Source organism: Lygodium microphyllum, chromosome 3, assembly GCF_053477565.2.
Source record: "Lygodium microphyllum isolate KBCC chromosome 3, Lygodium_microphyllum_v1.1.10, whole genome shotgun sequence".
In the NCBI taxonomy this organism is placed as follows: Eukaryota; Viridiplantae; Streptophyta; class Polypodiopsida; order Schizaeales; family Lygodiaceae; genus Lygodium; species Lygodium microphyllum.
In genome coordinates, this window is record NC_141137.1 from 112539176 (window position 1) to 112611264 (window position 72089).

General features: G+C 40.2%; 1 protein-coding gene across 3 annotated transcripts; it reads right to left on the minus strand.

Annotated features, from left to right (window-relative positions):
* Positions 1 to 26838: 26838 nt before the first annotated feature.
* LOC148038769 (uncharacterized) lies at positions 26839 to 31620 on the minus strand. Of its 3 annotated transcripts, XM_087674614.1 has the most exons (3): positions 31484 to 31553; positions 31094 to 31177; positions 26839 to 30968 (listed from the first exon to the last, which is right to left on the minus strand). In XM_087674614.1, the coding sequence occupies exon 3, from the start codon at positions 30890 to 30892 to the stop codon at positions 28532 to 28534; it is 2361 nt and encodes a 786-aa protein (XP_087530740.1). In that variant the 5' UTR covers positions 30893 to 30968; positions 31094 to 31177; positions 31484 to 31553; the 3' UTR covers positions 26839 to 28531. The 3 variants fall into 3 exon arrangements, with proteins under 3 accessions (XP_087530740.1, XP_087530739.1, XP_087530737.1); XM_087674613.1 differs by lacking the exon at positions 31094 to 31177 and having other exon boundaries at positions 26839 to 30970; positions 31484 to 31620; XM_087674611.1 differs by lacking the exons at positions 31094 to 31177; positions 31484 to 31553 and adding an exon at positions 31332 to 31477 and having other exon boundaries at positions 26839 to 30970.
* Positions 31621 to 72089: the final 40469 nt, after the last annotated feature.

The window sequence follows — 72089 nt, forward strand, 5'->3', positions numbered from 1 at the left end:
CTCGGCCCACGTGACTCGACCCTCGGCCCACTCGGCCCTTGGCCCACTCGACTCGGCCTCGGCCACTCGGCCCTCGGACAACCAGACTCGGACTGGCCGAATTTGACATTCGGACTAGTCACATTTGACCCTTCCTACTCGGCCCTCGGACGGGCCGAATCGGGCACTCGGCCCTTGCAATTCGGACCTGTTAGGCCGAATTTAGATTTTTCACATTTTAACCTGTAGACCTTGAAACTAACCGAGAGACCATATAGAGCCGAAACCACCTCATAGATCGATCACTAGGCTGAAATCTAGAAGCAAGTAGTTCAAAATTGTCTGTAGACGGTCCTTCAAATCACATATGGTATTTACCGTAATGGCCCTGCGGGCCGGGGGGGATTGCCCCCCCCCCCCCCCCCCCCCCCCCGACCCCCGCAGAGGGGGCTCTGCCCCCTCTGCACCTCCCCTGAGTAGGTTGGGAAGAAAACGTGCATCATGACAAGTCCTCCAAAACAGACCCTAGTGTAGCAATGGCTCTACACAAGCATGGATTCTCACTTGCAAAAGAGCAACCAAAAGCCTGTACCCGAATAGAGACAAACAGAGACCCTAGAACCTCAATGGGCCCATCTAGCCAACAAGGGCAAAAAGGCCACGCTGCAAAAATACATACGTGTTGCATGCGGACTGCATCTAGTCAAAGCGGGAAGCAACAACATCAAGCTACAATAGCGAGAATGACTAGATATGACAGTCGTGACGATAGATGCTCCTTGAATAGCACTACACTAACGATTCAAGAAACCAATGGAGAATCCACATCTGGTCGTGCAGTTGGGGACTCAAGGGCATTTGTCAAAAGGCTTAAATTTACAAGCCAAGACCTAGAAGATGAAGACATAGTGCCACCTGCTTATCTTAGGGTCAAACTCATTGCGAAAAGAGAGCATACTATTGATGCTCTAATTGATGAAGGAGCAGATTTTAATATCTTGACCTATGAATCATAGACCCTACTAGGCCAACCAGAGCTCACACTAACTAATGCAACTCTTAGCCCTTACGGGCGACACCCACAAGCACTCATAGGGAAGGGCAAAATCCTTGCGAAAATTGAAATTGAAAGCTTACCTATCATATTTCATGTTCCTCCAAATAGTGCTAATTGTGAGGAGGGAACCCTCCTTGGAAGACCCTTCAAAAGGGCGACTAAGTGTAAGGCCGACTATGTAGCATAGAGGAGACACCTGACACTACCGGGTGTAAGGATAGTCACGACCTTTAGCAAGGGTGACCTCATCGAACCTCGAGGGAAAGGCAAGGAAGGTGCTGACATAACAATCAAGCCTGCTGACGAGAGCAAGGAATTGTTGGAAGAGTTAATACAAGCACAAGTCGAACGACGAGAACCAGTGAGTGAGGCCATGCCTAAAACAAGAAGGTTAGGAGACAAGGCCAAGGATAGAGTTTGGACTTACAAATATCGTAGAAGACCACGAAAGAAGCCCAAGACTTATAGACGAAGGCATCGATGGAGAGCTAGCACAACGCCGCGATGGATATCCAAGGCATTGCTTCATGCTCAAGGGTATTATGCAAGCAACCGATGGATTTGGGTATCAAAACCCCCTGCTAAACCACGTCTGTCAAAAGCCCAAATTATGTCAAAAGCAAAGAGGCGTAGGAGGAAACCTAAACGAAAATCCAAGTCTTGAACAAAAAATATTGGAGTGATTGAGCCCCTCACGATTGAAATCAAGAAACCAAACATGACCTATCAAAAAGTAGATCCTCGGTCTAGCGTTCTTAGCAAGCAGATATCAGAGGTAACTGTCGAGCGTGCACAAGGTCCACTAGTGCCCAAGGAGCCTGTGACTTCCCAAGAGGATAATGAGCACAACATTGCTCATGATAAGGCTCATTGCTCAACAAAGCTAATGACAGAATCGTCTAACAATCATGAGAAAATTCTCCAGTCAGTGCCAAGCCCACGTAGGAGTCCCAAATCTCCTACATCCTCTTCACCTAAATGGACACAAGAAGCACGGCAACAGCAGCCTTGTGCCAATGCTCAATCTACACAAGTGAATGCGCAAAGGGCAAAAAAAGACACGACCACTTCTGATCTGCCTAAGGACTTGACACCGCAGTCTACCAATGGTAACCAGTCCACTGAACTAGCCACCACTACTTCCAATCAGGGACCACAGCAGTCACAACCTTTGGCCGTGACAACACCCATTGCGGAACATGTCCTTAGCAATTCACCTTTAGAAGAGATGTCACAACAAACATCCTTTACACCTCCAATCCTTCCAAAGCACCTAAAGCCTAGGCTTGAGGATAAATCTCTTGAAGACTTGGCCAGAGAAATGGCACATCTGTCCAATGAACCAGAGATGAAGTGCATGGTGAAGCTTGATCACAAGTTGACAGCCATCACACGTGCATACGTCCATGTGGACATCGGAAGGCCAACATCAGAGCATACAAAGCTCATAGCTGAACCATTGAATTGGTATGAGCAGCAACATGTTTGTTTCTGCTATGCAGCTATTGTTGAAGAAGTCATGAAGGACATCCCAAAAGCCACAGCTAGAGTTTTGCGCTTGATACCCTCATTTTATACAGCTCTATGTGAGACAAACAAGGAAAATCTTGAAGCAATCAAACAAAAAGGGAAAGGACAAGGTACCTTTGCACAAAAATGGTACTCCAACCAAAGTTTGGCAGCCAAAATTGGCCACTGACTAATGACACTTGCTAAGCAAAAGAAAGCCCTTTGGACATCAATACATGATTCCACGTGCGTTGTCCCGACCTCATTGAGGGTGTTGGCAACTACCCATGATGTCCAGCTTTCTACCACTGTCCAAAAACATCCCTTGTATGATAAAGTGCTCCTAGAAGAATATCGACACAGGCTAGGAGTAGGGAGCATGGTACTTGATGTTAGCGCATATGTCTTCTGCCTCACTCAAGACCCTGCAATCCTAGATCTCTATGCTTCCCATCAATACAACCTTGACTTCTTCAATTGGTTTCTTCCAAGCCTACATGACAAAAACCCGAAACCGTCTCATGGTTCTACACACTAGTCACCCAAACCTCCAAAGCAAGAGAGCAACAGCTCTAAACACAACACTCACCTTGACAAGGAGCAATGGACATAGGTTCTAATAGATAAGGACAAAAATCTAGAGCAAATACCTAACCAAGAGCAACTGTCAATGCAATAGAATGCGGGGCTGAACAGAGGAGAATTAGCTGGACATCTAGACTCTCCAAAAAGAGAGGTAGTTGAACCCTCGCAACCTAGCAAGGTTGTTCGACCTAGTAAGGTCGTAGCAAAATCCCATGACGACAGGCCACAGAAAGAGAATGCTAAGGCCCAACCAAGCACATCAACTACTGACCTAGTTTAGGATCCTGAGTCCTTAAAGGATACACCTCTAGTGCCCAAGAGAAAGAGGAGAAAACAACAAAAACAACGATAGTTGCAAGCTACTACAGATGACAAGAAGATTGGGACCACGAGTACTGAAGAGAAAATGAGCAAAGCATATGGTTAAACCCATTGCCATCTCTCCTAACAGCGGTGAAATCTCAGACACATCCATGTGTTCTGATAAAACAAAGCAACAATTACCGTCAACTGTTGCTTGCGACTCTCAATCCACAGATAGAGAAACTCGCATTGATCAATCAAGAGTGGATACAACATTGTGACAACATGATGCTAAGACCACGCCGATCACATCCGAGGAGAACCATGACACGACTACCATAAAGCCTCAAGAGAAACATGAAAACCTCGAAGGCATAAGCAATCCTAGCATTGATCAATCTTGCTCATCTAGGCCTGAGCCCCCAACTATGCTAAAGCATAAGGAAACCCTTAGAACTTTGCATGAGATAGCAACCGAGCAAGCCCTCATAGAACATAGAGATGTCGTAGAGTGCTTGACCGAGTGAGACACTAAACTGAAATTATTCGCACATGTCTATGTTCATGCAGACATGGGCACATTCCCTAGGGAGCAGCTTGAGGAATATTTGCCTTATCCGCTATTGTGGGAAGAGCAAGAATATATTGACGGACATTATGACAAGCTCTTACATGAACTCATGCGACTCATCTCTGACGAGGAGGCTGACAAACTATGCTTAACCGTGACATTTAATGAAATGCTCTGCCAGCCAAATCTCTTAGAGATAGAGAAACTAAAGCGACAATCAAAGGGTAGAAGCCAATTCGAAAAATGTTGGTTTGAAAACCGTGCTACAATGGCCGAACTTGGAGCCCAAATCATGACAGTCTCAGAGGAGCGACTGGCCAAATGGCGGTCCCAAAGAGACCCGACCTATGTGGCACCAACTTCATTTTGAGTTCTAGCTACAGTTCGAGGTATGGACCTAGCTGGAACTAGCCTAGAGAGCTCTTTGATTGATAAAGTTCTCACTGAGGAGGAGCTACATGTTTCCAGTAGACTTGGACAAGGCACCATGCTACTCCATGTTGCCAAATACTTATTATTGCTAAGTAGGCTACCATAGAAATTAGATATGTGTGCCACACTCGAGTACAATCCTGAGTTCTACAATTGGTTTTTATCCTCATGGAGTGACATGGTTTCATGAACATGTACATAGATAAACAACGTGTTTTGTGACTGTGTAAATAATACCAAAAGAAGCAAAGGCCGACACACCCCATGAGCAATGATGACCAAGTGCATGTGATACAAAACTAAGGGATTCAGGTTGGCAATGTCTTGTTTAGCTGGACATTTTCATTATGGTTGAAGCATGTGACTTGCATGTACTCTCACGCCTTTCCAAGTGAATGCAGAATGACATAGGTCAATGTCTAGAAGTGTTTAATATCCAAGTCACCACAAGACCACCAACCCCACAAAGAACCATTATGGAGGAAGTGACAGGAATACCAAGAAACAAAAGCCATGACAGAAGCGCCATTGGATAAGAACCCAAGGACACCTCTACAGAAAGCACATATTGCAACTAAGCATGGCCAAAGCATAATCATCAATTACCCCCTCCTTCTTGGCCAAACTCTATGTTCGGGCAGGAGCCACGCTCTCAACAAGGGCAAACATCTCTTCATCATCCAGGATTCAATTCGCAAGATGCTTTGCCCTTGTCCATGCACAGCTCACTCCAAGTGCTATCTCAATTGTTCGATGTCTCACATGTAACAAAGAGGTTTGCAAAATCTCAAGTGTATCTCTTCATCTCAACAATAGTTCCTCTAGCATCAAGGCTGGTGACACAATCATCTCTGTAATATCCATTCTTCATAGCCTTTGGATCCCAACATTTCTCAATCCAAATGAAAGGCTAACAGCCTCAATGTATGGCATTGATTGTATTCATTTTTTCCACTTTTAAAAAAAGGGAGAAAGAAAGAAAAGAAAAGAAAAGAAAAAAAAAGCACACACGATCACAGCACCGCTCAAATTAGGTACGTCCTTGGTCGGTTGGCTCCGTCCCTAATCCCCTAGCCCTTTGTACATCCCCCACAATTGTTCAGGGCACATCAAGGGCAGGACATACCTAGGGAGATCGCCTCGCCCATGGTTAGACCTGTCACCCTGAACCACTTGCACAATTCTTTTGCACTCCATCTCAATGCCATTACAATCAACAGTGGTAAGAAAGGCATGAAAGACAATGGAAAAGTACACCATACTTTTCAAGCACTACAAGTAGCCACTAGCTACCAGAGGCTAAGACATTAAGGAGCTCAATTATGCTACATTGTCATGACAAGACCATAATGATGTCTCAAGCAATCTTCAAGTGTACTCCCCGTCTTTATCAACAAATTTTTCCATCAACTTAGCCCCTTGCTTCACTGCCCATTGCTATACAAGGAACCAGGCCGAGAGTATTCTAACTAAGTAATATCTAAATACGCACGTGTACTCACTTAATATTCACACTATAACCTATACACGGTTTGGGTCCTCAAGTGCAGGACAATACTCCAGGCTTGCTTAGAGTTTGACATGTCTCCCAAACTAATCAAAATATGTCTTGTGCACGATAAGAAGACTTGCACTACCCCTTAGGGAGAGACCACCTGAGAGGTTTTCCAATTGCAGGTATTAAAGAATCCAACGAAAGCGCCGTGAGCTCTACATCAACACTCAACTCTAAACTCTTGTCCTTTACTTCATCATGCAAACCACCAGAGAATCCTCACAAGCAAAATCCACCATGAGCATCCCACGAGCACCAACCCCCATGCCAGCTATGAGTGGCCCTTCCCAACAACGCGTAGCTCTATCGCCACCTATAACAATCATATCACCCGCCAATTGAAACATCACAGTGCCACCAACGACCTTCATCCGCACTAGCATCAGAACTCCCCCAAGGCAAGCCACCACTGTCCCTTCCACCCACGTCTCCGCATGCTACCTTCGACGAAGAGTTCCATGGGACTGGCACTCGTGTAGGAGGGGGGTAATGTTAACCCCAACACGAAGAAAGCAAAAGGAAATAAAAAAGACACAGGGCAAAGGTGGAAAAAAGGTGGCCCGACAGAAGAAAGAAGAAAAGAAAATGCCAAAAGCGCAGGGGCAACCTTAAAAAGCCCAAGGCAAATGAAAAAGGGAAAATGTGCATTTTAAAGTACAAAGGCGCACAAGGAAAAGCACAAATCAAAACTTTTGTAAAAGAGCGTAAGTGCATCATGGTTTAATTCAAGGGGCGACGGACTCTCACCCACGGACTCTCACCCATGCAAATTGCAAATGTAGATGGGCGGTGGAAAGAAAGCTAGGTAGATAGAAGGACAATGGGAAAAAGGGCCTAGGCTATGGCCGGCCATGTAAAAAAGGGGAAAAGGGGACGACCGCCCAAAAGGGATTTAGGGTTTTGTATATAAAGTTGAAAAGTGAATGAGAAGCTCATTCTTGTGTGTGGCAAAAAAGGTGGCTCTCCTCTTCTTCTTCTTCTCCTTGTTCTTGCTTGCTTGAGCTTGTGCTTGAGAGAGAGAGCGTGAGGGTGTGAGGGAGTGAGTGTGTAAGGGTGAGGGACCGTGGGGTGGAGAAGCTCTCCATCTTCTCCTCTCTTCTTCTCTTCTCTTCTCTTCTCTTCCCTTGCTCGTGGTGATGGAGCTTGGAGCATGGAGCTTGAGGATGGAGCTTGCTTGAAGCTCGCACTTGGATCATGGAGCCACCGGAGTGTGCGGGAGAGGAGGTAACTCGAACGGCATGGAGGTGAGCTCACTACACTCGTAGATATGGATGGTGTGTCGTCTATGTGAGAGGTAGCCATTAGTGCTCGGCTTGGAACGCTTGAAACAATAAGCGGTCCGTGGGTCTTGGCGGTTGAGCGAAAGCTCCCACAATGAACTCCTCTTGCATCCGCTCTTCAAAACCTTCACGCCTGAATTTAGTGAGGAAGGACAACTTCAGGTCATCCCATGTGCCAAAAGTTCCTGCTGCTTGTCTCTCATACCACTGAAATGCCACGCCCTTGAAAGTGGCGGGGAATATTGCTAACCAATGCTTAGGGGTTCTGGCATTGTTAGCCACACATGCTTGCTACCATAAACTCTGTTACATGAAGATCAGGGTCTTCATTGTACTCTCCCTTAAAAATTGGCAATGGGACTACATTTGCTAGCCTGTGATCAATATTTCCTGGAAGAATTTGACTAGAAAGGGGACCTTGAGTCACCATGGGGACTTCTATAAAGAGTGCTTTTAGGGCATCAAAGGAGGCTTCTGCTGCGAGCTCGTTCTCACCCTTGATTCTTACATTCTCTCTTCTTACGTACCTCTGGACTCGTTCTAACACTTGCCTCTTGATTGTGTCATTCATTAGGGGCTTGGCTCCAACTAGTTTTTTAGTACTCTACAGAATAGAATCAGAGAGGGCTTCAGTCTTTGGGGAATTCTCTGGCCAACATCTCCTCTACTTCCTTCTTTTTAGCATCTCTGAATTCGGCTTTCAAACCACTACAGAGGGGGAGATATTACGTTCTGAAAGTATCAAAACTCATTCTTCTTAGGATCGTTGTTGTGCCATCATGATAATGCCAGCTTCTGAGGGTTTCAACAGTGTATATTGTGAAAAACACTTTGTCTACCAACTTTCAGTGGGTTGCTAATTGGACAAATAGAAGATTGCCAGTGCACCAAGCATCCCACATATCTTGCTGTTGAGCATCCACAAACAAATTCCAACTCTTTTCCTTCTTGTTTTTGTGAACCTCCACAGACCACGACTCCTGAAGATTCTTCACGATCTCCCACTTGATAATGTCTGAAAACTTCTCAATGAATACCAAATCTTCCATGGATAATCATTCTCTCTGCTTTTGCTCTTCAGTTTGTTCCCAAACAATTTTCCACCAAGATGCAAGTTCCTACTGCTTCAACAGGAAGAGGAAATAGTCCACCGAATAGAGCTTGCATCATGATGGTAATATGTTTCCGCCAATGTGGGATGAACTTCTTGTGAAAAGAGGCTTTGATAATAAGAATCTCCAACTCTCTTTAGTGGAAGAAAGAACTTTGCAAACATCCATTGAATTCTTCTCTTTGTGGCAATGCCATTTCCTTCATTTTCAGCATCTTCTTATGCTTGTTGATGGCAAGTTTCCCCAACCGCGCACCAAAAACATGAAGCCCCAATAGGAACACCAAGGAAAATGGGATTCTACTGCAAGAAAATCTATCTTGTAACATCAACAAGATTTTATTTCATTCTTTTCTTTGACCAAAACAAACAAAACAACAAATCTTCATGCAGCATCATAGTAGATATCTCCCACGGATTTGATAGAATCGACCATAATCTTCAACATCTTCATAGAATCCTTCAATAGAACAAGGAACATAAAAGAATACACCATTTGTGAATGGAAATCAATCACATAGTATTCATCTTCAATGTCTTCATAGTTTTCTCTCTCAATCTCTCATATACAGATACATTGTTTTGATAGAATTGACTCTCTCTCTCTCTCTCTCTCTCTCTCTCTCTCTCTCTCTCTCTCTCTCTCTCTCTCTCTAATAGTACATCATCTCCTCACTACAATACTCAATAATAACTCTCAATAATCCTTCTTAGGTTGTGGATACACCTCCCAAGAGGTATGTCTATGTTGAAGAGGCACCAAAGCCACTACAGTGTCTTTTCATATCTCACTACTATCTCTGTCACTTCAATCTGCTCTTCAATCTTCAGTAGCTACTTCTTCCATTTGTTTTAGCTCTTTTGAACTTATATTTATCCTTTCCAAAAGTTATAAAACTTTTCCAAAGTCACACATACATTCTACAGAACACTTACAGAAGATCTACAGAATAGAACAGAACAGGAACAGAGCAGAGATAGAACAGAGACAGAGGCTCTACATAAGGTTTACAGAGGGTTACAAAAGGTAATCAGAGAACATCAAATCCTCATAAATCATACTAAAAACATTCCAAACTATCAAAAACTATTTAATAAGATTTCAAAATATTTCATCCTTCATCAATCATCAATCCATGCTTCATACAGAAGAAAATCAGAACAAAACAAACGCTATACAGAAGGCATCAGAACCTTAACAGAATCTATCAGAACATCATAGAGCCTCATATTTCTACCAAGAATCGTCATGAACTTCCAAAATATAATCAGTATTATCCAAATTACTCTCAAACACTTCCATTAACAACCATACATCACTCTAAATTCATCAAAAATCAACCATTCAGACCTCAAAAACAACAAAAATCAGTCAAAATTCAGTATTTTTACACTCTCAATATAGACCTTGGTATTATTGATGTGGTCTCACTTCATTAGGGAGTTGGTAGTAGACAAGTCTCTTGAGCTTATCAAGATCTCAATTGACAAGAATCTTGTAGATCTACTCACTAAAAGTCTCTCAGTGAAACATTTTGTCTTTCTTAAGAAGATGATGGGCACAGGATGAGATGACACCTATTCCTCCCCATTTTGTACTTTTATACATTTGTACTTTGTCACTTTTTTCTCGTTCTCTCCTCACTAAGAGCGCATACATCTTTAAGTGGGAGGTTGTTGGGAGTAAAGGTGCATGTGTCTAACCACCCATGTATTCAATATACTGACAATACTCGCATGCATGTACACTACATTGATGTGGTGGGCGCCCATCACTATCACTTCATTCTTTATTCTTTCAATGACAATTGAATAATGAAAGGCCAATCACACATTGTGACTATTAGAGTTCCCACATATGCTCTCTCTCTCTCTCTCTCTCTCTCTCTCTCTCTCTCTCTCTCTCTATGTGCCATAGCTCTCACTTTGGTCTTGCTTCTGCTTGTGTGCTTCCACTCAGGCTCTACCTTTCATAAGGATACCAATTGCTCTTTTTCCAATCTACTTCAAGCATAAGAGGTGATTATGGTGGTGCTTCTAAGATTTGGGTGGGGTGGGTTCTTTAATAATGGCTATTTCAATCATCTTTAGTTCTAGTCTATGGAGAGTCTCATTTCCCTGAGCTTTTGCATATATTCTTCCTTTGTCATACTATACTCTCACTGGGGAAGTGTCACCTCCAAAGTGTGTATGAGTGTCTGTATAATGAGTTGCATTCTCTTCTTGAGGTTGTCCATTGTGTCATCCTCACATGGTTGCCATACCTCAAGTAATATTTTGATTGAAAATAGAAAAGAGATAAAAGAGATGAAGAAACCAAGAGCATACATGTAAAACAATGGAGACTGAAGCATATAAAGAGACAAGGCTGAATCTTCTTCGTCTTTCACAAAAAGGAACTAAATCTACAACATGATAAAAGACTTATATGAAAGTATCACAATATATGTACATGCGGTCATTAAGTGCGAACTTGCTAAGAAAAGAAGAGGTGGCACAATGAATGTATCATGATCAAGGGTGGACTATGTGGATATAGTCCCAGCTATAGAATCACTAGCGTATTTTCATGTTGGTCACCTAGCATGCCAGAGTAATATATTGTCACATCACCAAGGTGTGTAGTGGATGCTGCTCAAGTAGAGCTCAATATCTCAACACTCCTCCTCGAGCTTAGCATGCACTTATAAACTCCAAGCATAGTCTTGAAGCATTGAAGCTTCTCAACTTTGAATGCCTTGATAAAAATGTCAATAGCTTGATCCTCTATGTTGATGTAAACCAAGTTGATATCACCTACCAGAGCCCACTCTAGAATGATATGGTAATGAATCTCTATGTGTTTGGTATGTGCATGATACACTGGGTTCTTGGCCAATTGAATGCTACCAAGATTATCATACTAGATGATAATCTTATTCTCTCTAGTGCAATGCCTTGAGCCTAAATGTCACCTATTATGTGCTCACATTGAGTTGGTTCTTGTTCTCCAACTAAGCTTTTCATAGGGCTTTAGTTGTTGCAATGTTTTTACTAGGTGCTTTCATTGTTTGGAGCTTCTGATATGTGGTAGCAAGTCTTCTCACAATCTCTTCTATCTCTTGTTGCAATCTCCTGATTTCCTCTTGCACCTTCAAGGGTCCCTACTCTAGAGTTTCGATGCAAGTGGATGACATCTCCTGCATTGCTATGCCTTGTGGTTGTTGTGCTGATGGTTTTGCTTCTAAATGTGATCCTTTGGTGACATCTTATATTATGGCTATTAGTACCCCACTGAATCCTACAAGAGTGTCCTTGGTTGTTGCCTTTCTCCTATCAACCTCTCTACTTGCTGCCAACATGCACCCTAATTTCTCAGACTCTTGTGCAGCAAAGCTCAATGCATTTGTGTATAATGGATGGTTTTTATTATGTAGTCATTTAGGTTTTTATTATCCATTGCTCGAGCAATCACACTTTTTAGCATTGCGATGTGGATTCTTCTCATCAAGGAGTTATATCTATTTCAGGAAAATAGGGCATGTATCATTATAGCTTGAACCTTAATTGAGGAATCCAAGATATCCTCTAGATTGATGCCATCATTGAAGACCTTATGCTTGTCCATCGCTAGCATTGCGTAGACATCAAGCTTGGTCACTTCTCCTGCTTATTTGGTAGGTCCAAAGCTTTGTTCACTACCATTGGATTAAGAGGGGTCTCCACTTGTTCTCAAACATGGTTGTTGCTCCTTGTAAATTAATCCATTATGCTTGTCAGGATTGTAATTTGTCAAAAATTCTATGCACTAATCGTAATTTATCTCCCCTTCAAGTTTCTCCATGTACTTAGGTAATTCACACTAGTCTACTAATTCCTTGGTATCCGGATTTCTCAAGAAGTACTAAATTTATTAAGAATGAAAACTATATGTACAACTTGTTAAGAAAAACCAAAGCTTCACACCTTGTATAAATACAAAGAAATTTGAAATATTTGCCTTAAGGCTTCGTGTCTCACCCAAAGAAATGTTTGCATATCAAAAAAGTCAAAAAAAAATTTGAGAAGTGTTCAAAAATGTATTCCTAGCCAATCATCATATGTCAGGATGTTACAATCAGCACCTTCATTGATTTAGACAATAATATTGTGAGATGTCTTTGCATTTAGGGTGATACTCAAATAAGCCACAGGTATAGAGCTTTCATCCTCAAGGTTGACTTTGGTATAGCAATGGGTGCATAGTTCATCACAATCTGTCAATAATATCGTGTGTGTTTGAGGAAGCATTGAGCTCCCTAGTAGTTCTAATTGTTTGTATAGCAATGGGTGCATAGTTCATCACAATGTGTCAATAATATCCTGTGTGTTTGAGGAAGCATTGAGCTCCCTAGTAGTTTGTTGGCAGTGGTAGACCAACAATGACTCAAATTTTGGAAATGTTAGTAGTAATGCCATTCTTCAAAACCACATTCCCTAGGATGCATTCGTGTTTTACATATGATTGGCACTTTAAAGAGTGTTCAAGGAGAGACCATACTACTACAACATTTGAAGATTGCTCAAAGTTTTTCAAGATGTTTAGCCCAACTAGTATGGGCACAAAGATCATCTACGAATACTTCCTGAACCATTTGTGAAGCATGTCTTTGAATATTGTGCACATTAGCCATTGGAAAGTGGTAAGAGCGTTCGTCACCATTCATTATACACAGAAATACACCCCATTCAGTGGCGAATACGTTTTATACCCATCATCTGGATGGACTTACACTTGATTATAGCCCGAGAATCCATCAAGGAAGCTATAAGCTTCCTTTCTTGTAACTCTCTCCAGCATGTGCTCAATGTATATAGCAATGGATATTTATCTCTCTTTGTTGCTTTCTTTACTTTCTTGTAATTCACAAACACTTGAACTTTTTCATTTTTCTTCAGATGTCTACTTGGAGTGATTGTGGCACACATACTCGTCCTCATTGTTTGAGAAGGGAAAATTGACTGTAGATAGTATATGCATCCAATCTAGTTCGTCGTCAAGGCAAGGGATGTACTTTGTTAGAGGTCCATAATTGGGCATAGTCTTCATATCCCCTCTAAGCAATGCAAAGATAGCGTCCAAGTCTACATGTGAAGTCTTTCAAGTGTCCATCTCTATTCTAACTACTTCTAAGAGGTTTCCAAATAACATCAACCCATCGCCCCAAACCTTGATTACTCATGCATTGCACATCCATGGACGTCCCAATAGGATATCATAGTCTACCCCTTTCATGACTATGAAGTTCATAGAGAATTGGATCCTTGCAATCTTAGGCGACCAATCCTTCAACACTCTAAATGGTTGGCTTTTGTCCTATTAGCTAATGTGACATTAAATTGTGCCATTTCTATCTGTGAACAACCCTAGGCCTGCAAGATCACAAAACTTAGAAGACTAACCCTTGCTCCTGTATCAACAATTCCCTTTTGTATTGCATCCCCTAGCACAACGACAAGTAGGACTATGTGCATTTCTATTTCCTTCCAAAAAGCATTAACTTATAGGGTCCTTGACATGAGGTTTAGAGTTAGGCTTGGTATGTGTGTTTTTGTGTCATGGAATCCTAGGTTGGCAAGGTGATTGCCTCTACTTGATTATGTCCTTCAATCCATATTTTTAGAGCTTTCCATACTCATGCGTCATCTTGGTTCGACCTCCTCATAGCGTTGTTGCGAGTGGTTGTGAGTAGGCTGCCTTATCATAGCAGTCTCATTCTACCCTTGTGATGAAGTTTGCAATGACATATTATCCCTTATAACCATGCATGCAAGAGAACCAGGTAGAGTCACACTCAAGAGTTGATTGATATTGTCCCCAATGACAAGTTCTGCCTCCTTTAGGTGTGCCTATGCCTCTTTTACCCAATCCCTAACCTTATTCACAATCTAGTTGTTGTTCAAGACTAGGATACTCTCCAACTTGTGCACTTCCTTTATTTTTCATTTTTGGAGAAAATGTTTTGGCTTCTACATCGGTAACATGCTATCCTTTGGTAAGTGTGGTGGCATTATCTGTCTTGAAGTTTGTCTTCAAATTTTTTCTTCCTCCTTTTTTGGTTTTTCTTTCCTCTGGACATTGCATTCAAGTTGTTATGTCTAGATAAGGAAATGCTAGCTTGTTTGGCTTAATTTCATGTCATGATGTTTAATAGAATTGGGGCGGCATCATCATCTAGTGTTTCAGTGTTGAAGAGTTCTACCGACATAGATGGCATGATTATGGAGCTAGTGGAAGGTTTCGGCTTAGGATACCCATCATATAAGTGTGTGATGTCACATTCAGGGCACCTCAAATCCGTTTTATCCTTGTTAGCTTTTGCTTTCTCAAGACATCATGATGAAATATGTCCTAGATGACTGCATGTCCAATAGGTGAGTGGCTCTTGGCCTTGACTTCCTCCTAGACCTCTACCTCATCCCCTACACAAAGCCTAATCGGCATTAATCTATAATCCATCAAGATTGGGTTACCCTCTTTGTCATAGGTGATGTAAGGGTTCACATATGTCTCCTCATCCAATGGCTCTTCCACAAAGTGCAATGGGGGCTCACTCATATTTATGAGTTATGATGGGCCCACGTAGTCTAGGTATTCTTATCAAATTAATATCAACCCTAGGGACTATTGGTCTCTACTCATTAGGTGCTAGCAAGGCTAGTGGAGCTCCTCTCCCAAAATTAAATTGCATATTCCCAAGATTGCAAGGCCCTCTTATCCAGTGAGTTGTGAGCTTGTAGTTGCAAACCCAAGTGCAAGGTCTTTGCTTAATGTAAGCCAATCAAGTTGCATTTCAATGCATTCTGTACCTCAACACTATGAATTTTCATTAGAGATGTGTTCCCTTGATCGTCGCATGAGTTTGGGGAGGGTAACTAGGGTGGCCTTCTTGTGGGCTCTTGGGAGGATCTAGTAGCATGTAGCTTGAGGCACACAAGTCAAGGATTAGCCCCCAAGTTCAAGTATTTGGCTCACTTATCCGTTAAGTTTGTCTTAAAGGAATTATTCGGCCGGACAGCCCCTTCCACATTTGGTTTGATGCAATAATGAGGGTTCATCAATTCAGACTAACAGCAACTCGGATGGCGCCAATTGATGGGTGAAACTTGAAAGGCTCAATTGAGCTGAGCCTTAATTTAGAGGGCCAATAAGTAATGTCAAATTTCAATTTGGATCACGGAATGCCGCCAAATTCAAAGGCTAAATGCCGTGCCTGCTTTCGATTCGGACAAAGGCTTAATGCCTTGATGGTGTTTGGGCGGCCACCACAAAAAGCATTCAGTCTGAGGAAGTACATGAGTGAGGCTTTAATGGCTATCGGTATTCGGACGGATTTGGACAAAGGCCTTACTGGCATTCGGGCGGACATCAATTCGCCAAGGTGCCTTGATCTTGGCCATTCGGATGCATCGAGGCATGGCATTCGAATAGCCCAGTGTTCCCCAAAAACATTTTTTTATAGGCGATGCAAAAACCTTTAGACTCGTGAAAATGTAGTTTTTTCTTAATATTTATAATTCACAAATTTATTACTTAAAAGTTTAATGTATTTTACATTCAAGCTCATAATCTAACTATCAACAACCTTGACACACCAAATAATCTTGCATAATTTGCAAGATAGAGCTTATCATCATAAAATGAGGTCTTTTTGTATTATAGTTGGCATTCTCAATGACAGACATGGATCCAAGATAATAGAGAGAGAATGAATGAATCATACAAGGTAGCCGTGTTTTTGTATTATAGTTGGCATCTTTACTATTAGTTAAGGGGAGGTGGGGTGGGTGCCACGTGGCAACCCCCAACCTCCCACAAAGAAACGGGGAGGTGGGTGCCACGCGTCCAGCACCCGCCCTCGCCGCAAAAATCGTGCCCGCCCACAAAGCGCCGGGGCGAGTCTAGGCACGGAGCGTCTAGTTCTCAATGACGAATAGGGATCCAAGATAATAGAGAGAGAGCAAATGAATCATACAAGGTAGCTTTGTTCGTACTACAAAAAGAAGCTAGCTGGTACTACATTGAAGCTATATCAAGTGCATGCTAGAAGTTTAACTATTGTCTTTTGACATTGGATAAGTCACATAGTCCGCATGTAAATTTTCTTATACAAAGTAAGATATGCAAATGTCCTAAAATTCCATGTTAGGAGTCATCTTCAAGCAAAAAAGCATCACTTGCACATAAAAAAGAGAGGTTACATGACCTTCAGAACAACTTTTAAATATCTCAAAAACGTATAAAGAGAATGGTAAGACTCAACTCCTTAAGCACGAGATGAAGAAGCCAATTGGTGAGCAAGTCCACACATGCAAAATACATAATTTGAAAGCTCAAACATAAGTAATAGTTACATAAGTATACTTAAAAATAACATGAATGTAAATATAACAAAATATAAAACATTAAAAACCTTACAAATTAAGGTTGAGGAGCACCATAAATATGCCTTGATGTTTTGCAAATTTTCCATGCTTCAATTGCTTTGTAAAGTTCATTTCTAGTACAGTACCGCCCTCAATAGAAATCATCATTAAAGCTTCCATATGAGCTATATCTAGCTTATTTTTATCGCATGTCTTGATTAGGTTTTGAATGGAAAAGTCTCTTTCACAAATGGCAGTGCTTGAACACTGCAATAATGCAATTTGACTAAGCTTTAATAAGTTTTGATACTTCTCGCATAACACTGGATTGAAGCTAAGTATCTTTTAAAGCTAGGTTTTTCCAATCCAAGGAACCTTGAACTTTGAAAATTTGAAATTCCCTCCTCAAGCTCATACCATCAATCACACCTTCGTATACATGATTATCAATTGTTTAAGGAGATGCATAAAACTCAATCAAGGCATTCACTTCTTTAATCCCATATATCTTTAAAAGTTGTCCAACAGGGAAGGAAGAGGGACATAATATGTTTAAGTTCTCCCGGATGGAGTTGTCTTCAAACCTCTCTCTCAAAGCACCCAACAATTGAGAGCAATACTCTTTTTGAAAATTAAGAGCAATATGCAAATCGGTCCCTATCGCATATCTTTGTAGCTTCACACCATGAAAACAATCACCTTTTATAGATGACCTCAAAGATGCCAAGCAACCAGTCTTAGAGCCATAATCAAGAATAATAGGATATCCTTTGCTATCATGATTCCAAGCATTAACATCCACAATTGGATCAATAATAAACTCTAACTTAATGGCCCCAATAGCAATATTAATAATACTAAGAATGGTTGTGACATCCACAAAATCACTCTGAAATGTGTAGCTCAAATGTGATAATGTTCCAACACAGTAGTAAGAAAATGCACGTTGTAAACAAACTCAAAGCATGATACCTACTCATAAAGAGATGGATTTTGAACACACAAAATTTCAAAAGTGGCTCAAAAACCTTGCAAATGGTTTGAAGAACTTTTTGTTGGCTTAGCCATCTGATCTTATGAATGTTCTTTATATGAAGTGTAGAACAATCAAACTCTTGCTCTAATTGTTCTAACATTTTTATACGTGAAGGACTTCATTTTATGAAGGTACCAATTTCATTAAGAATCATATCTACTTTGCATGCATAATCACTTCCCCTCATTACATCACCTTCACATAGATGCACTTGATGTGCAACACAATGGATTGAAGTAAGAAATGGACTACCTTTCTTTAACATAGTAGCAAGGCCATTTTCTTTTCCCACCATTACTGATGCACCATCTGATCCAAAACTAACCATATTTGATGCATCAACTCCGTGTTTTACAAAAAATTATGAAAGCAATGCATATAATCCTTTTACTGACTTGTCATATACTTCTAGCAAACCAAGAAAAGAAACATGTGGCTCATGTCTCCACATGTAGCTAACATACACAATCATATGCGAAGTAGCTGAGATATCTGTAGACTCATCTACATATAGCCCAAAGAAAGAAGATTGCTTTACCTTGTCAACAATAGTATTTTTCATAGAGTCAGCAATAAAAGACACAGATATGGTTGCAGCCTTCTTGTTGTTATACATGCATTCTAGAAGATTTTCAGCACCACAACAATGCAATAGTTCCAATTGTGGAGAAAATTTTAAAAAATACATATTATGCTTTGCAATGAAATAAGCTACTCTAAATAGACATAGCACACTATCATCAGCATTATCTTGTTATCTTTGTAACCCATTTTCGAATGCCTTTTGATTGTGTCCTTGCACGTAAGTTGCAAACTTATGTGCCTCGAAGTCTATATGCTGCTTTGTTGCACTAAGTTGAATATAAATGGACCCGATAGTGCCATACTCACTTTTACACTTCTTATGGTTTTTTGCATATGTTACACACACTCTTCCTAGTGATTTATCGAAACATGCCCACTCAAAGAGAACTGCCCAAGAATCATTCCATGTATGCCTTGCCTTTTTAATACAAATTGCCTCTTCCTCACCCACATTTTCTACAATATATGCATCTACCTCCGAAGTACCACCATTTCTTTCAACATTTGAGTGCTTATAGTCTTCTACTTTCATTGATGTAAAGCTTGGTATAGTTAAGAGTGATGTTTGCCTTTGCTTGTTTTTTTGCTGAGTATCTTTTATTTTTTGCAATTAAACAAAAGAAAATTAAGATTGCTATTATTTTTATTTCAAATGTTTATCCCATCAATATTAAGGCCTCCTCATAAGATCATTCGAGACCGTTGCAAAGATTAATTGATAATTAGGAACATTTTCATCCATCCATGCCCCCAATGGAATCAGCAATGCTTTCAAGAAAAAGATTGTGTATGATGGGTAGTTCCAACTTTTCTTGTATTCAAGCAATTCATTGTGCAAAATTCATGGTGATAAGTGGTGCAAGGCCACACACACACACACACACAAACGCATTTTCACTTTGTGAATCTCAAATTTAGTTTGGAACCATTCTGCTCTAATTTTGGATCATGAGATTTTAAGACTCCAAATTCATGTGTAATACCCCCCCCCCCCCCCCTCCTCGCATAGGAAACCCCTTTCCCCCTATAGTTTTTACTAAAATTATCACAAATTTTGTTATCTCCTCCCCCCATGTCAACTTCGAACAAGTGGCAGGGGGGAAGAAGAGGAGATGATGACGATAATGATGATGATGTTGATGGGGGGGAGGCTACTGGCTTCCTTGACCAGTCTGCAGCCTAAAAGGGAGGATGAGAAGCCTGTTGCCATGCACCACGATAACGAGTGGTGGGTGGATTGGGACACCACTACCGCCACCACTCCAGTTCCTCCCCACCTCCCCCCGTTATAAACCCCCCGCCCCCCCATCAAAAGAGAGAAGGACACCTTGGCACGCTGACACACACACACACACACACACACACACAGAGAACCTTCTAGAAGGATTTTTCTTTTTTCCCCTCCTTAGAGGGTGACCAGACGCACCTTCCCATTTCCTTTTTCCCACAAGCTTATTCCCTACCAATGCGAGCTTATTTTCCCCTCCCAATCGCCCCTCTATTTGAGCAAGAGGCTACTGAAGTTCCTGCGGGATTTTCCCCAAAAAGAAAGGAAGATCAAGAATGACCTCCAAGCGGAGAATATCACATGCGGGTGGCAATCCCACAACCAACAACAAAGCTTTGGGTGAGGGCATCACTATCAACAATCCAACTACAGTACTTGACATAAGTAATATATTTCCAAATTGATAGATGCTTGCTTTAATTCCTGCATGATATACGTTAGGTCCCGAACTATACTACATGAGAATAGTTTATAGAAAATGATAACTTTGTCTCAAATATTCGAAAGATTGAGTTTTCAAAATGCATGTATCAGGAGAAGTTAATCGCATCTAGATGCTATGCAACAAATTCATACATTGCATGAAAAGCATATAAGGTTGTCGACTCCCTCTTCTTGCAAATTAGCAGTTATGTTTTTGCCACATTGAAGGTATATGTTGCAGCTTGCACACTTGATGGATTGCATGGTAGGCAACCTAGTCTAAAAGAAATTCATCTTAGAAACTCTAGGCCTTGGCCCAAGCTCTTGCTAATATCACAAACTGATAACTCATGATAGATTGGGATCTTAATGATGTGCATAGTTAGTACAAGTGAAGATCCTAAGGATTAAAACTAAGATGCCTTGAGATCTGTCTGATAACTATTATGTTTATCAATCCAACTCGGGCTAGGCTAGGTACAAACAACAACTCCAAGCCTCAAAGGCAAGTGGAAAGCCCAAGGATCAGGAAACCCTAAGTCGAAGGAAGACTGATACTTTTATACTTGTTGGTTGGGTTGTCGATCAATGTAAGTGATTAATAGAACTTACATCTTGTATAGTTGTATGAGACCTTCACATATGCCTTAGCCGAATGGAGTGTTGAGTAAAATTTTGGGATAGTATCGCTCTTAGATTGCAAGGGGGTGCGAAAATATGCAAATGGAAATGTTATCGTGTCTATTCTTGCATTGTTTGGAACAATACAATTGGTTTTGTTGGTTGATCAAACAACATCCTAAATGCTTTTACATTCAACTGATTATTGGATTGTCATCTGGATGATTATTCTAAGTGCTTGTGATTGATGGTAAATTCATAGCAAGGGTCTGTGATGACAAATTGCCATGGGGATAAAGGAATCTTTTGTGGAAGGTGATATTAGGACTTACTGCCTTGAATGTGCTTGATTCTTAAATGAATTAATTAAGGAAATGTTCTTTGCATGGGTGGATCACCTCCATGATTGCATCATAGATTAACCCAAAAAAGGCACAGCTTGATTTATGGGCCGAAGGTCGAGTGGTGAAAAGGCCAACCACGAGAATAACGTTTTACTCCTAGGTAGCATGGGGGTCAAGTGGAGCTCTAGACACCCCTTGCCAAGTCCAGAATGGAGTTGAAGACCTCTATGACCCCAACATCTGTGGCATTGGAAGATCCTATTCTAGATAAAGGATGGAAATTGTGGTGTCATGTGATTTGGACCAGTTACTTCTACAGGGCAGAAGGGACATATAATTTCTCTTGTATGGGCAAGAGACAAAGGTTAACTTGAAGATAAGTTAAGAAACTTGTTTGAACTTGTTTGTCAAAGGATTGATTGCTCTGTATTCGTGTCTTTGATGTAAATTACGCAAACAAACCCTATTCCCTAAAATGCTTAATTAAGGAAGCTAATTTTAAATGTCACACATAGATGTGGTAGGACCTAATTAAATAACTAAAGAACACCTATTGAGGGAAGCGGGTAGGCGAAACCCCCAACAGATCATCCAAGAACTTAAATCGGGCAATTGTGACAAAGATTATCCCTAAGATCAAGATAAGAGATGCCACATATGTGGAGAGATAGGGCACATCGGTAAGAGATGTCCCAACCGTTGATGCTTCCCCCATAATGAGCTAGGCACATCCAAGCAGACTGCTCTGACTTAAGTCTAGAAGATATTGAGCCTCTAAGAAAACAAAGCTACACAAGTGTAGTCTTTGGATATTTATAGGAATCAAATGAAGACAAAGACCTGGAACCCCCACTACACCTCTTCAAGATGATTAAAAATCCTAGAAATTTTATTGACATGTAATACAACTTGTATTGGAATAAACCTTACTCTTGTAACTATAGTTAACCCGAGTAATATGAGTTGCATAAATTTTGAGCCTAGAACTTACAAGTGATCAAAGATACTTTAGCAAGGAATGACAGTTATAACTTACAATGAATGTCTCTTAAGTTGTTTCTTCTCAACTAATATAGATTGGGTCTTATCAAAATGCCAAAGCTTGGGAGTATTCTTTAGTAATACAAGAAAAACCGATTGTCCATAGATCTTAGTCTAGATCTAAAAAGAGGAAAATTTGGAAACAAAGCTTCCAAGATAAAGGACCACTTTGGTCTGCTAAAAGAATCCTAGGGCAATTTGGTCTAAAGAAGGAAATCCTACTAAAGACAACCAAGAATCTTGTGACCCCAAGTGATAAGGTTCTACGCTATTTCTATTGCAAGAAGGTAGGTCATTTCAAAAGTGAATGTCCAAAGCACCCTAAACACCAATGCTCTGAGTTCCACAACATTGGACATAACCACTTCAATTTTTCCATCAGGACTCAAAGAAAACTTGAACATACAAGAAATGAAGTTATACAAACTTCAGTGATCCAAAACCTACCAAGAAATTATCAGATACTTAGGAAAAATCTAGAAGATAATCATGAGAAGCGACTACAATAAACTCTCCTCTTGTAATCTAGACTCGGATATATCGAATACAATAAGTTGTTGTTTTAAAAGATTGCATGCTTATCAATGGTCAGAGTGTTGCAACAAATGTATGATGGGTCCTACCCCACAGATTCCAAAATGAAAACCCCAGTTTCTTCCGAGATGAGGACATCTCGAATTCTCTAAGGGGGAGAGGATGTAATAACCCCCCCTTCGTATTGGAATCCCCCAATAATTTTTACTAAATTTATCACAAATGTTTTAATCTCCTCCCCCCCATTGACGCTGAATAGGTGGTTGGAGAGGGCGGGGGGGGGGAGAAGAGGAGACGACGACAATAATGATGATGATGTTGATGGGGGAAGGCCATGTGGCCTACCACCCCCTGGCTCCCTTGACCTATCCGCAGCCTAAAAGGGAGGCTGAGAAGCCCGCCTCCATGCACCACGATAGCAAGTGGTGGGTGGGGTGGGACACCACCACCTCCACCACTCCACTTCCTCCACACCTCCCCCTATTATAAAAACCCCCCTCCCATCGAAGGAGAGAAGGATGCCTTGGCACGCTGACAGAGAGAGAGAGGGAGAGAGAGAACCTTCGAGAAGGATTCTTCATTTTTTCCCTCCTTAGAGGGTGACCACACACACCTTCCTGCTTCCTTTTTCCTGCAAGCTTATCCCCCCCCCCCACCCCACCCCCCGAATTTCCCCTCTATTCGACCAAGAGGCTGCTGAAGTTCCTACGGGAGTTGCCCCAAAAAGAAAGGAAGATTGAGAACTACCCCCAAGCGGAGAATGTCATGTGCGGGTGGCAATCCCACAATCAAAAATGAAGCTTCATGCGAGGGCATCACTATCAACAATCTAACTAGGATACCTAACGTAAGTAATATATTTCCAATTTGATAGATGCTTACTTTGATTCCTGCATGATATACCTTAGGTCCCAAACTATACTACATGAGAATAGTTTATAGAAAAGGATAAACTTTGTCTCAAATATTCAAAAGATTGAGTTTTCAAAATGCATGTATCAGGAGAAGTTAATCGCATCTAAATGCTATGCGACAAATTCATATGTAGCATGAAAAGCATATAAGGTTGTCAACTCCCTCTTCTTGCAATTTAGTAGTCCTCCATGCAATAAAAATGAAAGATCCAACACACAAACACGAACCAATTGCCTCTCAATTTGTTATCCCACACTAATTCGCATGTGATGTCTTAGCATGAGCTCCACCACTCAACTTAGAGTATGCATGCATAGTTACTCAAACTCATTTGTCTTAGTAATGAAAACAAAATGTCGGTGCTCTCATGAGCAATATTGCCAAGCCTATGGACCATTTATTGATTCAAATGTTTCAAGCAACCGAGCTATGGCTACCTCTCACATAACCAATGTGCACTCTCCAATTGAATATAGTGAGCTTAGTGGCCGATCCATTCATTATAGTCTAGCCACCTAAATTTGTTAAACAATAGCTCCAAGATTCAAGGAATGCACTCAAGCAAGCTCCATCTCTATGCTCCACCGACCATGCTCGTTGTGCGAAGAAAAGAGAAGAGAAGAAGAAAAAAAGAAGAGAAGCAAGAGCTTCTTCAAGTCCCTCACTCTCACTCACATTCTCCCTCTCTCTCTCTCAATCCCTCTCTCCCTCTCTCGTACACAATAAGATAGACACAAGAGCAAGAAGAGAGCCACAAGTTTGCATAGTCGTGCACACGAGAAAAGAGAAGAGAAGAAGGAGAAGAGGAGAAGAGGAGCTTCTCCATAATCCCTTACTCTCACACTCTTTGTTTCTCACACTCCCACTCTCATGCACAAGTAAGAAGCAAGAACAAGAACAAGAACAAGAAGAGATCTAGTTTGCACACACACCAAGAATGAGCTTATCTATTAACTTCTTGGCTTTTTATGCATGCCCTTCTCCCCTTGGGCACCCAACCCATTTCCATGACCAATCGTCCGGTCCTGGTTCTCTTTTCCACTCTTTTCCTATTCTTTCCTATTCTCAAGGCTCCTTTATATGTGCCTTTTCATTTACAACTTGCACAAGAGAGAGCTTGGTGCTCTTTTACAAATGACTAAAATGCACTTTATCTCTTGTGCACCCTATTCTTAATTTTTAAATTTTTTCCACACTTTTTGGTCTTCTTTTTTCATCAGATTATCTTCTTATGCTTCTTCTTAAGCCTTCTTTGCGCATTGTGTCGTTCCGCTTGCACCTTGTGTCGTTTCGAGGGTTAACATCATCTCTTTCATGATCTTCCATGTGAAGGGAGAAGTGTGGGGGATGACAATCTTACCATAGGGCCATACAATTACATTTTTGAGTTAATGTTGGGAGTTTTCTTCCATTATTTCATTCTGTAATTTCTAAAATATGTGGTTGAATTCCTCATTTAGCAAGAAGTAGGCCTCATGGAGCTCCTCAATCCAATCACTATGTAACTCTGATATGGATGATACTCTACATGTCCACATCCATGACAATGAATTATCCACTACATTGTCTTTGCCCCCTAGTATGAGAGATGTCAAAATCATAATTTTGCAAAGTTGCCACCCATCGCCTTTTCTTAGGAGTCAAAGTAGACTGAGTCAAGAAGTATTGGAGAACTTGATGGTCACCCTTCACTCTAAATCGGTGCCATAGAGGTAATGGTGCCATTTTTTAACAACATAAAGGATGGCCAATATCTCCCGGTTATAAATATTCATCTACATCTCATTTTCATCAAGCCTTATAGCTCTCAAAAGCAATCGCACCATGTTCTTGTAACAAGACAACACGTATATCACTACCACTGGCATCACACTGAATGGTGAACTCTTTCGAGAAGTCAGGGCATACGAGGATGGGGGTTGAACTAAGCATTTCCTTCATTAGTTGGTTAATGTTGCAATCAATAATAACATTCTTAAAATTTTGACTACTCCTTTAATCGATGTGTCAAGGGTGCTACAAGTATGGCATAATGCTTGATGAATTATCTATAAAATGAGGATGGACCAAGGAAATATTCTTATGCTTCTCCATTTCCTCCAAAAGCGATGTCAGCGAAGCATTGTTCTCCTCCAAGGTCAAATTTATTTGTGCATCCTCTATCATCTCTTGATAGTCTTTGAACTGCTTCAATTCTTCTTCAAGCTTCTCCACTTTGTTTTTTTAGCCTTACAAGGCTTTCTATAACATATTTAAAGAACCCTAGGATTGTAACAAAGATTGATGAGTGTCATATAATATGGATTAATAATATTGAATATTGCCACTCGAGCGTTTGCAATTACCTACTTGACCTTGTTTACTACTCCCAAAAAAAAGTTAGGAATGAAAAAGTACAATCAAAATGTGGATTTAAGCTAGTATTAGGGTCATTTGGTATAAGGAACCCATCTAAAGATCAATATTTTTATTTTCCTCTAAAGGATATTGGGAAGTAGTTATTGCATCTAGGCCAAGATTGTTATAATGGGCCTTTGTAAAAACGTACTCTTCATCCACATGAACATGCAAATCTGCTTTCCTCTTACGGTTACTTATGTTCCTAAGCAACATATAAGGTAAGAGAAAATAGTGTAGATTGAATTTTTTAGTATAATATTGATTTATAAGGATTAGAGAACAAAACATAGCATGAAAAATGCTTTGATGATAATATGGTTAAGCACCATTAAATATGGAAAATACCATTTGTTGAGAGGAAAGAAAAAATGTTGCTTTTGGGGGTCAAAATTAGCCTACCCTCCTAATATGGCACTTGGGAGAATTATTCAAGCATAAAGTGGATATGTAACTACCTGTGGAAGTCCTAGGTACCAAATGTATAGGCATTTAAAATGTAAACCACTTTGGAGACAATTTAATGCATTGATCTCCCATCTAGTAGAAACCCTAGGTCTCTCTTCCTCCCTCTTTGTATGTTTCTATGAAATGATGATAAAGTTCCCAAGTCACCTCTTTTCTTTTCTTTTAATATGTAACTATGTGCTCAAAACAAGGAAATAGTCTAACAAGAGAACTTTGGACTCTCCTTTAAAGACATCATCCACAAATCCCTTTTGTACTATGTGATCTTGAACAATATTATTATGAGAAAATGTCTAGCACTATTGTTATGGCAATTGCTTGTCCATCCCTCTAACCTTGCAATATGCCAAGTCACGAGAAAACTTAATCAATACATTGAGAAAATTTCTTCAATAGCCAAGAAGAGACATGCTCATTACAAACAAAGAAATGCTATAACCTCTAATATAAATATGAATCCCTTTTTTTTGTCTACATCTTTTCATGGATGAGAATCATTCCTTTGAAATATCCAACATCCATAAGCAAGTTGAAGACAAGGCAACCAAGGAGGAGCTTACAATCAATCTAAAAGAAAAAAGGAAAAAAGGCTCGAAGACTTTCCTAACAACTACATCCATTTTGAGTACAAGACCAAGGGAAGGAGGTCAATGCAATAAGGATTAAGAACAAGGGGACTTATCACTTCCTGCCCTACCCATCTTTATGATGCCAAACCAACATGATTATGCTGTTTTAACAAACATGACCCATTGTCTTAATGTGTAAAGATGATTGTTCACTAGTAAATCTTAGCAAAGCTCACAAACTCACACAGAATGGATGGAGTATGAAGTTAATCATGTGCATAGCTTTTCTCAGCACTTGTACTAATCATCCTAATTAAGTTTGAGTGCTCATGACCATTCACTATAATCATGGATGTTCTCAAAAGCTTTTGACCAGTATTGTTATCCTCCACGCAACACAATACCACATAATCTCATATACGCAATCCCTTTCTAAAGCACAACACAGTGAATGTCGCCCAGCTTTTGTATAGATCGGCATGACTGCTTAAATAGACTTGGATACCCTCAATTAGTAGGTGACTATGAACATGGGCTTTCTTCCATTTACAGTAACGTCTCACCAAAAACTACACAAGACCCTACAAACCGTCACCACACTTGGTTGACAACCTGAGGTGATCAAAAGTATCCGTGAAAGCACACCTCAACAGGCAGTTTTATACCAATCTGCGCTAGCATTGAAATAGTGCGACCATATCATCTACCATGTCTCGCTGTTGCTGAAGTGTACCACAACTCTGCAGGTGGGAGACCAGCAAGGCAGGGGATTCTTGTGCAAAAATACAATGTTCAAGTCTTCACAAGACCAAAATCTCCTGATTTCTAGTACACAGTTCACTACATTCCATAACCATCTGGAACAGGTCCTCATTTGCTATCACAAAGTCCCAACATCATCGGCTACATATAAGCTTAAATGGGACTTCAACAAATGGCATCATCTTGCATATACCGATGCTGCAGAACCCAGACTTCAAAGAGTCAAGTGAAGCGACATGATTAACTTGTGTAAGAGCTAGTGACAAATTTGTAGAAGAATCATGTTCAAGGATATTTCTAGTGTTTCTTAAATCCTGACACCACAAACTTCACAGCCCAAACCACCTCTCTGTTCTTGGAAAACAAAAGCTAGACCGACCAAGGAAAAAGGGTTGAGCCTGTTGAAGAGCTGGCAAAGGAAGCCCACTCACAAATGCAAGTTTATTCATGGTAAAGTGACTGCAAATTCAAGGGTTACACCCAAATATTATATTTTGCATGTGCTGCCGGAATATGACTTTACCAGGAGCCTTCAATGTTACTGGTCACTGTGAGAAACATGAGCTCCAGTGATACTTAAGAACTCCCTCTCATGTCAGGGGATCCCCATCCACATCATTATGTTCAGAATTCATCTAACTAATCATAGTAGAGAAGCCTTCTTTTGTTTTCACTGGCTTTAAAAAAGTTTATGCTTGAAGAGAGTAGTATCACCTATGCTATATGTATTTTCAGCTTCAAAGAAAGTAAAGCCAGAGCATGCAGTGAGTTTCTCCAGCACCTAATCTTCAAACAAAGTACAGTGAGCAATGCATGGAACCCATGCAAGGCCTCTTGTTTTTACCATCTGCCTAGGATCTCTCCACAGGCACTCCCAAACAAAAGTAAGGCTTGTGTCTAATTTGTACAAATGTCCAAAACCTCTTCCCAAATCAAGCCTCCAAACCTCAGCTGGCGCATCAGAAATGACATGACGGTTGTAAGGGTCTACTTTGACTTTGCCTGTAAGCCCATAGAGCTTACTGGCATGCCCAACAAGGCGACTGATTCGAGCTGGAAGCTTGGTTACAACTACCCAGGTATCCTCCTCAGAAATATAAACCTTCAGCAAAGAATCCTGCCAGTCTGCCACAAACAAATTTGAGTTGCAAGATGCAACTGGGCCACGTTCTAGACCCCTTCTCATCCCAGAGGTCATCTTCTCCCATCTGCGAGTTTTTAAGTCAAAAATCTCTCCCTCCACTCCACTGCCGGGCCCTATGCTTTCTCCCTTCACACAAAGACACCCCTTATGCTCCAATCCAATGCACATTCGCATTGATGTGTTCATGCTTGGAATAACAGTCCAAGTATTCTGCTCAGAATCATAGACCTCTGCAGAAGCTCCTTCCTCTATATCTTCACTTCCTCCTGCCACATAAATCAACTTACCAACACAAACTGCAGCTGCATGAGAGCGTGGAACCTGCATTTGGGATATAGTGACCCAGCAGTTCTGACAAAAATCATATTTGTGAACTTTATTGGTGGCCTTGCTTGGTCTAGTAAAAGAATGCAGTTCGGCCTTATCACCACCCACGACATAAAGGGTTCCTTCTGAAACTGCAACTGAATCAATTTGCCACCAATCATATGGATCAATCCCCAAATCAGATGCCAAGGCTGACTCTGGGGAAGAATGGCTGTCAGGAGATTGCACCCAATCAGAGGAAAACCTCCAGCTAGGTGAAATATGACCATCATCTCTAGGAAGAGGAGGAAGGCAAAACCACTGACAAGTCAGTAAGCTAAAAATCTGAACTCTGTTACCATGCACCACCAAAGAGATATGTGCTTCTTGAATGCCCAAAGCATTTCTTGCTCTAAAAAACTCTTCAGATGAGAGAAGTGTTTTCCATTGTCTGCAGACCATTCGGTAGGAACAATCATACTTGATAAAAGGAACTTGCATGAGGCACATCTGAGCTAAGTCATTGGGCAGACCTGGAATTAAAAATCCTGTCTGAGAAGTGACACCAACATACAGAGACTCTGACAAGGGTGACTGGCCCGACTGAGAGATTGGTGAATCACGAGGAGATGAACAATCCCACTCACTATCAATTGGCACAGGACTCCATTCGTAACTGGGGGGAGTGCCAGGTACTTCCTCAATAAAAGGTGAAGCAACTCCCATGGAATCGTTTCTGAAAGAGGGAGATGTAGGAAAGGATTTATTCGAATTAACCCTGTGGGGAGTTTCAAGTGCAAAACCTGCAAAATAAAGTGAATCGTCTGATAGAGATGAGCACCATTTTAGTTGGTCTATACCATTTGCTGGGCATTCCTCCAGGACAATACCTCTGGACGAAACTTCAGAATAATCTACAGATACTGGTGACATCAATACATTGTCAGAGCCTCCTGAGGGCAAATCGAGGTAGCCTGAAGATGCATTTACCTGGAGTTCTGGCTCAGAAATGGAGGAGCCCTGCAATTTTTCCCAAGTCTCAGACAAACAGATATCAGTTATCAGACCCTGAATGTTCCGGCTGCTGGCATCACCATCAAGGATGGGGGCTAACCTTTCTCCATGTTCAGAGTTCGAGCTCAAAACATTAGTCTCCAATTTAGCAAACTCAAATCCATCACCTTCGTCATCTGATTCATCTGAGCTTAAATCAGATAACAGTGCAGTAACCTCCAGATTGGCGCATCTTAGTCTCCTTTCTTGCTCTGGGCACAAATTGACGGGACTCTCCAAAAAATGCAAACGTGGAAGCACAAGTTGCAATCTTGTAATTTCCCTGTTGGCAGGAGAACTTCTGTCACTGAAGTTCCCTTGAAGCCTTTCAACAGGTTCTTCACTTTCCCTAGTGCCTGCATTGGCATCATCCAAAAACTCCACTGGTGCCTTTCGACTTTCCAGCTGATCCTCAGCTACCAGCCAATCACAATCATTCTGCAAAACTAGTACAGCACCATTACAGTGCGGCACGTGCTCAGGGCTCCATGAGCGCACACGGTTTTTGCTCCTTTCTTGTGAAAAGCAGGTTCTCTGAGTCACCAAGGAGATAGCTTGCATCTGCTTATCTTTGATTTTCTCTAATCCTGCATCACGATGACCATGCCGTTGATTTAAGCTGCTGCTTGTGCATCCCATGTCTCTAACACTCTCCTGGGCTGCATCCCAATTCTAGGGGATAGTCAGGTCACACTATCAAGGTACATCTGGTGACCCCTTGTAAATAAAAGCATAAACATGTCAGAGCGGATGCTTAACATACAGACTGAGAAACAATGCAAGAACTAGTAATAAGGTACATGCTAATCGTGAGTGTATGCGGCCCGATTAAAAGGACTTCCATGTGGGGATACAGGTATCCCATGGTAATTTCAATATTTCCCCCCAATTGAGGCTTAACAATGTTAATTACAGCTTCCGGAGCTACAATGCAATACAGCAATGGCATTATACTAGAGTGCTAAAACCTGACACATCTTTGTACAGCTTAGCAGACAGAAAGAAGCGGGGAATAGAGCTATAGCTCAGTATGACAAAAGAGAGAGACGAAGAGGTTCTGATTTTGAGAAATAGCTACCTGTGGCTGACCTAGAGAAATCGTCAAAAGGGAGAAAGAATCGACGCATCGGAAGAGACAAAGGAAGCTTCAATGGCGCGAGCAGGGGAAAGAGAGAGAGAGAGAGACTGTGGGGGGGGCGGCGGGGTTTTCTCGACACAGGGAAGCTCTACCTGTAACAGAAAGGCCCCTTCTTTTGATTCGACGCGGTTTTTTAAACCCAACAGCCCAATGCCGGCTCTCTCATCAGTTAAAAAAACGCTTCACGGAGATCTCAGGAGCTCTTCTACCTCTTCGCGTTATGGTTTCCTTTCTTTTTCACATTTTACTCTCATTACTCTTCACCCTCATTACTCTTATAGGTAGACTATGCAATGGTACACATGAATGATTTATACATGATCAGAGAGTTCTCGTTAGGTGGAAAACATCCAAAATCGAATCATATAGCTTTTAGCCATTTAGTGTTTTGTTCACTTTAGAAACATTGAAGGCAGCCCTCAACAAGATGGCTAATGGAAAAGTATGTGATACTTTGCAGTTGAATGCGGAGATGTTGAAACGGACAAGAAAGGAGACGAGACTGGTTATGTTGCATGTGATACATCATGCTTTTGCATGTGGTTTTTCCCAAGAATGGCGGGAGAATTGGATACAACCATTGTATAAGGGAGGAAATTGCAATTTACTCACAAATTACTACATGATTATGATCAATTCTCAGCTATGGCAAAGCTATTCAGCACTATCCTGAAAATGCAATTGAGTAAATGGGCAGAAAGAATTAACAAACGAGCTTATGGGCAAGTAGGTTTTCGCCCTAGTCATAACCATAGACCATTTGGTTACTTTCTGTGTGCTTATGGATGAGATTTGGCTTGAGGGAGCAACCTTGTATTGCTATTTTATGGATTTTAAGAAGGCTTTTGACACCGTACCAAGGGTTGGCTTATGGCAATGAATGCAAGAATTAGGGGTCCCAAATGATCTATGCATGGGAATTTACACGATACATCAAAGAGTGGTGTGCTGCCTCAGAGGTTGCAACGGGATGTCACAAGTATTTGAGAGTAATATGGGAGTTAAACAAGGTTGCCTGCTCTCCCCTACATTATTTAGTTTATGCATTGATAAGCTAGAGGAAATACTTCTCACGGCTATGAATGAAGAGGAAGCCAAAAGCCTGCATATTGGTATGTTTGTCATCTTGCTCCTACTTTATGCAGATAATGTGGTCTTCTTTATATATACTAGGGAACATATGCAGCACTTCATGGGGATTCTTGATCGGTTTTATCAAGATAGTGGTTTGACGGTGAATGTATCAAAAACAAAGCTAATGGTTGTGCACACCAAGCAATCAAAGACTCCACCAAAAGTACATTATGCGAGACAGTCTATAGAGGTAGTATCTACTTTCAAATACTTGGAGATTGAGATACCTGTAGACCACAGATGGTATACATGTGTGGAGCGGCAATTAGCAACAAGGAAAAGCATGTATTATCACTTTGAAAATGACTGCAGCCGTATAAATACTAAATGTTGGAAAATACACTGTATGATTTTTTATGCATATGTTCGACAGACGGTATTATATGGAGTGGAAGTGTGGGGGGGAACCATCTCCTCATCTGCATGGAACAACATTGAGAAGCTGCAAAAAGCTTTTATTCATAGACATTTGGGCATTAAAAACACCACACCATATGTACTTATGCTTTTGGAAACTGGACGTCGGTCAATTGAGGTACATGCTATGATCCAAGTACTGAGATATGCCACCCAAGTACGTCAAATGGATGACAGTAGGCTCCCTAAACAGGCATGGAATGCTACCACACACCTACCGAAAACATGGAAAAGTAAAGTGCTTTCAACAGGATGGGTGCTAAATATGCGAAAATAGTTTAAAGGGTGGGGAATGAATAGATATCTAGATATGGCATCCGAAGATATATGCATGGACATATTTCAATCAAGCCTCTTACAAGCGTATCAAGCAAAACATCAAAGCAAGGGAGCAAATGGCAAACTTGCTTATTATAGTATGCATATCTATCCTTCATGTTAGGAATTCTACATGCAGGCAGAGGCACATATGCAGCCATACATAGCCAACCCGCTCTTAGTGGTATTTAGACGGAGTATTGCACGACTTTGAACTTGATCACACACTTTATTGATCGAGAGAAGTGCATGGAGTGGACAAGAAAGAGAGACGAGGTTATGCAAGCTGTGTGGACTATAGAGTGTAGAATCAGAGGAGCACATGATTATGGCATGCCCAACATATGCACACATATGGGCTGACTTTGATATTTACAAGGGCCACTTCACCAATTTCTGACTACTACTCCTATATCGAAGTTAGGGGCTCTCATCACCCGCATGTTACGCTTTCGAGAGAACCACACTACATAGATCATTCTTTCACTGTAGCTACCCTTTCCTACCATGGGGGAGGAGAATCATTGCATATTTGGAAACGTCCCATGGGTCATAATTTGACCTTCTGTGGATTATAATAAACTACTCTACTCTTTTCTTTTTCATGATGTGGGTACATAGCTATTAATTAAACTTATAATTGAGCGATCTACCTAAGCTAATACCGAGCTTACACGACAAGCATACAATGCTCCCAAACTGGTTTTCTTTCTCTCAAATAATATATTCTTAAGAAATTACATATTTTCTTTTTATACATTGCATTCAAAACACACACCACACACACACACACACACACACTCTCTCTCTCTCTCTCTCTCTCTCTCTCTCTCTCTCTCTCTCTCTCTCTCTCTCAAAGACATCAGAAAGTCTTTAGCTCTCAACTTATATCATTCAAAACCATCAAGAATCAAATAAATAAGCTTCCAAACACTCTCAAACTCCATCAATTACTATTCCAACCTCTCATACAAAAGAAAACATAGCAAAATAGAAGCTCAACAAAACCAATCAGACACTACATGACATCAACATAACATGTCAGAACACCATATCTCCACTATAAAATATTATGAGCTTCTCAAACCTATTCAAACTCATCCAAAACATCCCCAAACACTTCCAAAACAAATAATCATCATACAAAATCCATCAAAAATCAATCGTTCAATCCACAAAAATAGCAAAATCAGCCAAAAAATCAAGTCATTTCAACCCTCAACACTCTTGTTTTTTGTCCCAAAATCTAACTCATCATTGATAGGTGCTATAAGGGTGCATTCATGTGTGTGTGTGTGTGTGTGTGTGTGTGTGTGTGTGTGTGTGTGTGTGTGTGTGTGTGTGCACGCGCGCACATGCACACGTGTATGTGTGTAATGAATAAGGCTAGGATGAGAGAGAGAATGAGTAAAAGAGAGAAAGAGAGGAAAAAGAGGAGAGAGAAAAGCAAGAAGTGAGAGAATGCCAAGAAGAGGAGAGAGAAGGGAGAGGAAACCATGAAAGCTGAAGATGAATAAAATGAAGATGAAAGGGAAATTGTACTAACTAATTGTGCCAAAAATGAAACCCCATATATCTTATATACATGGCCGTGTAGCTGGTATTTTCCCTATTTTCCTTAGGTACTTATATTTCCCCTTCTTTACATTCCATCCCCACCTAAAATATTTTTGTCCTCAAAAACCAAAATCAAGACTTGTTACAAGGCTGAAAGTGTGGGATTGACAAAGTACTGCTCTATTTTCCTAAGATCAAATGAATAACCTGTGTAGTAAGCATGAAGAGCATGAGGGTCATCCATTTAAGCTTGGGTCTTTGCACTTCCACCGGGGTCAAAAGGATAATTGTGATCCAGTACATCCATTGTATCATAGAAGTGATTCATGGTGTCATCCTCAAGCACTGATTGTGGTGCAAGATCCTCAATGACCCGCACATTAGCATGCACTAGCTCTTTCATAAACTCATCATAAACCACCGTGCCATGTAGGGCTAGAGTAGATGAGGCTCCAATCACCACTGCATTCACTACATCAACCCCCCTAGGTGTTGCATGTCCATGATCCCTACATTCTTGGCTACTATTGGGCATTCAAAGTCAAGAGCCTTAAACTCAAGGGTCTCCTTTTCATGAGGCTACAATGATATGCTCTCATCATGGCATTGTCCATTAGAAGCATTATGTTGCTCATCAAGATGCCCATGTTACTCATAGGGTCTCCTTTTCATGAGGCTACAATGAGATGCTCTCATCATGGCATTGTCCATTAGAAGCATTATGTTGCTCATCAAGATGCCCATGCTACTCATAGTAATGATTATGTGGTTGATGATATTGATCACTCCATTATTGATAGTGATGTTGCTTCCAAGTACATACTCATATACATTTGTATGATTATCAGATGCATGTTGCTATTCATAATATGCACAATCATCAGATGCATGTTGACCATAAGTAGGCACATGCTACTACCTTTGCTCATCAAACCCATGCCAATGCTTGTGGTACTCATAATTTCCATGAGAATGCCCATGGTACTGCTCATAAATCACATTGATCCATCCTTTTAAGTGTAACCATTTGAACAACTTGAGTTCTAAGGTCTACAAGTTTGTCATTGGTTGCCTTGGCTTGAGTGGTGTTGGCTGAGATGGTTGAGATCAGCTGATCCATCTTTGACATTACTTTACTATGACTCCTAGTTAGTCGGTTGTATCTCTCTGCCTAGATAGCTTCTTGCCATAGAGTAGCATTCAATGCACTCATTTTGGGATGCCAAGAGTGAGAAAACGAGCTAGAACTAGGAGCCATGTCTGACTTTATGTAGTGATTGCTCACTGCTACTCATTGCCCAATGGACCTCTCAGATACTCATGACAACCTGCTTCAATATCTACAAGTTCTTGCTTCTTATCATGACATTTGATTCATGAAAGCCTACTTAATTAATCCATGAGATACTACATGAGAGATTGCTTCAATGTCTGCAAATTTTAGTGTTGTAAGCCTTGTAAGCCTTGTAAATTTTAGTGTTGTAAGCCTTGTAATCCCCACAAGTGCCACTATATTTGGTACTCCTCTTGATGATGAAAAGTGATTAGTCTTTGCATAAATAACAGACCACACCTCATGGCGTAGATAATAGCTTCTTATCCTTAGTTTTTTAATGATGCATACTCCTCATGGAAATAGCAAATCTAAGGATGATAGTGGTACTTGGAACCCATGGATCTTAAAGGGTCTTCTTCCACAACTCTTGCTAGGTGTGAAGAGTGGGCTTGAATGAAAACATAGACACAACAAGTCTAGCACCCCTCTATGGGTTTTCTTGCTAAAGGAACCTCTAATGCATCTTTAAGGTATTGACTAAGCAAAGTAGTTTATATTATGAAATCTTGTGTCATCCATTTATTCAAGAGGACCATGTAATACTAGATCACATATGCCACCTCTAGTTTAATGCCCATTCCTAGTGCCAGACCAACATAAGAATTTGAAACTTAAGCATCCAAGGCTCATCATCAGTGATTTTGCTATTAAAGTCCAAGAAGAACTTTGAGAACTACATGAGTGGCCTAGATACACTTGGATCTACACCAGTTATGGCTTCATAGAATGATAGGTCCATTTAATGGGCAGATTCAAGTACACATTGAGAAAAATCAGTGGATCAATGCACAAGGTCAACTAAAAATTCCCAACTCTACTATACAAAAGGTCATTCAAAGCCAAAGATTGACTTGAGAGAAAATGTCCAGGCTTCTTATAGTCCTGATTTACAAGAAAGGCAATCTCAACAAAATTTCAAGCTAGTTGGGGAGATCTAACATCATGAGCTTGTTCAAGTTACCAATAAAGTTGGAATGGTTCTGTTCAACTAGTTCAAGCTGAGGTCTAGACAAGTGAGATCAACAAGATAGCCTAGAGAAGAAGGTATCTACCCCACAAGCTTATTGTGTTGAAGGGCCAGAACATTGAGTTGCTATAGTTCTCCAAGATACATTGTTCCATTCTTGTCCATTACAAATGTAATCAATGCCATTCTACTGAAAGGCTCATCAAGAAGGGCATTTGGCCTAATCTTAGACCTAAGGTCTGGATGCATATATTGAGGGTCTTTTTTTGAATTTCTTCTTTGTCATCCGCCTTTTACGTGTAAACTTTTTCTTGTTGGACGTTTTTCCTTTGATGTAGACTTGAAAGCTTGAATTCCAACCACCCAAACCCTTAAACAACCTGCCGGCCTTCCTTAACAATCAAGTCTTTGGAGCACCTTGATGGGGCCTAATCTATTAATCAAGTTAGCACCTAGGGAAAGAGTGAAACTTGGCCAAGTCAATGCTGTAAAGGATCAAGGAGTGCATGTTTATCATTGTCCCTTATGAAGGGTAAGTTGTACATCCACTTCTGTGTTGATTTCCTTGAGTGTGGATCACTTTCTCTAAACTAGTGCAAGATTCTAGAAGCTATATTACCTACCAAGCTGGCCAATGAATGATTGATATGGAAATGGATGAAGTAGGGGTAGAGCTCTATAGCATATTAGGAAGGCTGCTATAGACACAAGGGACACATATGTTTGTTTGGGCAGGTTTGATGACGGATCTAACTCTACTTAGGTGGAGCTATAGCAATTGGAGAAAATAGTTCGAATGTAGACCTGCAATTTGTCAAAATTCAATGATGCTCCCACTATCTTTTCATCTTGTTCCCCTCTATGAGGGCAAGCTATGCCATCAACTTGGTCTTTTAGTGATTGGATTTGAGAGAGAGGATATTCCCAAGACTTCATTCCCAGAGAAAGATCAGAGCCTGCTTGGATGACCTCCTTAATGACAAGGAAACTATAGGGTCCCTCTTTGATTAATGGCCATGGCATTGCTGCTAGTTACCAAACCTTGTTTGAAAAGGGATAGTACCTCAACATGCGAAGTTGACCTCACCTTCCTAGGAAGAGGCCATAAGTTTGTCTGTTGCATCAGCTGGTTTCTCATTCTCTTGATCTACTTGAGAAAGTGCACTATCCTAGTTTGCTACACTACCCACATCGTGTATTAGTTACCCACACACCTATACACTACAGGTGGCAGATGCCCATCATTGTCACTTTATTATTTGTTCTTTCAGTGAAATTTGAGTAAAGGGAAGGTCGGTCACACATTGTGACTATTGGAGTTCCCACATCTTATGTTTCTCTCTCTTCCTATTGCTCTTTCCACTATAGCTCTTGCTTCCACTTTAGGGCTCGCTCCCTTTAATTGGTATCAGAGCCTTCTTCTCTGCAAACTAGAGCTAATGGCATTGCTTCAACATTCATTCGAGCTACCTACAAAAAGGATTCACCATTGGTAGTCACCGCTTCATCTTTTGAGGTTCGTATTGGTCATCTATTACTTTGGCACTCATCAGGGCTTGTTGGAGCTTGGTCAAGTGATCAATAAGCATGTGTTGAGCTCATCTCACTCATTAGGGCATGTTGGAGCTTAGTAAAGGGATCGGTAATCCTATGCTAAGCTCAGCTCAGAGCTCATTTTCAGCTTTAGCTCAACTGTTTAGCTCATAAGGCAACCATAGCCATAGCTCACTTTTGTCAGCTCACAGGGCAGCCATAGCCATAACTTCTAAAGTTTAGGTTTCCTCAACCATTGATTGAGCCTATATTGGGTACTTCTTGTGACCCTCCTATCCTCCCAGACTCTCAAGTAGCACCACGTGGAGGCTCAGCTCACAAAACTAGCTTGTGTGGAGTTTCAGCATAGTGCATGTTTCTTGTTTGGTTACCACAATAGCTCCCCTTGTCTTCTAAGGCTCCTTGGTAGCCTCCCTACTCACTTGGCTACCTAAGCATTGATCTTTGGACTTGACTTGACTTGGAGTAGCTCATACTTTAGCTTCATTGACTATGTATAAAGTTTACACGTTGCAATACAGGGCAACCCCCTATCACTAATGCATCTTGCTTAGTGGTGATGCATACATGATGCCCTTACATTTGGGGATCCTTACCCATTGATTGAATATCATTTTGGAGATGATTTGAGCATTGTTCTTGCTTAGTTTGGCTACTATAATAAGCAAGGTTGAAGGTTATTTTGTCATGAAATACATGCCTAATTGCTTCTTGGGTGCTTGCCGACTACTTGGGTTGATATACCGATGCTTATGGTTCATGTTACATGCTTTTCCATGACTCTGGAATGCTTTTGAGTAGTTATTGTGAAGCTCACTTTTATTGACATTGTCTATCATTTGCTACAGTAGGCATTCACTTGAGTTAGTTCATGCCACTTAGCATTTGATGATACTCGGGCTATCTGCTTGGATGTTAGATGTCTGATATGGATGTTGTAACATGTCTTGGCTATGCTTGTCAAACACTAGGATTTGCATTGGATTTATTCTGGAGCTTTGGACATTGACATTGGCTGTCAGTTACCTATTTAGATATTACAGTGGATGCTTTACCCACTACTTTAACTTGGATGCTCTGGATGTATACACTTGGATCTTGGATGTCTGATGCTATGTACATGATGTATCTGAGCTTTGCTTGCTCATTCCGCATTTGACTTTGTTCTAATGGGAGCTGCTTCATTGACTTTGATGTCATATAGAGCTCGTGTTTATGCCATTGAGCTTGATTATTGACATAGTGGGATATTCACTTTATGTACATACTCTCTTTAGATACTACATGTTTGCAGTTTATGCCTTGAGGGCTGATCTGAGTTGACACTTGTCTTGGACTAGCACCGACCTTTGTCAGGTCATTGTCAGTTATACATACACATGTCTTTGCTCTTTGTTGAGATTTTTCTCAATCAAACATGCCTTTGGTTGGTCTCTTCCATTACCCTGAGACCTTCTACATTCATGACCGTTATGCATGTTGATGTATTCCATACTAATATATTGCACTTGATAGCATTGTGGGTGCTTGTCCTATGTATGCTAGTTGCTAGAGTTTGTTACATACCCCGCATGGTGTAGGATATCACTTGGCAATTATAGTTTATGTTTTCTCAGTGATATTTGGCTTGGTTTTCTTACTATTGTACCTCATTTACAACAAGCTCTAATTGGAGATTTTGGCAAATTTCATGAGGGCAATCACTTCCATTTGACTATTCTTTGCATTGAATTTGCAGACAGCTCTTGATCAGTATCATTTATTTTCAGCTTGATCTTGTAGTGGCTTTGGGGCTAATTTCCAGGTTATAACAGCAACCTATTTTGCTCTTTTGTGCATTTACTTGGTTTCAATATGGTTGGTGGTTCCAATGATAGTGCTATCTTTAATCTTGACAAGTTCAATGTCACCAACTACAGCTATTTGAAGGCCCAAATTTGGCAAGTTTTAGTGCAGAAAATGCAAGTTAAGCCTTTGAAACATGAGGGTGTCAAGCTTTAATGTATTGATGCAAAGGATTTGGCTAAATTAGATGAGCTATGTAAGTCCACCATCATATTGTCCCTCTCTAAGCAGGTGTTCTATAATGTTGTCTCTAATGGGAAATCCACATGGGACTTATGGGAAAAGATTCACAATGTCTATGACAAACAAAGCCCCACTTCTCAAATGTATTGGTGGATGAAGTAACTCATGGACCTTCATATGAAGGAGGGCACTTCCATGTCAGCCTACTTAAATGAGTTTCATTCGATTCTTAGCCACTTGTCTTGTCAAGGAATTGAATTCAAGTGCAATCTCCCCCCTTTTTTCCTCTTGGTTACATTGCCCTGAATCATGGGATACATTTCGTACTATTATGTTTGTAAACATGCCCTACTGATGAGCTAGCCTTACAGGGTGTAGAGGGTGCACTCTTGAATGAACAGGTTAATAGAAAGAATATCGATGCTTTCCGCACCTCTTATGCTTTGATACTTCGAGGCAATAATGATAGGCACAGTAATGATCACCTTGGGAGAGACTCTCAACAGTTTCATTCTTAGTCACGTAGACAGTCTCGCAGTAAGTCCCATGGCTGTAAGTCCTCCTTGACTTGTCATTACAGTGGGAAAGCAAGGCATATTCGGCCATAGTGCCATAAAATGCACGACAACAAGCGCAAGGAAAAGGGCAAAGGTAAAGTACATGACAAAAATGATGATTTTAGCATTGTCCTTAGCAAGTTAGGCATTAAGATTGAAGAGATTAATGTCGTGTGTAGATTGATTTTGATGATGATTTCATACTTGCAACTTCTTCTCTTGATATTTCACAACTGGCTGATGCTTTGTCAGGGTATACTCAGTATTGGCTTGTAGATTCAAGGGCTTCCTTTCATGCGACTCCTCATAGAGAGTGGTTCCATTCCTATCACAATTTTACTGGATCTTTTCATCTAGATAATGACTTGGCACTAGAGAGAGTTGGTATTGGTGATATCCACAGCCGTAGTTTGGTTTAGGTTGCATGTTTATTCTTCATGGTGTACGTCATGTATTGGCTCTCACGAAGAGCCTTATCTCTGCTAGTACATTGGATAACGTAGATTATGTAGTTTCTTTAGGTGATTCCTCATAGAAGATTACATGTGGGAATATTGTCATTGCAAGTAGTGATAAGTCTAATACTCTCTACCCCTTGCTTATATCTGGGTCAGTTGACCATGATTTGGCAGCATGGGTGGATACATTTCCACATGCATCTCTTTGACATTGTCACCTTGGGCATACGTCCTTAAAAGGAATGAAAATTCTTACCCATTTGCAGTATCTTCCACCCCTTGATTATAAGTGCTTTGAGTCTTCTGATCATTGTTTATATGGTACACAGACACGTAATATGCATAAAAAGTCTGGTGTGACATGCATGAGTGAGCCATTGGCTCTTGTTCATTTGGATGTATGTGATTCCATGCCCTGTAAGTCATTAGGTGGCGTGAAGTATTTTGTTACCTTCATTGATGACTATATGCATAAGGTTTTGGCATATCCTATTAAGCAGAAATTGGAAGTCTTGGCTACATTTCAATGTTGGCTTGTCTTGGTTGACAACCAGTCTAGGTATATGCTAAAATGCCTAAGGTCAGATAATGGGTGTGAGTATGCCTCTAGAGTCTTTGAGCACTTTTGTGATGAGAGGGACATTAAGCATCAGTTGACCACCCCGTACACTAGTATGGTTGAGTGTATGAATAGGACAATTCGAGAGGGATTTCACAGTATGCTTAGCCAAGTAGGCTTACCACAACATTTTTGGGCTGAGGCTAAGGTAGTTACTATGGTCATACACTTGATAAATCAGTCTTGATATATTGCTCTTGACTATCAGGTTGAATAGGAGGTATGGTTTGGAAATCCTCCCTCATATGCTCATTTGTGAGTCTTTGGTTGTGAGGTTTTCTGCCATGTTCCCAAGGACAAGCACAATAAGCTAGATCCTAAATATGGAAAATGCATCTTTCTTGGTTATGGAGATGTAGGTGAGATGGGCTATTGCCTATGGGATCCGTAGGCTTGGAAGGTTATCCACAGCCATGATGTTGTTTTCTATGAGGAGAAAATGCATAGGCATCTTGAGCATGTCGTTGAGGTACGCAGTGTGATATTTCAAGAGGAGTCTCCTCCTATTGTACAACCAACTAGATAGCCTATAAGAGTGGTTGTGGCCTAGGTCCCTGATGCTCCACAGGATGTCCACGCCCCCCAGCCCCAGTCTACTAGAGATAGACGACAACCTGCGCAGTTTGAGCCCTCTATGAATTATGTTATGGTGATAGATGCTGATGAGCCTCTACCTATGATGAGGCCATGCACAAAGGTCATAGTCACTCTTAGGAGAGGGCCATACAATCAGAGTATGACTCACTATAGAAAAATCATACATGGGACTTGGTTCCTTTGCCTATAGTGGAAAGTGTGCTTTGCCATAGAAGTGGATGTACAAGTTGAAAAGTACCCCTGGATGCCCCAAGCCGGCATACAAGGTCAGATTGGTTGCTAAGGGTTTCAAGCAGGAGTATGGTGTGGACTTTAATGAATTCTTTTCTCTTGTTATGATGAAGATGACTACCCTACATTTGGTACTAGCTTTGGTTGCTCAACTTAACTTGGATCTTGTTCAGATGGATGTTAATATGGTTTTTCTTCATGGGAACTTACACGATGAGATTTACATGGAGCAGCCTAAGGGCTTTGCAAAACTTGGCAAGGACCACCTAGTATGAGGCTAATGTGCAAGTTAAGAAAGAGCCTTTATAGCCTTACGTAGACACCTAGAGAATGGTACCTCAATTTTGATGCCTTTATACATTCAAAGGGATATTCTCGTAGTGATATGGATCCATGTTTATACACAAAGAAGGCTCGTGATAGCAGCCTTATGATTTTAATCATTTATGTGGATGATATGTTAATTGCTAAGAGTGCACATGATGAGCTCGATGCCTTGAAAGGTTAGCTCAAGAAGAGCTTTGAGATCAAGGATATGGGACAGACCTCACATATTCTTTAGATGCACATTACACACAATCACTCTAAGGGGCTCCTTGTCTACAAAAGGAGCACATCCAAAAGGTCCTTGAGTGGTTTTATTTATAGGATGTTAAGCCTATTGGCTATCCTTTATGTTCTCATGTGAAGGTTAGTCATGCTGATTGTCCATAGTATGATGAGCAAAAGGCTGAGATGGCCAAGATCCCTTATGCATTTACAGTGGGCAATTTGATGTATGACATGATAGCCACTCGTCCTAACATAGCATTTGCAATGGGAGTTGCGGCATGCTATATGGCTACACCTATCAAACAATATTGGGATGCCATCAAGGGTATCATGAGGTACCTTAAGGGCATAGCAACCATGTGCATTTGTTATGGTGGCCAGGAAACAAGAGTTGTGGGATACACTAACTCTGATTATACAGGACATGCATACAATAGGAAGTCCACCTCTAGCTATGTCTCACCTTTGCTAGAGGTGTTGTTTCTTGGATGTCCAAGGTGCAGAAATACATGGCTCTATCTACTACAGAGGCAGTGTATGTTGTAGCCACCACTAAGGCTTGCAAGGAGACCTTGGCATTGCTGATGAGATCCCTACATTGCATTCGAATTCTATGAGTGCTATTTAGTTGGCCAAGAATTCTATGAGCTTATCCATATCCCAATTGAACAAAATCATGCAAATCCGCTCACTAAACATCTCTCAGCTAATCGTTTTTCCTTCCTTAGGAAGTTGATGGTGAGCGTTGGATGAGATGACATCTTTTCTCATCCTGTTGTACTTTTGTACATTTGTACTTTGTCATTTTTTATTGTTCTCTCCTTGCTAGGGGCACATTCACCTTTAAGTGGGAGGTTGTTCGAGGTAAAGGCACATGTTCCTAGCCACCTATGTATTAGACATTGATATTACCCACACCGTGTATTAGTTGCCTCCACACATATACTGTGCAAGTGGTGGGTGCTCCTCACTATCACTTTATTCATTATTCTTTCAGTAGTGACATTTGAATAAAGGGAAGGCCAGTCACACATTGTGATTATTAGAGTTTCCACATCTTGTGTGGCTTTCTCTTACTCTTGCTCCTTCCACCATAGCTCTTGTTTCTACTTTGTGCTTCCACTTCAAGGCACACTCCCTTCAGCCAAGGCAAAGCTTGCATCAAAGTAAGCTTGGATGCCTAGAAAGGCCATATGATCTAATCATGTTGTAGGATGAAGGGCAAAGAGAATATCTCTAGGTGTATACTCCATGAAAGCTTCAAGAAAGAGAGAAGAAGAACTCTTTTGGAAAAGTCACCTTAGTTAAAACTCCCTCCAAGTCATGTGAGCCTTTTTCAATCAAGAACCCTAAAATTTTACATCAAAGTTAGTGACGAGTTGCTAAAGTTGGTTTGAGTACCTCTAACTTGTCCATGGCTCTTGTGAGATTTCCAAGAAAGGTTGCCATCACCTTGTGGTACTCCATCATTGCTCCTTACAACTCTTGTCCCTAATGTACCTGTATGGCTAGAGTTTTCTTTTTGTAAAATATAATCGAATACGAGGACAAAGAAAGAAGAAGGGACCAAATATTGAGACTCTTATAATGAAGAAGGCTGAGAGGAGAGAGAGAGAGAGAGAGAGAGAGAGAGAGAGAGAATGAGTAGAAGAGAGAGAAAGAGAGGAAGAAAAGGAGAGAGAAATACTAAGAGGAGAGAGAGAAGACAAGAAGAAGGGAGAGAATGCCAAGAAGAGAAGAGAGAGGGGAGAGGAAGCCATGAAAGCTAAAGGAGAAGAAGATGAAGATGAAATCAAAATTGTATTAACTGAACACGCCAAAAATGAAACCCCATACATCTTATATACCTAGGCGTATAGCTAGCATTTTTAAAATTTTCCTCGTGTACTTATATTTCCCTTCTTTAGTGTGTGTGTGTGTGTGGACAAGGAAATTGCAATATCATATAAGAGAAGGGGGAATCAAACACCAAGCTCATTGCACCTTTCAATTGCAAGATGAAATTTGTATAAGCTCCTCCCCCTTTCTCTCTCTTATTGTATCTCAAATGTATACATAAGTTAAGGATCTAGGAATATCCTCCACATAATTATAGTGTTATGATTTAGCGTTCAAGCTAGTAGTAGTTGATTATCTCCTCATTATCTCCATCCTCTTGTGCATGCATGTGCACTCATACACATGCTTAGAGGGATATTAATCCTTTACTCTTAATTAAAGAAGCACACAAAAATTTGTTTTGTTCTATGTTTGGTTTGATGGAGAGAATTTTTCACCTATTTTATTTTTTCTTGAAAATTAATTAATAGATTTTGTTTAATATTTATTACAATATGTATTATAACTAAATGATTAGATTGTTGTACAAAACTTTGTCCCCATGTGTGTGTACTATGCACATAATAAAGGAGGGGGTTGGATTACTTTACAAAGGTTGTCCCCATATGCTTATAATATAACTTGCATAGTTATTTCCTTTGATGTGCAATGTTGAACATTGGTTTCTTCTCTCTCTCTCTCTCTCTCTCTCTCTCTCTCTCTCTCTCTCTCTCTCTCTCTCTCTCTCTCTCTCTCTCTCTCTCTCTCTCTCTCTCTCTCTCTCTCTCTCTCTCTCTCTCTCTCTCTCTCTCTCTCTCTCTCTCTCTCTCTCTCTCTCTCTCTAGAAGTTCAAATCATTATGCTATATAGTCACACTATCATGTACAATGAATGTTAAGCCACTTCACCTTCATGTGATTGCAAAGTAGCTTCATGAAGTTTGCTTCCTTATGTTCTTCCCCACATATTGTATTCTCTCTCTCTCTCTCTCTCTCTCTCTCTCTCTCTCTCTCTCTCTCTCTCTCTCTCTCTCTCTCTCTCTCTCTAGAAGTTCAAAGCATTATGCTATATAGTCACACTATCATGTACAATGAATGTTAAGCCACTTCACCTTCATGTGATTGCAAAGTAGCTTCATGAAGTTTGCTTCCTTATGTTCTTCCCCACATATTGTATTCTCTCTCTCTCTCTCTCTCTCTCTCTCTCTCTCCAAATATATTTTTCTCTCTCCTCCACCTCCCCTCTCTCTATACATATTATTTATTTTCCCCCTCTCTCTCTTCATTTTTTCTCTCTCAATTATCTCTCAGTCTTTTGAAAAAAATTATTCTCATCAAATCTCTCTCTCTCTCTTTCCCCCCGCTCTCTCTCTCTTTTCCCTCTCTCTCTCTCCATTTTTCCTCTTTCTCTCCCTAAAATTTTTAATTCTTTGAATCTCTCTCTCTCTTTGAATTTCTCCTCTCATACACACACACTCTCTCTCTCTCTCCACTTTTTTAAATTCTTTGATTCTCTCTCCCCAAATTTTTTTACTTCTTTAACTTTCTCTCTTTCTTTATTTATTTTTCTCTCTCTATGTGTGTGTTCTTCAAAGTTTTATTCTCTCTCTTTCTCTTAGAAGGTGTCTATAGGTCGAGCCCATAATTTGTTGAACTTAAAAGAATCTATACATATCAAATCATGTACTCTCTTGGCTCATTGATGTCTTGCAGTATCTTAACCCGCAAACTACCCTCAAACATGGCATTTTGCTATCCTAGCCTAGCTATGAATTATACTCTATGATTGAGCTTGACTATTGAAATCCAACAAAAGAATAGATGGAGGCTATGAAAACTTGCCAAGTGTAGTCTAAACACCCATTGACGAGCTCCAAAGCTCTCACTAATTCTTATGAATGCTCCTTATCTCACAACCTCATGCCCCTAAATCCCCATGAACTTGCACATAAAGAAGCACACTCCAACACCCATCTCGCTAAGTCTATGTAAGTGTTCTCTCTCTCTCTCTCTCTCTCTCTCTCTCTCTCTCTCTCTCTCTCTCTCTCTCTCTCTCTCTCTCTCTCTCTCTCTCTCTCTCTCTCTCTCTCTCTCTCTCTCTCTCTCTCTCTCTCTCTCTCTCTCTCTCAATAAGTCCCATGGATGTAAGTCTAATTTGACATGCCATTATTGTGGGAAAGTAGGCCATATCAGGCTGCACTGCCATAAAATGCATGATGAAAAGCATAAGGAAAAGGGCAAAGGGAAAGTACAAGACAAGTCTGATGATCATAGCATTATCCTTGCTAAGTCCGGTGTTAAGATTGAAGAGATCAATGTAGTGCAGCAACCTAACTCTGATGATGATTACATACTTGTAGCTCTTCTTTGTATGATTCACAATAGTTAACTAATGCCTCACCTGATTTTACTCACCGTTGGTTGATGGATTTAGGGGCTTCCTTTCATGTGACCCCTCATAGAGAGTGATTCCACTCCTATCACAGTATGACTAGATCTATTCGTTTGGGGAATGACTTGGCATTGCAGATAGTTGGTATTGGTGATATTTGGATGCAATTTGGTTTAGGCCATGTGTTTACTTTGCATAATATTCGACATGTACCGACTCTCACGAAGAGTCTTATCTCTACTAATAAACTAGATGATGAGGGTTACTTTGTTTCCTTTGGGAATTTTTCTAAAAAGATCACCTATGGGAACCTTGTTCTAGCACGTGGTGCCAGAGACTGCTAGACCTTTATCAGATGGATGTTAAGACAACTTTCTTACATGGGGACTTGCATGAGAAGATTTATATGCAAGAACCTAAGGGCTTTGAGGAAAAAGGCAGGGAACATCTAGTGTGCAAATTGAGAAAGAGCCTTTATGGCCTTAAGCAGGCATCTAGGGAATGATACCACAAGTTTGATGCTTTAATGCATTCACAAGGCTATACATGGAGTGATGTGGATCCATGTTTATACACAAAAAAGGCTTGTGATGGCAACCTTTTGATTTTGGCACTCTATGTGGATGACATATTGATTTTACTGGGAGATCTCTTGATGAGTTGGATACTCTAAGAAATTAGCTCAAGAAGAGCTTTGAGATGAAAGACATGGGACAGGCTGCCTCACATATTCTTGGGATGTGTATTATACATGACTGCTCTCAGGGGTTCCTTTACTTGTCACAGAAGGAGTATATCTAGAAGGTCCTTGAATGGTTTCATTTGCAGGATGTTAACCCTATTGGCTGTCCTTTGCCTTCTCGTATGAAGGTATGCCAAGCTAAATGTCCACAGTTTGATGAGCAAAAGGCCGAGATGGCCAAGATCCCTTATGCATCCACAATGGGTAGTTTGATGTATGCCATGATAACCACTCATCTTGACATAGCTTTTTCAATGGCAGTTGTGGCACACTATATGGCTACACCTGGCACACGGCATTGGGATGACGTCAAGGGTATCATGAGGTACGTGAAGGCACAATAAATATGTGCATATGTTATGGTAGCTAGGATACAGGAGTCATGGGGTACATTGACTTTCATTATGAAAGACATGTAGACAATAGAAAATCCACCTCTGGCTATGTGTTTATCTTTGTTGGGGTTGTTGTTTCTTAGATATTGAGGGTGCAAAAATGCATGGCCCTCTCTACTACACACAGAGGCCGAGTATGTTGCAACCATCAAGGCTTGCAATGAGGCCCTATGGTTAGGCTGCCTACTGGTAGACCTTAGTATGACTAATGTGGTCCCTACACTGCATTCAGATTCTATGAGTGCTATCCAATTAGTCAAGAATTCAGTCTTCCATGCAAAGACAAAGCACATTGAGGTGTGGTACCACTTTATCAGAGAGGTCATTGAGGATAAGTCTATTGACCTTGTCAAGATCTCAAAACTGACCAAAATCATGTAGATCTGCTCATGAAAAGTCTCTCAGTAGAGCGGTTTGCCTTCCTTAGGAAGTTGATGGGCGTTGGATAAGATGACCTCTATTCTTCATCCTATGTTACTCTATGTACACATTGTACTTTGTCCTTTTTCTCTTATTTCCTCTTCACTCGAGGAACATTCACCTTTGGGATTTTTTTGGGGGTAAAGGTGCATGTGCCTAGCTACATGTGTATTACTACACTAACAATACCAGCAACTGCGCACTTCATGCGGTGGAGGCGCCCATCACTATCACTTCATTCTTTATTCTTTCCATGACATTTGAATAAAGGGAAGGCCAATCACACATTGTGATTGTTGGAGTTTCCACATCTTGAGTCTCTCTCTCTTGCTCTCTTGCTCCATCCGCCATAGCTCACACCTCTCTTCCTTCCACTTGCTTGTGCTTCCACTTGGGCTTCTCCCTTCAATTCTATGCACACACCTTCGACAAATATGTACTTCTATAATGGCATTGTTGTTACTATGTTGGTTTTGATGGCTCCTCTCACAATCTCAAGCTTCCTTTTGAGTTCATCCATCAAATCGTTTATGCTTGGTTCAATAACTTTAGTGAAGGTTTGGATGAAACTTTTATGTTGAATCTACACCAATTTTTCTATCACCCATGCTCTTCCATTAGCCAAGTTTCTATCATGGGTTTCCTTGGCCAAATTTTCCCCTAACCTATGGATAATCTCAAAGTTGTATTCATGCAATTGTTTAATTTTTCTCTTATCTTCTTCCAAAACTCTGTCTTGCCACTTGGTTAGGGTGCTCAAGATTTCTTACTACAGTTCCCTGGCTTGCCTTAACTCCTAGTTTTCCTTAGTTAGATTGGTCATTTCCTCCTTGAGTTTGTTTGAGACTTGTGTGGCTTCTTCAAGTTATTTATCAATGCACCTTTTTTGTTCTTTTACTCAACTTATTATTCCTTTTTCTTTAATTACTCCATCATTTGGGCACTCATCTTCCAAGTTAGCTTTTATCCTTAGAGAAGTAGCATATTGTTTTTCCAATTGGATCATGTTCTTCTCAAATTTTTACTACTCCTATATCTCCTCATCTTGTTGCTTTGTTCTTTTTCTTTCAAGGTATCCATCTCTTTTCTAAGGGTGTACATTTCCACAAGGGTCTTCTTTTTGTATGCTTTTGAGGCTTCATTTTCCTTTTCTAGGGTCGCTACAAGTACTTTTCTTTCCTCATTCTCTTGGTTTCTTTGCTCCTCAAGCTCCTTAAGTATGCCATCAAATTATTGAGTTCGTCATAGAGTTAGAAGTAGTAACATGGATGAGGATTATTCAACTCTTGGTACCTTAATCATTGTTTTGTTATATTCAACTTTAGTCACAACCAACATTTTGGATCGTGATGTGGTCTCTTTTGATTTCCCCTAGGCCGTAGCCTCAATTTTTCTTTCCAATTTCTTAATCATAGACTCCAACTCTTCTATTTTGTGGTCTTGAGTTAAAGATTGCTTGAGTTGGAGATGTTGTGGTGGTTAGACAATTCCTTTAACTAAGATGGTGGGGGTGGCAAGGGTTTGATGGGCTCGTTTCCCTTATCCTCTACAAAAAGCAAGCTTGTAAGACATTCTTGGGCTAAAGAGTGCAAGTCATGGGTGCCCTAGAAGAGTCATGGACTACCTCATTGCAATTGTGGTAGGTATGATAGTCTTGGTCTCAATGGAAAGGTCTTAATGCTAATGAGCAAGCCTTGTGGCTTTTCTTCTAATAGACTTAGCCTACGGTTTCCCTAAGTCAAGGTTCAAGAAAAAGCTAGAGTGAAATGGCATTCATTCATTGATGAACTCCTACTCAAAAGCCTTTCATTACATATCCAAAGATTCTACTCCAAAGAGACCTCAAGGTACAGATGGAATGATCACCTTGCTAGTGAAATCTTTCTCTTTTGGGCAATTAGCACTTAGATCTGTGATGCCACATTCATGAAATCTTTGTTTTGCCTTGTCTCCCATTCACGAAATCTTTGTTTCACCTTGTCTCTATTGGTTTGATATTTTTTTGGGGCATCAATACAAGATGTGCTTGAGGTGACCACAATTCCAATAGGTTATTGGAACTTGAGGTTGCATAGCTCCTAGCCCATGGCCCCTTTCTCTACCAAATGTCATCGCTAGAATTGTTTTTACAATTTATAAGATTTCATTCCCCCTTTGTCATATGAGACATAAAGGGTTTAGATGTGATTCTTTCTCTAGTGGCTTCTCCACATAGTGAACAAGAGTGTCAGTTTGTTATAAGGTTACAATCAGTATACGGGGTCTTGGTTTTCTTGTTGGGTTGATATTTACCCTAGGTACCAACAATCTCTGATTGTTAGATACAAGTAGAGATAAGGGATCTCCTCTACCCTATCAAAACTATTGGTTCATGTAGACATTTTGGTGATAGTGTTGAGGGAAAGGAAGTCTCCTCGGTAATCTATAGTTGGTTGCATCCTATAGTTGGTACAAGTTCTCGATCATGGATTGAGACATTCCACCAGGAGTTGCCTCTATAGTGTACATAATGGATATTAGACCTCATAGGACATCCTTTCATGACCTCTTATATCTTTATAAGATCCACTTAAGATTTGACACCTCTTGAGAGAGGTCTATCCCCTTTTCCTTCTCATGTTCATTAGGAATCATGAGAGAATCGTTCATTGTTTCTTTTTGCTACCATTCTGTTGAGTAGCCACTTTATTAGGAGTTTTGAGAGTGTAAGATCTATGTATGATGGTCCAACATCCTCTGTTGCTTCAAGATTAGGTCCTCTTGGTTTAGGATTTGTTGGATTTTTTCTATCTTCATCTCTTTTCTAAGTGCATCAAACTTTTGTGCTCATGTAAACCTAGCTAGTTCCTACAAGAGGTCCCTATCCAAACTTCTTTTTATTTCCATGTCTATCAATATTTTTTCTTCCAGTGGTCTCCATATGTGCTCTATTCTCATTTGTTTGTCATACTATGTGATGAGCTATTGGATATCTAGTGGAAAATCCATGGTGTTAAACACTAAATTTCCAGCATTTTAGCTTTTTAACTAAGGCATTTGTTTGGATCTTCCCTAGCTATCAAGCCCTCAATCAAAACTATTAGTTCAAGGAAGGGGATGGAAGTCACCAGTTTCTCTCTCAAGAAAGATGTTTCTGACCTTCAATTTGATCGACACAATGGGTCTTCAATAATCAAGGGGTTTGGAGATGTTGCCTTGTTGTTCTTTTTTACTTCATAAGCATAATTAGCCCTAGGTTTCCTTGTGTGTATTTTAGGATGAGGTTCATTTCTTAGGGTATGTGAAGAATGTTCATTAGTTTTATGATTTTGGGTCTCTATTCTTTTTCACCTCTTCTTAGGCTAATGTATTTATGGGTTGCTTTGTCATGGAGGCTACTCTAATTTGAATTCCTTGGGCTCTTGTTTTAGTTAGCCTTGTAGGCTTAAATCTATTTATTATTTGTCCATTGAGGCACTAAAACTTCCTTGCGATAGGCTCATTAGATTGGGTCATTGTGCAACCAAGTGTTTTCTTGTTTGATAACTTGGAACAATGCTATCTCGATGCCAAGCATCAATACCTTGGTGAACTTAAGCAAGTCACTTAGGGAGTCTTAGTTAATGATGAGCAAAACTCACTTGAGTTAGCATCAAAAGGATAAGATGATTGATTGTGTTTTGGATTAGTAAAATTTTATGGTCACTTTCAAGTTAGAGTTTATGGTTTTATTTCAATCACTCAATCTTGATACACTCTTGGATATGTGCTTGGAATAATTTGAATTTAACACAATATTTTCAATAACTTGGTTGTTTGTTCCCACCCAAATGTTGGTGATTAGTGCCTAAGTGATAGAGTGTTGTGATATGAGATCCTAATGGCCTAAGTCCATATGTGTTGTGCCTAGATATGGTGCAAGTTTACTAAGCTGGGTTTAGGAAATAATCCTAAAACTAACCAACCCTAAGTGAAGTGCACCTAGATGGGACTTATTTAGGTGTGTTTAAAAGTGTATAACAAGATAGGAATAGAAGAGTATATGTCTTAGGTTAATGGAACTTGTAGTTATGGACAATGATCCTAACATACCCTACAAGTGATGCAAGAAGCTCTAGGTGTGTGAACTAAGGATGACCTAAGAGTACCTAGGAGGGAAGGGTGAAATGCCAAAAAGGAAGAATTGAAATGATTGAAAAAACTCCATGTATTTGTGGAGTGTATACTAACCCCCAACTAAGATTGCTATGCATGGCCTAAAAGTGAAATGCCATAAGTGGAAGTGCTTTTTAACACGTGTGAGAGACTTGAACTAAGAGGAGTGCTATAAGAGGCTATCGTTTGCTTAAGATTGAGTTCTTATGAGGTGAAAAGAAGGGGTCTAAGGATAATATGTGCACCCAAGGAGTGGTGTAGCATGTGAAACCCAACCTTAGGGTAGGGGTGTGACTGTGGACTTAAAAAGGGTAGAGCCCTAGTCTAAGTGCCTATGTGGAATGTTCTCTAGAAGTGTGGTGAGTAACTACTTGGAAGCTTAACAAATCCTAGTAAAGTGATCATTGGGTTTGTCCTAGGCTATGGTATGAATACCTAAAGGTGATGAGGGTTGGGAATCTAAGGGTCTATGAATGCTTAAATATGGGCCTTATGAGTATCCTATAGGGCTACCTAAGGATCAAGGGTTTATGTCCTAGAGGGACAAGGTATGCCTAGTTGTGGACATGGATAAGACACAATCCTTTGGGTGTGATCTATGAGTGAAATACCTAGAAGTTAAGAAAAAGGTACTTGTATTATGAGGTTGTTAAGAGAGATGTACATAAATGGAATATAACCTAAGATAATGGTTATGAATATGGTGACCTAGGATAATGCTTATGCCATAGAGTGAGTACCTAAGAGGATACATGAATGTGTCTAAGCTTTAATCTATTTAGATGATAGCGTACCTTTGTGGAAACATGCATTATGACAAGGTATCAGAGTGATAATGAAAGTTATGTACGTAGACTAAGATAGCTAGGAGAATTATCTTGAGTGTTTTACATCACCACCTCAAGCAGTCAACAAAGCATAATCATCTCAGTGACCAAGACCATATCTATTTCAAGTACCATGGCCATATCTATTTTAAGTGCACTCGCAACTATCATTTTGAGTTAGCAAAGTACTCTACCTCAAGTTCTAAATGAACTACACTAAATCCATCACCCCAACTTAAGTATAGAATGCACGGTTGTTGCTCCAAAACCTAGAGGGTTTTGAGCTAATATAGTGCAAGCCACCCTTGTCACATTAGTTGTGTTCCTTTGTTTGTCATGCATGGTAAAATTAGGGTTAACCTTCAAACTATCGCTTGCAAGCTAGACTAATGCCAAGTAGAACATTCTCTAGCATTTTGACTTGGCTTGATTTTACTCACCATGAGCCCTTCACCACTTACCTCAAGCACAAAAACTAGTGTCATGCTTTATATACAGTGCTATGCTTGGGGGGAAAAAGTGATGGTTTTGTCATGCTTTATATGCCACTTGAGGGAGTAGGAGAGCACAAGTCAAGATGGTCCTATGTAGGTGCTCAAGGTGGATTAGTTCCAAGCTATGGGGCTTGGTATGGCTCTAGCTACCACTACCTGAGGACCTCCTTGAGGTGGTGTTCGAATATCCACTTCAGGTGGTGTGAAATATTAGAGTGATTCAATGGAGGTGGCACTTGTTACTCAAGATGGAAGCCTATTGTCTACCAAGAGGCTCCAAATGCAAGTGTAGCTCAAGGTGGTTGTCAAGGATGTAGTCGAGGTGAGTTGCTTGAGGTAGGATGAATCTCAAGGTGATGGAGTCAAGCTTGAGGTAGGATGAATAGGTGAAGCTTTTTGTTAAGCGGGTAGTATTAGTAAGGGTGGTAGGGCAGATGGAGCTTATGGTGAGTGGTGGATGAGCTCAAGAGAGGTGGTGAGGGTAGCTTTCAATGAGTGTTATGGACTCAAAGTAGATAATGATGAGTCAACTTGAGGTGAGGTGAGCACCTAACTCCAAGTGTGTGAATTGCAAGTGAGTATCTAGCTTGCCAAGTGAGTGTGATGGCTTGAATTGGGTGTCTCTTATAATAGGTACACTTGAAATTGTGTCTTCTACAACACAAGCATAAGTGTTACTAAATTGATTACTTATTATGCATTCTCTATTTAGTAAATTTATGTCAATAAATTAAATGACTCACTTTTCTTTAAGTGTTGATGATGATCTAGCATGGCCATGAGACCATTTAGAGACCAATATTCTTAGTGCATCACTTAATGGGATGATCAGAGAACTCTGATGGGGATATCTGGTACAGGCAGCTAAGGAGTAACACAAAAATAAAGATGTATTGAATTCTAAGAAGAGGAAGTGCATTAGCATTGCGTATATGTATTTATGTGTGCATCCGGGGCGCCTGGGAACGTTTACTTGTGCGTAATGAGTACTACATTCATTTGGGGTCATCCTCTCCCTTATAAGTCAAGGTTTAAGGTCTTTTCTCTCTTAATAATTAAGGAGAGAAGTAATTCTTTCACTAAGAAAAACGAGAGAGGTAATTCTCTCACTAAGAAAGACAAGAGACATGATCCTCTGGAAGTGAGGGGAGAAGTGATTTTCTCTTTTTGAGGTCTAAGATGACACAAGATTTTGTGTGGAAGTCAATCTTAAGATTGAGGCCCAAGGCAATCTAATGAACTCTCCTTATCCATGGCTCAAAGTGGTTGCATGGACCATAAGTTAAGAATCGAGTTTAAAAAGCTGCTTTTCTTAAAATAGACATGGTGAATCCATTTTTAAAATATCTCGTGATAGAAATCCAATCTCTAAAAATGGCCCACTAAGGTTATTAGAAATGGCAAGATCTACAAATTTTGTGTTAGAGGTTTTCCATCTGAGCAACGCACAGAGAGATATTCCAAAATTGGTGCTGCAGAGTAGGTCCTGGAATAGCCACATCTTGCATGAAGTTTAACCTTTCCAATCTTGGCATTCAAGTCTCTCTCCAAGAAGAGAAGCTCTTGGAGCCTATAAAAGGGAGGCTCTCCTTGGGTATGGAGGAGGTGAAGGAAGCATCACTTTACATGCATGAAAGAGGAGGAGAGAAGGCAGTTCAAGTCTCACAAAGTGCTGTGGAAGCTCTGCTAAAACCAAGCACCAAGAAGAGATCCCTACACATATTGTGTAGGAGAGAAGAAGATAAATCAAGAAGATCAAAGGAGCCTACTTCCAAGTTGTACAAGTGTTCGCCGGTTGTATACCATGCAAGGATCTGTGTAAGTTCAAGCTTGTCAACCCTCGAGCTGTGCAAGTGCTCGCCGGTTGTATACCATGGAAGGATTTGTGTAAGTTCAAGCTCGTCAATCCTCAAGCTGTGCAAGTGCTAGCAGAAGCTCTGCTGAAATCAAGCTCCAAGAGGAGATCCCTACACATATTGTGTAGGAGAGAAGGAGAGACTCAAGAAGGATCAAAAGGTTCCAACTTCCAAGTTATGAAAGTGTTAGCCGGTTGTATACCATGCAAGGAACCGTGATCTTGTTCCCAAGATCTATAAGTTAAGAAGTGGTTTATGTGTAACGGAATAGCTTGCTCCTTGTCAATAATATAACTCCACAAGGGGGGGGACTGGCCCATCTTCTAGCCCCTAGTGTGTTGTCAATCTCTCTATCTCTCTCTCTCTTTCTCTCTTCATATTTCGTTTCTCTCATTTGTTCTCTCTTTGTGCTACCATAATATTAACCATATATCTTTTAAGTATATAGGAAGGTTGAGCGTGTATCTTGAATCTTATAACAATAAGAATGCCCTCAATGTAGGTGAGTACAAAAGGTACGAACAAGTATAACTTGAGTTGGGAGCATGTGGAGGATGTATTGGGGTAAGGGCCACTTAATGTGAGTCTACTCTACTTTAGTGTGTCACTAGATCATCTCAAGTGTGTGGCAACTCAGAGCATGCTCTATGAATACATATGTGGTAAGTGGTATAAGTCACTTGAGATAGAATGAGGGCAAATTTGATTCAAGGCTAGGTGTCAACAAGTGGACAACCAAAGGTAGTTGGGGCCTCATTGGTGGTGGTAATGTCATCAATCTTACCCAAGGTAGTCATACAACACTAAGGGTTGTCAAAAATCATGGAAGCATCAAATTTTTTGGCAAAAGGATCACATATCGCTGAGTTTTGGACTTTTATAAAATATCACATATCAAGAGATGCAATCTATGTCCTAAATTGGTTCTAGAAGGCATTACCGATTTGCTAATAATATTTGATTGATGGTATCCAAGCAAGGACATCAAATATGGTCATAATTCTATTTCTTAGCTTGAAAACCTACAATTTATTTCCCAATGATTAAACATATGATGAAAGTACCAAAAATAATCAAACTATGTGGTGCTAACAAGGCCAAACTAGCTTCATGATGACAACCTCATAGAACTCGTAGAAGGGTTCCGAATTGCTACGAGTCCAAATCAACTTAAATCAATCCTAAAAATTAAAAAAAGTTCAATCATAAGATTGACACAACATGACAACGTAACTCCTCAATCAATGTGGTCTTCTCAAGCCTAAACAATCTAATCAATGATGACAATATATGAGCTACCATCCGCATAAAATTGCAACTACTTAATGAAATACCATATAATCCACATGCATAAACCTCTTTCAAACTTTGAGCATAGTAGGTTTAGGATTCATTTGTCTATTGGAATCCTAATGTGATCAAAGTTGGCATAATGATATCATAATGATAGGCTCCCAGCATGATAGGGTACAATTGAGAGTAGCCTTTAAAGATTTCTCACATGAATCTATGGAAGGGAGTACAATTACTAATCAATATAATGTGACTCAAACAAAGGACGAATTTAGAGAGTTTTGAAATTGAGAAAAACTATGATTCACTATATAGGAACTTGCATCATTAAGCCTCAATAAAGGGAGATAAGATAGCAATCAATGTAGTGCATCAAAAGAACGTTGCAAAGCCCTTGGGGATGGGAGAATACTATATGTATCATTCTTCAAAAGATGATTGCAATAGTGATATAGCTAATTGGTTGACCACCTCTGATAGTAGCCTATCAGACTTATGAGCAATATCTTTAAAAGAGTAAGATGTAGATTATGAATTGGGAGGGACTAGCTCAAATAATAAAAAATTAATGGGGCAAAACACCATGTTAACTACAACTAGTACACAAGAATAAGATTATTCAACAATTTTTTTATTTGAGTTTGACTCTTGATATTCACGTATAAGATGAAACTAGAGAAGAAAGAGTTGACAATAGTTTCAAATGTTATGGATGTAGAAATGAAAGATTCAAATACAATGGCCATTCCTTTAGAAATGGAATGGGTCTTTTTTGGATTTAATCAATTACCTTCTTTTGTCAAGAAACTTTATTTCCATAATTGGAAGGAGAAAACTCAAGCAGTCCATAGCCATAAGGGTTGTAAATCCTCCCATCCTCTATCTTTTAGGGAAGATAAAGATGATTCTCTGATTGGGAGGGCTATGTCTTGCTATGTCATAACGATAGATTGATGACATTGTAGAAGTGTTAGAAAAAGAAATAGCTAATCACTTAATAGAGAAGGCTTGAATTTCTTGCCTTATTCACAAAGTGCAATGCTATTAGATGATTGCTAAGCAACTATACCAACTAGACCAAGAGGCCAGACCAAGAAGACCTGTTGAGAAGATGTGTCTATGGATATGAGATGCACAAAGTCCTAATAGAAGCACATGCGAGAGTCATAGGAGGGCATTTTGACAAAGACTTTATCACATAGAAAATCCTATAGTCTTAGTTATGGTGATCCACCTTCTTTCATGATGCTGTAAATTTTGTGAAAAACATTATGATGAATACCAATGCATGAAAGTTTCGATGTGAAAGGATAAAGTGGAACTCATGCCAGTTATAGCCGGCTAATTTTTTGAGAAGAGGAGGATTGATTTTGTAGGAATTTTAATTCCTATGTCCTAGCATTCACAAGCTAAGTATATAATTGTGGCCACCAATTATGACAAAGTGGGATAAGGCTAGGGCTACTCATAAGAATGATGCTAGGATAACAATATAGTTCTTATCAAAGTAGGTAATATCTAGATTTGGCTACCCCCTCAAGATTACAAGTGACCAAGACATGCATTGTATCAACAAAATGATTGCTTATATATTGTCCATGTTCATGATTCTTCATCAAAATCATCATTCTACTACCCTCAAACAAATGGGCAAGTAGAAGCAACAAACGAAATCCTGATAAACATGTTGAGAAAAATAATGCCAGCCTCTTGAAGCAACTAGGACAACAAGTTTATGGCAACGTTGTAGGCCTGTTGAATAACCTACAAAACAACAACTAATCAAACTCCATTGAAATTAACATATGTTACTGACACCATCATGCCAGTAGAATTCTTTGTCCCAAGCATGAGAGTGGCTATGCAACAACGATGGGATGGTCGAGAAGCTTGGGGAAATTGCTTGATGGGACTCAAATGACTATCTGAAACACAATTACTAGTGACGTATACCTTGATCTATGAATAGGCTATATGAAAAACTTGGTTTGACAAGTGAAACATAGACAAGTGTCAAACAAAGGTACTTTGAAAAGGGCAACTTAGTGTTGCTATGCTCCATTAAAGGCCAAGTACTATCCACCAACACATACAATGACCTTATATCAATAGCCTATTAAGCTTGCAACAATGAAAGAACACATGATTGATGTTGTGATTGATAAGGAAGGTGATTGCAATCTCATGATATATGATGTCATGGCACTGTCCCTTCACTCTCAAAGAACCTCATAAGAACATCAGATAGTGTGACTTCAGTGGATGCTAAACTCAACTTGTAGCTTAGGATTTTTTCATTTTGCATAGCGTGTGTGTTTTTCCATATCCTTTCAACTTCAAGTCATCTTAGAGTATGGGCTTGCTAGTTATTTTTCTTCAATCTGTGTGATTTTTTGTATTTCCCATCATTTTTGTATGTGGCACATGTGAATGTGTGAATAAGATATGAGGCCAAGAAACCCACATATTTAGTTTCCCATGTCTAAGTGTGGATAGGAGGCACTCGATATATTCTGTGAAAAGCCATGATAAGAATCCAAAAAACGATGGATAAAATTCAAAAAAACCCACAAAAATCAAAGATAAAAGAGTAAGTGTGTGTGAAATGCCTTTTACGCAAACAAGTTCAACTGGTGTGAAAATAGCAAAGTGTATTACTTGCAAATTATAATGTGACGATTTGAAGAAGAAGTTTAGAAGCTTCTAAGGTTTTGCCTACTATAAGTGATGATTAGAAATGCAAAAACACATTGATTCTGTGAATCTTGTAGATTTTGATCACGACACTTTTTGGACAATTAAAAAAAAGCAAGCCATCAACTACAATGTGTTTTTAAAACATTTGAATAGGAAGAGTTTAAAGACTTAAGAGTTCTGAGAAAAGCTCTCTCACAGGGAGTTAAACAGAACAAAAATAGATTCAAAATTAGATGCTTTTGAAATATAGAAAACCACTCTTTGATCATCCTTTTAGACCCAAGAACTCAATTTCTTGAAGGGAAAAGAAAATGGAAAGTAATAAATCTTGTGTTTACTCATTGAAAAAACATGGCAAACTTGTTACATGAATCTAGATGGCTCTATAAATAGCCCCAAAACTGGATATGAAAGGCTTGGGCATTTTTTTAGTGGAAATAACTTATGCCTTTGGCATCAAGGATGCACTAATTAAGAACCTTAGCCCAAGAAGCTACTCAAAAGAAGAATTTCTAGCTTGTAACAATAGAGATTTTGGAGGATTTTCATCTAATTGTATCAGTTTCCTTATCATAAATACAAATATCTTTTAGATGTCTATTATCATTGTCACGCAAATCTCATCTTATTGACCAAGAACCCCAGTGGTTTGTGGCTCTTCACAAACCCCCTCGACAAATTTAGTGAATTTGACATGAAAGCCACATTATTAGAGCAAGATGGAAGAATCATCCTTTTCAATAGGTACATCTGAATCTAATGAAGAAGTTAAGTAGCTTCTCCACACCTTCAATGCATATATGCAACAATAGCAACAACACCATCATCAACATATGAAATTTCAAGCCAACACACAATATGAAGTTGCAACCACGAAGGCTATGGAGGTGGTGGAAAGTCAAAAGAAGCTCTTTATGAGTCCAAGATGGAGTTCTTTGGTGTGCTTGCACATTTGATGAGCCAATACTTTGTGTGGTTGGTTTCTTCATCCCTAAATCCATGCATTAATGTGTTATATGATGTGAGTCCTATTTGTCATGCCTTCAAGAAATCCAGATTTAATGAGATGGATGCTGCAGGTCAAGTGGCCTTAGAGCCTGAGAAGGTAGAGTTATTTCTACAAGCTGTGGATCCAATGATTCAAGTGCACCTAAGAGAGCTTTTGGAGGATAGAACTGAGCCTATGGATGTGAAGACCAACTGGTAGGATACAAAAGATGTAGTCACTTTAGAAAATTCAGGACCATCACAAACTTTGCTTAAGAGGGAATATGTCCAAAGATGTATTTGGTGTGATAGTCCTGAGCATAAGTGCAAGGACTATGAGTTCTTTAACAATGCCCAAAAAAAGAACTTGGTGTTCTAGGTCTAGAGCATAAGGTTTGTTTAACCAAGACTAGAATTCCAATGGTTCCAAACTTTGGAAAAGGAGGAATGAAGTAGACTCTGGAAGACATGGTAGCATGGATTTCTTTTGTAGAAATGATGCTTCCATCTATGGAATACATAATGAGAGGAAACCATAGAATAAATCAACTTTTTGGACTTTTGCTTTGGATACAATGCATAAAGGAAAATTATAGTAATCAAAACTATCTAGTGCATGACAATATATAAGAAAAGACACTGGGTGGGATGCTCCAATAGACACTTACTCTGTTTATGCATATCTAGCAAAGACTCAGGGAATTGAGGTACTTGTTGAAGAGAAAAGAAGATGAGATGATGAAGCTCCAAGCACTTCTAAATAGACTAGAATGGTGAGTCAATTGCTCCACCTCCTCAACTAGGACCTAAACATGTCATGGAAGATGAACAAACTAAAGAAAGGAAACAAGAAGTATGTCTTAAGAAGCAGCCTAGCTATAAGCTTCTTTCAGATATTGAAAATACTATTGATCTAAAGAATCTATTTGAAGAATGGATTTTGGACAATAAGTTGGAACTTATTCTTGGTGAAATCTTCAAAATCACTAAGAAATAATTTAATGATGTAATCATAGATCTCGTCAAAAGAAAAGGAAAATATTCAAAATTGTAGGAGGACAAAGTATCACAATTGAGGAACTACTTTGTGATGAATAGTTAGATGAAGAAAAAGAATATGAAAGCTATATAGTAGATGTTGCACACGCGGGATTCACTAGTAGTAATAAGGAGACGTCACCTGCGTGCAAGAAATATATGAAAATACCCCTTATCTACCCCCTATTTATGGGACCTTACCTTATAAAATGTACCTTCCTTCCCTTAAATAACCCCCCTCCCTTACACTCACGTGGTACCATACGTTAGACCCTAGTGGACCCCCCAGGATGTTGCAGTATGCCCAAAAGTCATTAAGAATATTCAGTCTTTGCATTATAAGAGGACAATACTCCAAGTCAATGGATGCTGAGCATGGATGGCAAATAAGAGCTGCCAATAAAACTATAGGAGATCTATATGTTGTATACCCAAGTATTAAGGTATCTATAGGTGATGTACATGAAGATTTCAATTTCTTTGTGTAGGATCCTATTCTTATGACATTATTATGGTTCAATCATATATTATGAAAGCATAAATGGAGACAACAATGATGGATGATGGGTCTACATATGCATGAGTATATAGTAAAGATGGAAAAAGAGCAATACAATTTATGGCCATATGTGTGAATCATCCCAAGAATAGAGATACTTTACAAGACTCCCCTCTTCTTGCAAGACCCCAATTTCCTCTAGGTACCACTGTCCTATAAGAAAACAGTGGTATAAGGAGGGAAAATCTCTCGCCTCTTAGCAGCAGTGCTTTTTCTTTGAGCTTTGTTGGTTTTTCAGCAAACAAATCCATTTCTTTTCAAAAAAATTCAAAGCTGCCTAGAGTTGCTAGGTAGTACATATGCGGGAAGGAGGAAGATTTGAGGATTTCAGGTGTTTTGCAAGATGATGAGCATATAAATGGGATGTATGATGGATTGACTTGGGTAGACGTGGTGTCAAAAATAGAATATATGCTAAAAACTAATATGTAGAGTGATCCTAATATTGTACCAGTGCATTCCTTGTACATGTTTTATGAAATTGCAGATTTTGTACAGAGATCAAAGTCAAAGGATAGGGTAACTTAGCAAATAGAGTTTATGGCTGATTATTTTCAATTTATATAGTTTATTGCTGAAATATTTCAGCATCCAATGTGTGGGGTTGCTCTTATGCACTCCATAGTGTAAAGAGATTATGATTTTCAGTTGAAAGATTTGAGGGATGATCATCTTAAAAAAATAGAGTTATGCACTACTCATTTGTAGCAAGATTTGCATTTTTTTGCAGATTAGAGAGAAGCCAGGATTGACACAAAGTAAAAAATAGTGGATAAAAAGGTGAAGCTAGTTTTTGCATGATTGCTTTCATCTAATAGTGATGAGCAAATATACAGAGGGTTGTAAAGTAGCCAACTTTGAGAGATCCAAAGCATATAGGCCATAAGTTTTCAGTAGAGACTCTTGCAGAATTGAAGATTGGGAATGATGAGTTCTTGTTACTAGCAAAGAAACAATGATAGCACATCCTTTCCATCAGAATCTATACACCAAATCTTTGAGCTGCTTGCTACCCATTGACATGGAATCATCCTTAGGGATACAAGTTGCTAATGGTGCATATGAGTCTAGTAAAGAAGTGTGTCCATGTACTCCAATTTAACTATCGCCCTCTTGCTCAATACAAGTGGATTTGGTCACTTTGGATATGGGGCCTATTGATGTTGTTATCAATTATAATTGGCTAAAAACCCTTGGCAAATTTACTTTGGATTTGGAACAAATGCAAATGGAATTTAATTGGCAAGGGCAACACATTGAATTGAAAGGCATAGACCACAAACATATAGAGCTCATATCCATGAAGAAATTTTGGAAGGAAATCAATGCTAAGTCTTGCATCTTCACTCTTTTTCTTGTGAAAGTAGATGAAGAGCAGCCATCAAATTAGCCATATTCTTCTCCAAAGAAAAGAGATCCAAGATTGGAAGAGTTATTGGAGGAATACAAGGATTTGTTTCCATCATCCTTCCCTCCAAAGCAAGAGGTTGACCATCCTATCGACTTGTTGCCCAGCACAAAGCCCATCAACAAACCTCCCTATCGCTTGTCCAAGTTTGGGAGGGAAGAGCTCTTTGCCAAGATGACAAAGTGTTCATTCATGGAGATGAAGTAGAGTACTTAGATCATATTGTGGGAGAGCAAGGCATTAGATTAGATCCCAACAAGGTGAAATGTGTCAAAGAATGGCCTACTCCTACGAATGCGATATCTTTGAGAGGTTTCGTTGGATTATCATCTTTTTGTAGGAGGTCCATCAAGAATTATGCTCATGTGGTGGCTCCATTGTTTGATAGATAGGCTTAAAAAATAAGCTTTCTTTTGGGACTCCATAATTGACAAAAGTTTCAATGAGCTGAAACATCTTTTAATTTCAGCACCTATTCTTGTATGCTCAGATTTCTCTAAGAGTTTATCATATGTGCGGATGCTAGTGGAAGAGAAGTTGGGGCTATTTTGTGTCAAGATCATGGATTCACTGCCTATGAAAGCTAAAAGCTTGATGACAAGGAGCATGAACTACATGTTTATGAGTAAGAGATGTTGGCAATATTGCATGCTATCAAAAAGTGGCATCACTATATCTGTGGCAGCCATTTCAAGGTCAAAAGTGATCATCCTGTGCTGAAATACTTCCTTTCACAACCAAATTGTCTTCTAAACAATGAAGATGATTAGCTCTCTTCAATGATATGACTTTGAGATATCTTTTATGGCTGGAAAAGATAATGTGGTAGCAAATTCCTTATCAAAAATGTGGACATGTTCCATTTCTACCATTTCAATCGTGCATAAGGATTGGATCCATGACATTCAAGAAGAATATTTGCTGGATGAGCAAGCATCCACAATGATGAAGGAATTGCAGCAAGGTAAGGAAAAGAGTATCCAAATTATAAGTGGCACAATGGTCTTTTATGGTATCAAGGATGGGTCTTCTTGACTCCTCAATCATCTTTCAAAGACCGCATTTTGTGAGAGATGCACTCTTCACCTTTAGCAAGACATCATGGTTTGTTCAAAATGTTTGATCATGTCCATAAGAGCTTTTTTTAGAAGGGTATTTGGAGATATATTAAAGACTATGTCATGAGATGTCTTTCATATCAACAAAATAAGGATTCCTCGCTTCTACTCAGTGGACTGCTTCAGCCACTACCAATTCCTCATGGGAAGTAGACTGATATTAGCATGGATTTCATAACGGGATTGCCTATGACAAAGCATACTGGAATAGCATTTATGTGCTGGTGGACCGGTTGACTAAATTAGTCCATTTCATCCCAACCAAGGCTCAATTTATAGCAAAGCAAGTGGATGATTGGTTTATGGAATGTGTCTTTAAGCTTCATGGAATGCCAATGGATATTGTATTCGATCGTGACACTAAATCTATGGGCAGATTTTGGAGGAGTCTATTCTCATCTATGCGAACTATTTTGACTCCTAGTACAACTTATCATCCACAAATGGACGGGAAACCGAATGGGACAACAAATGGCTAGAGGTTTATTTGTGTAACTTTTTCCATGATACACAAAATGAATGGGATCATTGACTTTATCTTGTAGAATTATGTGATAATAATACTCATCACATGAGTATTGGAATGTCTCCTTTCAAAGCATTATATGGCTACAAAGTTCAAGTGCCTTCCGCATTGTTTCATGATGATGATGATGTGAACCCTCATACTTGTGAAGAGTTGGATAAGATGGAGATTCTTATGAAGCAATGCAAGGACAATATTAGAAAAGCTCAAGAGACAATGAAAGCCTATGCGGATGAGAAAAGAAGACATGTGGAGTTTGACAAAGGTGAATAGGTTTTCTTGAAGGTTCCAAAATCCCATTATGCTTCTCTTAAGGGAGGACATAATAAAATTGCTCATAGGTATTATGGTCCATACCAAGTAATTAAGTGAGTTGGGGATCTTACCTATCAACTTGATTTTCCTTCAACTACATGTATCCACAATGTCTTTCATGTATCTCAACTCAAAAAGTATGTTGGCCTTGAAATCCAAGTTCTTGAAGAACTACCTCCCCTTGATGAAGACGGTTTGATCATTTATGAACTTGAAAAGATTATTTATAAAATCAAGAGAAGGTTCTAAGAAATCGAATTATTGTGGAGTATCTCATAAAGTGTAAGGGTTTTCGTATGGAAGAGTCTTCTTGGTAGCATGCTTCGTATTTGAAACAATTTCCATGGCTTCTTCAAGAGGTTAATTCACTCATTGAGCGATAACTAGCTTGCTATAATAAATTCATGAGATAAAATTAATTGCTTTGTCTTCATCAAAATTTGATTTTGATGGCATGGCTGGATATTATATATTTTTCTCTACATTTGTATGCACATGGAAATTGAACACTTCTACTTCAAGAAATGGCCAAATTTGTACTATAGCCTGTTTTGGACAGTCTATAACAGTTTGTTCCAATTATATGATCCTTCTTCATTGACTTATTTGGTCTTCTTCAGCATGACTTCATCTATTTCAAGCTATCCTTGTATTCATTCTTGTATCTTGTCCTAATTTCAACTTTGAGGACAAAGCTCTTCTAGGCTAGAATGGCTTGTAATAAAGTATAAATGATGTAGAAGGAACTCATGCTCAACTGCCAAGACCCACGGACCGCTTATTGTTTCAAGCATTTCAAATGAAATCTAATGGCTATCTCTCACCTAGTCAACATGCCTTTGAACCTACGAGCGTAATGAGCTTACCTTGATGCCGAAATGAGTTGCCTCCTCCCTCACACACACTAGTAGCTCCACGATCCTAGATGCTAGCTCAAGCCTCCTCCATCGAGTTCCATCCACCATAGCCGTGCACGCGCACATGCGAGAGAAGAGAAGAGAAGAGAAGAGAAGAGAAGAGAAGAGAAGAAGAGAAGAGGAGATGGTGAAGAGCTTCACCCTCTTGATCCCTCACTCCCACACACTCACTCCCTCACACTCTCATACTCCCTCTCTCAAGAGCACGCACACAATCAAGGTGAAGAGAAGAAGAGAAGAAGAGAAGAATAGAAGAAGAGAGGACTCTTGTTAGCCACACACCAAAGAATGAGCTTCCATTCACTTTTTGAACTTTATATACAAAACCCTAAAATCCCATGGGCACCCATCCCTTTTTACATGACCGGCCGTGGCAAGTTTATTTTTCCCATTTCCCTATTCTTGCCTCATTCCTTAAGCCTACACAGTCTATTATTTTACAAATGGTATAGGAGGGAGGTTGGCGCTCTTTTACAAGAGTTTTTTGAGTTTTTTGAGGCACCTTCCATTTAAAATTGCACTTTTTTCCTCCGCAAGAAGAAGAAGAGAACCACTTTTGGCCACACACAAGAATGAGCTTCTCATTCACCTTTCAACTTTATATACAAAACCCTAAAATTCCATGGGCGCCCATCCCTTTTTACATGACCAGCCTTTGTGGCAAGGTCATTTTTCCTATATCCCTTTTCTTGCCTCATGCATTAAGCCTACACCCATCTATTCTTTTACACATGGCAAAGGAGGGAGCCTAGCGCTCTTTTACAAGAGTTTTTAGAGTCTTTTGAGGTGCCTTCTATTTAAAATTGCGCTTTTGCCTCAGCTTAGCTTTTAGGGGCTACCTCTGTGCCTTTGTTGTTTTTCTGTTCTTTTTCCTCTTTTTGCTTCATTTTTTTGCATCCTGAACTGAGGTTAACATTGTTATTATGTACAAGTTGCAATTGAGCTCTTTCTTGATGGCCTCCATATCCACCTATTCACATCAAACCACAACAACAAATTTAACTTATGTACAAGTTGCGATTAAGCTCTTTCTTGATGGCCTCCATATCCACCTATTCACATCAAACCACAACAACAAATTTAACTTATGTTCCATCCCTCTCACATCTCTACAATTTCTACTCTCAAACCCTTAGCTCAATTCCATCATCTAATCCACTTGCCTCAGCACATTGTTTGGTAAATATGGGGCTTTGTATATATAGCTAGGTGGTGCCAACCACATGGAACTTGCTACTACACATGCTATTTAATGCTTTAAATGGCAAGCCCCACATTGCCTCTTTTTTTGTCCTTTTTCCGCTCTTTGCTTCATATTTCCACCATCTCGAATTGATGCGCCTTTGCTCTTTTTCTGTCCTTTTTCTGCTCTTTGCTTCATATTTTCACCATCTCGAATTGAGGTTAACATTACCCCCCTCCGAGACGGGTGCCAGTCCTATAGCACTTTGAGCTCTTTGGGTGTGGAAGGGTGGGCTCTGGGCAAGTGGCTAGTGGGGTAATGATAGGGCCACATGTGGAGTCCATTGATTGGGAAGCTTTGGTAATGATTTGGATGGAGAACTCAAGGTATGTCTAGTGGATGATGGGGGCCTCCGAAGTTGGTGGTTTGCAGCATCTTGTTGTACCTAAAAGGAGAAAGTGTTCTACCTAAGGGGAGTGTCTACCTCCCCATGCAGTTCTTTGTGCTCATGCTGGTGGAACGAGGAGCTGAGTCTAACCCAAGGCAAGCCTGGGTGATGTCCCACACTTGAGGATCTCGTTCGTGTAAAGGGAGATGCAGTGTGTGTATCTTAGGGTGACAAGTCTATAACCATAGGCCAATGTTACCTCCCTAGGTATGTCTTGCCCTTGAGGTGCCCTAAGCATGAAATGGGGAATCGAAAAGGGCTAGGGGGTTAGGAACGGAGCCAACCGACCGAGGCCACCGAGTGTGCCTAACTTGAGGACCCCTAGGTACAATGACTATGAGCTATGTGCCGTGACTTGTGTTTGGGCGTGTCGTGTGCTCCTTTCATTGTTATTAATTTACTTGTCTTTGTGTTTGGCTTTCTTTTCTCTCTTTTTTTTGCTTGCTGAGTTACATGATTTGGACAATAGCTAATTGCTAGTTATCATCATCAGAATGTGGTGGGGAAGAGGATTTAATTGAGTGACTCAAAATTTTCAAGCTCTGCATGTAACCCTTAAGGTTCAAGCGGACATGGAGAGAGGTGGTGGAGAGGAATGGGTGATTACATCGGGTGAATTGGCTGTCACTCATATCCTCAAGAATAGCGAGGCAGAAGGAAGGTAGAAGGCTGGCTCATATCATTATGTGGGTCATTATGCAACTATCTATGGCGTTAGGATCAAAAAAGAGTGGGGGGGACCACGTTCTGCCGTGGTGGGATCCTGCTTAGCCTAAGGTAGTTGCATGTGGTAATGAAGGCGGGACCAGGACAGGAGGAGAAGTCAGCAATGAAGCGGGTCATGGTAGCATCTAGGCTGTCCGAGGTGAAAGTGAGGGCTTGTGCTAAGATAGTAGTACGGGGGTTATATATGATAGGGAAGTCATAGTGACCATGGATGTTTGTATCAAAATCTATGCCTATCCTACGAGGATACGCCATGAAGGTGGGGTTGTTTCTCTCAGAGGGGAGGATATTACAAAAAGCCATCCAGGAGAACACATTGTTGTCGCAAATGTATCTCTGCCACAGTGACAGGCACTCATATCTAGGCACAGATCGAGGCACTTCAAAAACCTTATTTTGCCAATACTCCGCATCCTCGATGCCCCATAGGGTGGAATTCTTCTCTCTTTCTTCCAGCCACCATTGTTGGCCTAGTCGGCTTCCAACGCCGATCACCTCTTCCACTACTTTAAGGGAAAGGACTCTACGCAGGCCATTGGGAAAGAGGAAGCTGAAGTTAAAAGGTTGTTTCTCTTTTTCTTGTCTCTCCCAGACTACGAGTTCTACATGGAAGCTAGCTAGCACGTCGCCTAGGCATGGTGGAAGAGGTGTGGATGGCTATGCCATAGGTTTGGCCCTCAATCTCTGTCTATAGGGTGGTTTTTCTTTCTGCGGATGTGTCTATTGACTGTTGTTGTTCTTCATGGTGGGGTAAAGGGGGTTGTGGGATCACTTCTTCTTCGAATCTGCCCATGTCAAATTTTAGTTCAGCTTCACCCCTTTGGCGATCCTCTTGCTATACCTCCTCTACAGACCCCAGTGCATCAATCTCCTAGGGGGTTAGGCCGGTCAACAATAGGTGCTTGCGTTGTTCATCAAGGCTCAACCCAACTATAATGATTTGTGGTGGCATGTGTAGCCCTTCTTGCAGAGCTCTACGTGCTATGCTCAACTTCTTCTTTACCACCTCAAGGGACTCCCCTTCCTTTGTGTAAGTGGCATCCATCAAAGTATTTAGGAAAGCTCGTTGTTGAGTATTGAAGCCCACTTGGGCTGCCTCTGCTCTGCTTTCTGCTATGACTTTCTCTTTTTCCACGAGAGCCAGGCGACACACCAAGGTCTTCACTCTTCGTTCATTTTGGCTCTCTTTTTCATCTCCTCCATACTTTCTCCTTGTCTTTGTACCAAGGCCATAAGTCTCTGCTCTTGGTCTTCCAATTCCATGCTCATTCTCTCTTGCTCTTTTCTTTCAAGGCTCGACTTTTCAGTCATGGTTTCCATCTCTCTGTGATGTTGCTCCTCTTCTTGCTTCCTTTCTTATTCCCTTGTGGCAAACTCTTCCATGCCTCATACAATCCGATCTGTTTTTGCTGCCAAATCCTCATATTGCATGATTAAAAGTTTATACTCTCTCTGCATTTTCACTAGCTCTTGATTTTCATCTTCGAGTCGTTGCCGCCAACTTTCCTCTTTGTCATCTTTGGCCTTTAGTTCCTATTTTGGATCACAGATCTCCTTTTGTTGCACAGCTACTTGCCTCGTCTTTTCAAGCTGGAAGGTTGTCGCTAACTCCTTTTTCGCTTCCAGCTTGGCCACCGCTATCTTTCTTTCCTCCTTTGCCCTCTCTAGCTGAGAGAGTAGTTCAGCAACATATTCATCATGGTTTGCTGGTGGCGTCATAGTAGTAGGGATTGGAGTGGTCGAAGCTTCCACCTTTTGGCATTTCGGATCATGTCTAGACTCGACATCTGTGGCCAGTCTTTTCTGCCCAATGGCTATAGTCTCCACACCCTTTCCTTATTAATGAAGTATTGCATCCAAGCCACAAATTTGTTTACATCAGCACTAGCAAGGATGCTTGGAGTGAGAGTAGTTCAACTTGGCCACCGCTATCTTTCTTTCCTCCTTTGCCCTCTCTAGCTGAGAGAGTAGTTCAGCAACATATTCATCATGGCTTGCCGGTGGCATCATAGTAGTAGGGATTGGAGTGGTCGAAGCTTCCACCTTTTGGCATTTTGGATCATGCCTAGACTCGGCATCTA

Coding starts and splice junctions, on each gene's coding strand:
- LOC148038769 (XM_087674613.1), bottom strand. CDS start 30,892: ATGGGATGCACAAGCAGCAGCTTAAATCAACGGCATGGTCATCGTGAT.